Here is a 72,089-nt window from a genome sequence, read left to right on the forward strand (position 1 = left end):
ATTTTTTAAAGTAAAACAATATCACTATTTACCTATCAAAAAAAAAAGAAAGAAAGAAAGAAAAGAAAAGAAAAAACTTCACACTACATTATCAAAGATCCAAAGTCGATAATTATGTATAAATATTAAAGTCGTTTAAATTTCATTGGTGATAAGGCGGTAAGCGATTGACTCAACTTGGCAAAGGTATATTTGACTTGTTTTCTATCTTTAACCTTGTGAAGAAGATATCCCACATATGCATTATACCCAATCTATTTGGTTATTAAGGTATTAGCTAGGGTCTCACGGTTAATAAAACCGATTATCATATTATTTCTGATTATTTTGGTTATTTAAGTATAAAAGTATAATTATAAGTTGAGTGACACTTAGATCTCCAAAATTAAGTGTAACTTTCGTCTCTCTTTTGAATATTTTCTATTAAAACGTAGACTTTTATATCTCTCCTATTATTCTAATATTAAAGTTATTTGTATTATAAGAAGACATTAAAAACGATTTGACACAATGAATGCCAGCAAACTTCAACCCCACGTGTGACTTTGTTCCTTGACTAGCGGCACCACTTGTGTCACCTCACCGTCAATTTCTAATATATTTATTTCAGATAAAATAGTTTTTAATTTATTTTATATTTATTTGTTTTGAACAAATAAAATATTAAACCTTAAATAGGTTACAAATTTAGCCCAATTGGTTTTAATAAAAAACTAGTTTTTATCCTTCATATTACGTGGTTGTTTTACATTATTCGTTTTTAATATTTATATATTTTTTATGGAGTTTTAACAGTAAATAATCAGAATCAATGAATAATCAAGAATGATATTTTGTGGATTTTGAAAATGAAAATAATCTGAATAAAACAATTAATAGAGATGCAAGACAACCCATCAAAATTAAGACAACCCACCATAATTAAAACTATTAATAGGGATGCTAAACAACCCATCAAAATTATAATCGTTAATAGAGATGCATAGATTCGAACCCGAGCAGATTGAACACATAGATTTAGTCAGTATCAATTACGTTAGTTGCAGTACCATAATCAAATCAAAAAATAAATTCGTTAAATTATCATATAAAATAAATTAAAATATCTAAAATAGCGTTTATTCAATCAGTAAAACCCAGGCGTTGGTAAACCCTGGGTGTTGTCAATAAAACCCGTGTGTTGGTTTGGGCATTGGTGGTCGGTTAAATCAAATACAGAAGCATAACATATTTAAAAAGACGTTTATTTGGTCGGCTTACTCGAGTGTTGTGGCAACATTCGGACACGAATTCAAAGGGAGAGAGACGCGAAAATGTGGAATGTAAACAAAAATACACAAAATCAGTTAGTCTTAAGCATAACGAAAATAATTAAAAACAATTGGGAAAAAAAGGAATGTAATAAAAAAAATCCTGCTAAGGGAGGGATTTGAACCAGAGTAGTAACACCAATCACCAAGACTTAACCAACTAAAGATTAGCCAACATGCTACGTATGTATAACCGACTTTCTTGCCAAATTTATTTCTTAAATAGCAATATCCTTAAAAGTAGTTGTGGGCTTGTGGCACCGGCCTAAGCCTTTGCTAATGAATTTGTGCATGTCTGCGGACAGAATTACGCATAAATTGAGTTTTAATCTAACAACCGATTAAAAAAAAAAGAATAATTTCGATTAACAAATTAGAACTCTTAATTCCTAAGTATAATTTAAATCATTTAGTTTGAGATGCAAAGCAGAAAGTCAAAAGAAGGATATTATAAAACTTAATAATTATTGGGCCCGAGAAAGTTTTGAGTGTTTAACCAAAAAACTAAAGCTGGTACTGGGCCCATCATTTATAGTGACGCATGCATGGGCTGGTATATTGGCCCATTTAAAAGGTAACAAATATGACCCTTTACCTAACTGCATATGCTTCGAACTCGAAGGGCCTGGACACGTTGAATGCACATAGTGGGTAACAATTAGGGCTGTTCAAAAAGCTCGAGGCTCGAAGCTCGGGCTCGTGGCTCGCTCGATAAAAGGTCGAATAAAACTAGCTAAAAAAACTTGATTTGAAACATTCTAAGTTGAGTTGGCTCATTTTTGTAATCAAGCTCGGCTCGACCTAGGCTCGGCTCGATCATGGATCGGCTCGTTGGCTCGATTTAAATCTCGTTTAGCTTCAAAATCAAGCTAGAGCCTTAGCTGAGATGCCTCGTTTAATTTCAAGCCCGAGCTCGAAACCACCCTGGCTCGACTCGGGCTCGACTCGTGAACAGCCCTAGTAACAATGGTGTCAGTGTGTCACTAAGCATGAAAAATGAATTAACAAATAATCATTTAGGGGTTCATCTGATGTAATTTATATTTTGTTAAGACTTAATTCAACTGAATCATCTAAATATTAGTCCAGATGAATGTATTTGGTGAATATGATGTACTTGGAAAATGATCACCTAAATTTGATTTTGGAAGATGAAACAACTTTTTAATTTAGTTGATAGCATCCATGAAAAACAAATATTTAAAATATTATGAAAATGATGAATTGAGTTGTGTAAAGAGTTGTCACGTGCTGAAAGATGGGGGTTTCTTGATGACCCAAGAAGAATTTGATAAGAGGGTAAGTGAAATGATGATGAGAAAACGAAGGGGATTTTATCATTAAAAGAGTATGACGTCTTCCGTGCAAGCAATCCAGTTTCTATAAGTAAAATAGAACAAGTTCGGGGTAAAAATCATGGATGGGTCAACTTGAGCAGCATCAGGATGTTGTTGGTCAATCTTCTCGTATATTATATATGATTCATATATCCATGAAGATCATTAAGATTGTATTTTAGGGTCCATTTTTTTATACGCTTTAGGTCCAAGAATTTTTTTTGTATTTTTGGAAACGACCATCAGAAAGATTCTGGGAATCAAACCCACGGTTGAGCACAAGAATAGGAGGGGTTAATGTTCATTAAAAATAATTCCTCTCACAAAAAGTTAGCATTTCGTTATATATGACTTGAAATCATATATAAGATTTACAAGATTAACCGATAAAATAATATAAGTAAATGCCATCCCTTTCACGTTTCTTATCTTCGTTCAATATAGAGTGGACCTATATATGTTGGTGGAGAACCCAACCCCCAACTTCCATGTAACAATGATTATAATTAATAATAAAACAGCTAATATTTGGTACTATATCGTACAAAATATTTTTGTTTTTCTCAAATGTATATCATTTCTATGTAATATCTTTCATACCCATAATTACAAAAGGTGTTCCGGGAAACAGTCTAATTAATTACAATTTTACTCTTCCAAGAACATAGCTAGAAACTGTACATAAATAAAGAAGAAAGTTAAAGATGAAATTTGTCATTTTCATGATCATCTCATCATCTGGCTAACTCGGAGTGTAAAGACGCGTTTAATTCCACTTGTTCAGCCTCCCATCTTGCCTTTGCCACCACTCCATCATGCATTGGTACGTAATCCTACACACCACAACATTTAATGCACCAACTATTTGTACTATATGGTACAACCATATCCTTATCATTATATGTTTTAATTTTCATTTATGTCTATTTTACAACCAACACGTATATTTATATTCTTATGGATAAGAGTTCAAATACAATTTGAACTCCATCAACTTTTTTATATTTTAAATTTTAAGATATACAAGTCAAAATTTTATTTTATAAACTAATTTTTTTTTTTGGATCTTTATGGATTTCTTAAAATGACTTGAAGAGACCTAATCGAGTTTAACGTAACTTATCAAATTGTGAAATTAATTTTATACCGACTCCATATGATTTTACCTCAAGTTTCCGTACAAGATCTTTTGCATTTGGGGCGGAAACGATAATGTGACGTTGAGCTGGCATGATGAATCCATCATCCACTGCCTTGTCAATGAAGGTAAGCAACGAGTTATAGTAACCATCCACGTTCAATAAGCCCACCTACCAGTCGTCAAGTTTTTGGTTCGATTAGTTACTGAATATGATTATTACACAACAAAAGTTTGTAAATTAAAGACTTGTTTCTTTGGCAATTGGCAAGTTTATTTCAACCTTTTTTTTAATGACCAACTAATATCTATTTATTAAGAGTTGGGCCTTGTTTTAATTAAGCCACGGCCCAATTTTTATTTTTTTATTGGGTCACACTAGAGGTGCACAAATCGGGTTTTTTCTAATACCCGGGTTTGCGTATGGAACAGGTTTCAGGTATGATCGGGTATTGAGAGAAATCGGGTAGGGTTCGGGTAGGGTATTGAGGAGAAAAACTCAACCCTATGTACCCGGGTAAGGTATAATCGGGTTCGGGTATTGGAACCGGGTACGACCAGGTATTAATACCCGGTTTTGAATTTGTAATTTTTTTATACATATTTTAATTTGTTTAAAATATAGATTTGCTTTGTAACTTATAAAAATAATTAAACTATATTACAAAAACCATAAATCCACTTAATTACAAATTATATACTTAGTAATATGCATTTTACAAAAACTTAAACATAAAAGTTCTGAAGTAAACATAAAAATATACTATAAAAACTCATGTATTATTTCGGGTATTATAAAATTAGTATCGGGTATCGGGTATAACCGGGTATAGGGTATGACTGGGTCCGGGTATTTACGGGTATAGTCGGGTACGGGTATTGACCTCAAAATGCATACCCTATCCATACCTTACGGGTAGGGTCGGTTCTGGTTTCAGGTATAGAATACCCGGGTATAAAAAAACCGGTTCCGGGTATTTTTTTCGGATCCGGTTCCGGATACGGGTTTTTTGTGCACCTCTAGGTCACACTTCATATAATAATTACAATAAAATGGAAATGTACATGCATTTACTTTATAAGATTGTAGTTCACTTACTTAAACATAAATCAATGTTTAATATTTTTAAATTTTGAATTTCTCACAAATGACTCTTTTTAAGTACTATTTTCCTAACCATTCATTCATTTGTTTACTAATTTATTAAAACTTAATATATGTCAAGAGGTTTACGATATGTTGTTATTTTTAATTTATTTATATAGCAAAAGTTTGTTTTTTATTAGTTTTTTATGTACTTAATAACATTACTTTAGATGTATTATATTTTAGTTTATATTTATAATGACGTTTCACGCGCCTTTTTTGATTATATGATTATTTTTTTTATATATAACACGACCTGATTTAACCTGACTGGAACGACTAAAACGAGTTAAAAAAAGTTATATACTGAATTGACCCGACCAGAACAACCGAACCGGATTGAAAATTCTTTTTATACCCATAGTCAACCAACCCAAAAAATTTCCGACCTCTGTGAGAATTTTTTCTGGTCCGCCACTGCAGACCAATAGAAAGAATTAGAGTATTTTTATTATTTTATTTATATATTTTTCCAGATATGGAAAAACTGAGGAAGTTGAGGGTTGGTTACTTACAGGTTTGTCATGAATACCAAGTTGGGCCCATGTAGTGACCTCCAATAATTCTTCTAACGTTCCATATCCACCTACAAATATTTATTAAAAAAATAGAATAAATAAATCAATTAATCATGATTATTCTTAAATTTAATGCCCTTTGATTGTGACATGAATAGAACGTTTAATTATTTTTAATTGCTTTAAAATAAATTTTAAAAATTAAAATGGTTCCTTGTCGGTTAGGTTTAAGAGGTAAAAAATCATTGACAAATGCTTTTATTTTAAAAACATGGTGAGATAACTTAGAGCATCATTTCATTCATTGTCATTCAAGATGATGATGTACGGGTACAAGTGGTCTTTCATGTCATATTGTCTGAAAAAGTATGTGAGCTATTATACGACATTTTTCCCTTCAACAACAGTTTGTCGAATTCTTAAATGGTTGTTTGAAAAGTAGGCTTGTTGGAGAACTATGATTGATATTTAAATCTTTCAACAGCCGTTTGAAAAACGGCGTGAAATTAGATTAGGGATAATATGTGTATCGCAAACTCATTCTTTATTTGTTGCACACATTTTCTTTCCAACTTATAGTATGAGTAATATTCTTCATTTTTGCACCAAAAGAAAAAAAAAAACCTTTGTGATATTTTCAAAGGATATACCATGAGGTGAAATGTCATGTCCTCTTGGTTGGCTATGTATTGAACTATTGATACTTGTTGTAATGTGTACTTGCTCATTTTTGGCATGTGTGACTAGAAATTCTTTTTTATTTCTCGAATTGGTAAAATCTTACATGCCAGAAATGAAAAAATCACATGAAGTTAAATACCACTTTTATGTAATTTGCCTATGATGAATAAAAGAGTCAATCTCATAGGGAGCCGATAATGCAAATTGAAGTAAGAATAAACAAAGTTTTATGTTTTAAAAAAAATGAAATTCCTACCTGGTAAAGCAATAAAGCAATCAGAATGACGAGCCATCTCAGCTTTCCTTTGATGCATATTCGATACTACTTTTACTTCTCCCACTGTTTCACCTGTTATCTGTAAATTATAAACAATAAGATAGTTTAAATACTCGAAGAATAATTTAACTGTTTTCCTTAAACTAGTTTTTTGTAAATTCATACCTCTTTGCACATGAGAGTTTTGGGAATAATCCTGAAAAAAATAAAATAAATTGTTTTAACTTCAAGAAGGAAAAAACTAAATGTTTTAAAGGTAATTTTGCTATATATGCATGTGTGTATTACCCAAGAACATGGCCGCCACCATTGTGAACCTCCTGTGAAACTAACCCCATTAGCCCTACACTCCCTCCACCATAAACAAGATCTAGTTTTCTTTTCACCTTCAATAACAAAATTATATCAATATAAGACACTCATATATAGTTAGACAATAGTTCATGATTAAACTGTTATGTAAAATCAGTAAACTTATTACTAAAATTAGTAATATTTGTATTAAAGATCTTAGTTTATAATAAAATTTTATAAAAAATTATCTGTTAAACTAAACGTAGATACACATACCAATTCTTGGCCTAACTCAAGAGCGGCATCTTTGTAACAGTCTCGTTTACCAACACTGCTACCACAAAAAACACATACGCTTTTGAATCGTGATCATGCTCCCTCCATGTTCTATGTTATTCTTCCAATATTTTGGGGGATATTGTTTGAATTTAATTGTGGTGAGTGTTAAGAATCCAAAAGGAATTTTGGAGGTGGGTTGGTTTATATAAGGCTGAGGGGTGTGGGGCGCTAACCGGGGCGCTAGAGCCCCTCCGCTCGCGCCTCGGAGCGCTAACCCCACACCACCGGGGCGCGAGCCGGGGCGCGAGTGCGGAAATCCAGGCAGGCGTGACCCTGGTCGCGGGAGAAGAGAGAGAAAATGGACGTTGGGAATAGAGAAATAGCCGTTGGGACCCGGTTAAATTAAAAAAAAAATATTTTTTACCTAAATAATACCCCATTTCATCTATAAAATACCCCATTTCACCCATATCAATCACCACAACTTCAAAATAAAACCCAAAATCAACCCATCTTCCCAACTTTTTTTTAAAAATAATGTCGTCGTACTCGTCTGATTTGTGGGCGAGGCGACCCGATGATCTTGTATTAGATTAGTGTTATTATTAAGTATTATTGTTTGTTTAATTTTTAGTATGTTTTTTTTGTAATTTAAATTTTAAAAAAAATGTGTGTTTTTTTAATAATTTATAGGTTTTTTTAATAATACTTTGTTTGAATATATTTATAAAAAAATAAAAAAAAAAATTCGCTGGAGCCTCTGCTGGAGCCACTCCACACCAGGGCCAGGGGCTCCAACGGGGGCTCCAACACACCCCTTATCCAGTTTCTCTCTCTGCCACACGTCATAATATTATTGGCTGGAGCCCCCACTGGAGCCCCCATTAGAGCCCCCACACCCCTTAGCTTAGCCTAAGGATTGGAGGAGTACAATATTGGTAACTTGATGACTCTTGGAATTGTATTGGGCCATGTACAAGGGTAAAATTGTAATATCAAATTTATTGATTTTATTAATTATTTTTCATTTCATGAAAAAAACTATCAACCAAATAAAATTAGAACCAAGCGTCCAAACATGTTTCAAATAACTAAGATATTTCATTATAACTACTACCGTCCACCACTTTACAAACGTCACATAATTAACTAAGTTTCTAATTCTAAATCGTCATCAAAGTGGCATATTCACACCTTATCCATAACTATACTAGATCAAACATCCTCAAACCGAAACTCCTTTTTGAGTACCAAAAACATCAAAGAAAAAACAAAATATATATTGGAGGAATATCGTAAAAAATTAATCAATTTGCTTAAGCAAACTAAAAAGGATTTCTAGCTTTTCATTTTTTAATCAATGGTTGAACCGTAGGTAAAACCAGAGGTGAAAGAGTAGTTTTGGAGTAGTTTTGGAATAACCACTTTAATTGACTTTTTAAAAATTTCTTCATTTTTTTATACGTTCATAATTAGAAAATATATATATTACGCCATAATCGAACATTTTTTATCTTTAGTTTCAGTAACTTATTGTCATATATAATTACACAATTACAAAAAAAAAAAGAGAAAAATGTGTTGTATTTGTATGTTGTATAACATTTTTGTATTGGACTTCTTTGTGTTGTATATTTGTGCTATATTTTTTTTGTGTTGCATTTTTTAATCTTATCTTAAGCTATTTAAACAAGGGGTTTAAGGTATTTTGACTAAATCTTAAAACTACATTGGTTGAGATATCCTGAAGGCCTTTCATGGGTGGGCTTCAAATAATTACCTCGGAAAAACAGTACGTACTGATAGCAAAACAAAGTATCATGTGTGTTTTCACTTTTCACTATTTATGTTTGTTAATTTGCTGAGAACCTTTAGCAAGAGCTAGTGGTAAACGTCCAACAGGCCAACAGGGAAAAGGAACATGTTGAAAAATGGCTAACCTTAATTGGGCAATAGAATGTTGTAACAACGGAATGGGTCAAACAAATGTTTCTTGAACGACACATGGCCGATAGAATTGTTGTTTTAAAAGATGTATTGTGTACAACAAATGCTCATGACATAATTAATTAAGCATCATACACTTCTTGGTCATGCTGGTTTGGGATTTATTTTGTCGTTTCCATTTTCTTATGCACATCAGTTGCTATAGTGAATGTCGGTATCACAAAGAAACAAACCGGTACCGGCTGAGTTCACGCCGCGTCCCAACTGGAACGAGCGGGTGAGAAGCAACTAGTTAAGATTATATGTTGCAAAAGTCATATGTGCAATTGTAAGTGCACATCCGTATGCCCTTTTTAATCTATATATACTAGCCTATTTGCCAACCTTTCAAATGAAGCACCTCATGTGCTGTAATTTTGATATTTTAAATACAAGTTACATCTTTTCTCTCTTCATTTTTGTTAACTGCGACGATAATTTGGGTTCGGTGACTTGTCTCTTCACAGCCCAGGTGTGTTCATACCTCAGACTGGATTTCAACCGTTCATCGTTACTTTGACGCTCGGTGGTGGCGTCAACCCATTCTAGGAGGAAACCGATAACTTACGAAACCCCCTAACTTCCCTATGACCAAGAGCTCAATGACATCCCTATTAATGAAAGCAAGATTTTTATGCTAAAAGTGAGACTCAAACTTATGACCACAAGGGGCTTAAAATAGGATTTGAATTAACTCGTGACCACAGGGGTCAGAGAGTCTTATCCTGTTATCCACCCTCGTTGGTGCCAGCGGACCAAACGTCCCCAGACTCACATCTTTCCTAGTAGCATCTATGAGGTATTTTAGATTTCGGTGAAGCGAAAATTAAACAATTATATTTGGACAGATCGATAGCATCATATTATATATATAATGTGTATAGTGCATAGAGTTGTTGTTTATGATTTGTAGGGTTTTGGTTGACCTATGATTCCTCTTATCTATCAATATATATGTCAATGTGTTACTAGCTTGTTTATAATGTGGTAAATGAGGAATAATAGTTTGAGATAAGAGTGGGGAATTAATGTAAAGTGGAGGATAAAAGATGCAACGCAATATGGATGCAATGATGGTTTATTTTGTCTCGATAGTTGCTCGTGCATTTGGTGCACTATGTATATAATTAAGAATTCAGTGTATCCAAACTCATTCTTTTGTATTATATTTAATTCATAATTCATAATTCAAACTTGTTTTCGTCAATGATATTTTGTTACTCTGCGGTTGAAGAAAACACTATCACGCTATGGTTTGTATGCTCGAAAAATATTACTTTTACAATCTAAGGCTGTTTGATTTTATTATTATTTTATTTACCTTTTTTGATGGAAAAAACGAATAATAATTTACGTCGACCTGGTTCGGGTCAAATCAGGTCGCTATACAATTCTAAAAACATACTCAAATAAACGAATAATAAATTTATTAAATCAAAGAAAAGTAATCAAGTTGAACATTAATATAAACTAAAATTGGATAATAACTAAATTGCTATATTAAAACCAAACTTTCAATTTTCAACCTAAGGTTACATAAGGGAATTGTTGTTCTTAATTCTCCCAAATTGTTGAAGTTGAAATCGTCAAATCTAATGAATTGTCATCCCTATTACTTTTTAATCGTCGTTCATTCCTGGCTCTTGCGTTATCCACTTATTCATACCCTACGTTTGATTTTTCTTAATTAGGTTAAAATGTTAAAACTTAACTTTGAACAAATGAGGTTCACCGTTCATACAAGTTAATTTGGGTTAGATTTAGACGCAGGCTTCCAAATTGGCTTCTAAATCACTAAATGTTGTAGTAAATGTTACACTTATGTTTAATTGGGATAAATTACTCGTATTAAGTTTTATATTTGCAAATATGTAAACTCTATTTTAACTTTTAGTATGGGTGTGTTGATCACTAACAGCCAATGTTTCATTAAATTATCTCCATTCCATCTTTAGAATGAAACCTATTGGAGTTGTGAAAACTCTGACAACATGAAACCCCTAGTAGTGCTATGTTAAATTTAAAATTTATATTTTTTTTTTCTTATTTTTTTAATAATTATCTTAATTATTTTGCAAGTTGGGCTCGTAAGTCGTAATGTGTATGTTTGGTGGGCCTCGTGCCCTAATTCACATCAATTTGTTAAAAGCCCAAGAATTGTGAACTTGGACGAACGAGCCTACGAGGTACGACTCCTCTTTTGTGTTCAACACTGAGATTTTTCTTCAAATTGTTTTGCTATTTTATGTTTTATAATGACTTTTTTTAATTTTAGCGTAGTTTTGTTTTGATTTAATACGTATATGTATATATAATAGTTTGTTACGTTCATTATATTTTTAACATTTTGGCTCTTTCAATAGAACATGTTGACTCTTTAAGAAACAACAATGAACAAAAATATTTGTCTTATGAAAAAGGTGCGGTTGTAGGCGACGGTGGTGGTTCATGCATGCGACGGAAGATTGACGATGGTAGGTGATAATCGGAAGTTAATCGCTGATGGAGAGGATAGACCAGCGACGGAGAATATGTAGAGGGGAGAAATTATATTAGGATTTGATGATGAAAAGATTTCACAAATAAATGAGATGTTAAAATCCGTTTAAGGGTTATTCGGGCTTGGTAAGACCTACGACCCGAGAAAATTATCGTTGATTATTAAGGGGTTATTTTACAAATGAATAAGATGTTATAACCTGTTTAAGGGTTATCCGGATTTGGTAAAACCCATGACTCGCGAAAATTATTGTTTGATTATGAAAGAGTTTCGCAAATAAATTAGATGTCGTAACCAACCCATTTAAGAACTATTCGGGTTTGGTGAGACCCTACTCGCGAATTTGGGTCAAACGCATGAGAACATCAAATCATAAATCAAACAGTCAGATGGCTGACTTGAGAGGGTGTTGGAAGCAACTAGAGTGTGATACGTAACATTTGTTGGTAAATATTTAGATAGATAGATAGATATACATAATTTTGAATAAAATGTAAGGATGCAAGAAGCTTGTTTCAATAATATGGACACGTTGACAGGCAAGCTCATTCGTATATGAAAAATGTTAGGGCCTCAAAAAAAAGTTAGGGCGTTACGCCCTTAAAGTTGTAGTTATATGAGCACTGAGAGTTGCAATTATTCATATTTGAGTACCTTAATCCGAATTGATTTGACCCGCATCCAGTTTTGACTTTGGCTGACAAAATTCGAATATGTTTTATATCGACTCAATATGCTTCAATATAAGTGGTTTAGTAACTGCTAATAGCGTTTTCACTAGTGATTTTTCAAAATTATGTAACCATTCATCAACAATCACGACCACCGATAGATATAATTTTTATGAAGAATAACAATATTTTGAATAGAATTTTTGTGATAGTTTAGCCTCTATATAAAGTAGCTTATTTGGTTTAGTTCTTGTACAAGTTTGAGAGAATAACTTGCATGTTCAATCCTCTATTTCTATTTGATTTATCTAACCAAAACTTAATAGCCGTCATTAATGTTTCGATCTGAAAGTGGTCTTAACACTATTAGCTATCAAATTATAAAACCTTCACATCTGTGTGTGCGATTGAGTTGAAGCAAAACACAAATAAATAATATGTGTTTCAAGCATTAGCCTCACTTTCTATATTTCATTTTGATGTTTATTCATCCTCCTTAACCCGCTAGTTTCTCAAAAGACTTTCATTTTAAACAGACAATTTTTTAGTTCCGATGTTTCATTCATTTTAGTTATAACTTATACTTTAGAAACTTCTTAGGTCGTAGTGAAATATATTCGTGGAGATAGCAAACCAATCAACCAAAGTACGTTGTGTTACTAATAGTTAGATATCACTATTTATCTGTATTCAAAGTTAGTAAAATCCACATTTTTATTTTATTTTTCTAGAGATTTGCTCGAGCATGGTGAGAGTCAGGGTTGGCCTCGAGGATTTAAATACCTAAGCCGAGTCGAAATAAAAAACTCTGTAGGCCTTAATGAGTAACGAAATACATAAACAAAAACTTAAACGGCAATAGACGTTATAACAATAAATATAAGAAAAATATGATACTAAAATTAAAGAAGAGCGAGCTTGGAATTCAATTAGCCGTATGTTTTTTGTTCATCTGATTTTTATTATTTTTTAGTTTTTAAATTTTGTTTGGATCCAATAGCTTAAATGTGTTATGGTTAAAAAAAATGGACCCAATATATTTAAGATGATTAAAATTCATCTCATTCAAAAGGAGATTACGACACAGCTTGTTATCCGCTTACATGTCTATCTATTGTAATTGGATCCTTTTGGTAAATTATATAATACAACCTAGTTTAACAAAGACATAAAATCATATACATAAAAAAAATTGGAGGATGTAGAAACGAGATAATTTTCAATGGCAATGTTGTTTTGTTTTATAAAATTCTCAATGATATTAAAAAAATGACTTTCTTGTGTCTCTCGATTCGGTCCAAGACATCATTAAGGTAGTGGAGGATGTAGTCCGATTTTAGTTTGGATGGCGCAATATAATTGGTGTCTTGTTTTTTGTTTTTGCTTTGTTGGTTCCAGTTTTCAATTCTTGCTGGTCCGCTTTGTATTTTTATTGCTATTAGTATTTATTAGTAAGGGGAAAAAATAAGTATGAATTTAGATAAAATATGAAGGGTAGGGGTTGGGCCATCATTCATGTTAATGGCCGGTCATCATTCACGTCTTGAAACTCTCCCGACCCCGGCCATTCAAATTATTAGCTTTTCTTTATCTTTTTACAAAAACAACAAAAAAGCTCCATGCTACATCATCATTGCGTGTAACCCTTCTATACCTTTTTAATTTTATTGATATACATTTTGATCATAAATCAAAATACTTAACGTATTAGAGCATTCACAGCCCATTTCATATATTTTTTTTTATAATTTAACTAAAAATCACAATTCCATAAATTTATCTATCATGTTTCAAAATTCTTCCACATTCTATTCCCTATTCATATCCATAAATTAATTCTTTATTATTTTTTTCTTTTTTGTCTTGTTATATAGTAAATGGTGATTGGAGGATAAGTGATATATTATATGGTATGGATCAAAATTGAGTCCTTATATTTAGAGTTTTACTTTAGTTGCCATATAACTCATCCATATAATAGGGAATGGATTGGAGAGACGATTTTGATGGTTTTCTTAATATTTACCCTAAATTATATGGGTTTAACAATTTTAGAGAATGGGTTGAAAATGCTCTTAGTACAACAAACTAAAAAGTACACATACATATAAATTCAACGTAAAGCCAGGGGCGTGGAATCCGTATAGATGAGAGGGATGTACGCTAAAGAGAGTGATGTGACAATGAGAGTGAATCCGGTTGGTGGTGTTGCCAGATATGAGAAGAAACAAAGAAGATACAAGATGGAGAAGAAATGGAGAAGTAGACATGTGATGAAAATTTTATATGACACAATAGCTTCGGGACTCGGGAGCACCGTCTTCCAAGTTTGGTACTGCCCAAAAATCTATAGCAGCGCCTTGAGCTTCGGGATGACACTCCATGACCTAACTCATAACAAAATTCTACTTACTTTTTTTTTTTAACTAAGACTTTATTGTGTGTTACGCACTCCTTACATTGATGTGAGGCTTTTAATTTTAAATATTTTTGGTAAAATGCTATATAGTAATTAGATTTATATATTTTCAAAATTTAATATTATTAAAAATAGACGCTTTCTCACTTTTCATCAAAATGTCAATCAAATTAATTTTTATACGTAACATTATATGGATGTTTTTTAGATAAGCATACTTTTGGTTTGGATACAGTGATGCAGATATAATTAAATAAAAGTTATTAACTTTTATGATATGGGGTTCTACATCAGCAAAATAGTTTTCATAAGGGTTCAATCGGGAACATCGTAGTTGGAAAAGTTCTCGGTGGCATCGGTTCAATCAGGAGCATTGTCAACACTCATTCTAGTTTGTCTTTCGGCTTCAAATCTGGGTTCGTATAATGCTATTTGACTAACATTTGAAGTAATAAAAATATTTAAATGAGTTATTGTACAATAATGACTTATCGTACATTACGTACGCGACAATCATAATCATCGATTTCAATTTCACGCGGTGGCAGTTTGGTAAATAACCCAAACAGTAGTTCGCGATCGAATTCATCGATTAAAATCGATTCCAATCCAAATTCAGAACTCCTTAATCTATATCATTCAATTTATAAAACTCTAATAACAACTTACAGTTCTCAAAAGCTAGAACCCAAAATTGAAATAGAACGTCACTGAACATAAAAAATCTTCAAAATTGATCAAAAATTGATAATTTAATCAATCGAATTGATGTGTAAGAGGCTTTAGAATCATCAATCGATTATGGAATTGCAGAAATAACGCACTCAATCGAGCTCTGATTAGGGTTCAAAATATTATGTTTAAACGTTCTGAAACAAAACTGAAGACCTATAAACGTTCTGACCAAAAAAAGAACATCTTTAAACGTTCTAATACATTCAAAGAAGTTCTGGGTGTTAAAAAAACGAACATCTTTAAACGTTCTAATACGTTCTTAGAAGTTCAGGGTGTTTAAAAAAGTTTTGAAGTTCTGATAAAGTTTAGAAGTTCTAAGAAGTTCTGGGTGTTCAAAGTTTATAAGTTCTAAGAAGTTCTTGTTCTTCAGAACTTCTAAAACTAACAAAAAAAAAATTAATCACCTGTAAACATGAAATTGAACACTGAAATCACTTCATATAATCTCATAATCATCAAACAATCGTCAATCGACCGCTAATTTGATCATTGATTAGTTCATATGAACAAAATATGTAACGTCTGCAACTGAGTTTCTGCAAAACTCAAAACTGATTAATTGAAACTTCAAATTGATGATTAATTTGATCAATTTCAAAGTTTAATTGATTAATTAGTTAAACAATTTCAATTTCAATTGCTCAATTTGACAACTGACCTGTGTGAAACCTCGTGAAACAGCAGACGATGGGTGTGAATGAAATTTGATTATGTTTCTGATCTTGGTCTGCAATTTAGGAGTCAATGTATGATCGTGGTTGATGAGCGAATCATTTAATTTGGGACGGAATATGATTTGAAGAAAATTACAATCTTGCCATCGTGTGTTTTTATAAATCGACGTTTTAGACACTCGCGTACCTATTGTACGATAAGGGATTTTTGTATTGGATTCTTTATCCTCTGTTTATATCACAAAACTTAAACCAATTTTCTCAAACTTTTTCTTTGCGAAAATTACTGTTTTAATCCTGTGGTTTTTAGGCGGAGTCACTTTTAGTCCATAAAAAGTAAACTGATTAAATCGTGTCGTTACGTTAGTTTGGTGTTAGTTTCCCCATCCAAAAATGTCTGCATTAACTTTTTTACCCCTGATTGATTATAAGATGTGAAAGACACCATCAAAAGAACTCTAATTTACAGCCCATTCTTCGTTGGATTACACCTCCTTGGTAATATGGAGCCCTAATTGACTGATTCTTCTTTTTCTTCTTCTTCCTCTTCGATTCGATTGGAGCCAAAATGTCTCTATTCTCCTCTTCTTCGTCGGCGGAATCGAGGTCACAAGGTGTCGGTGCATCAGATTTGTTTTGCTCATGTGGTGTAGGCACGTGCCATCGTATATCACGGACGGATGCTGACCCCGACTGACAAGGTTACAAGGTGTCGACCGTGTCGGTGCCTCAGATTTGTTTTCCGTCACACCTACGAGCGCGACTGTGAAATCCATTAGAACCACTATATAGGTGAATAGTGAATGTGAAATCCGATTGTAATTGAAAGACGAAGGTGAACACCGGTTGTAACTTGAATGATGAATGACGATGATTAGTTTAGGGTAAATGTTGAAGGTGCATTGAAAGAGGAATGTAAGTTTGCTGTAACAATGAACGACAATGGTATATATGTTAGGGTAAATGGTTTTAGATACAAAATAACATATATAACCTTAATTTTAATGTTAAGTTTAACGGCTATTAGATTGCGGGGCTCATACATTTCAATTTTTAAACCATGAGGATTTAAGTAGTTCATTTTTCTATCAAGGACTAAAAGTAACCTCTCGCCTAAAAACCACATGGACTAAAATAGTAATTTTCTCCTTTTCTTTTTACCAATGTTTGTACTCTCCACTCATATTTCTTCTATTATTTACTACTAAATGCAATGAAATGTAATATTATTTTTCCATTACTATCATCATCTAACTTTGAGTTACTCAATTCTAGGGGGCTTGAACTTCTTGCCGAAGTTGCCAATGCCGCATCTTAAGTTAAAGAAACAACACAATAAAAAAAATGTGCAGGCTTTATCATGAAAAAGATCATAAGGGTCTAATAAAAATTTATTTCGTCGTTTGGCCAAAATATGATGACTGATGTTTAGAATAGGATTTCAAATGCCCAAGATTTAATACCCATGACTCGAGTGTGGCAGGTTAGAAACTGGTTTATACCCATGAGTCGAGTGTGGCAGGTTAGAAACTGGTTTATACCCAAGTCTACTTAGGATCGTTTCACTCTCATGGATGACGTGACGTGGTTATCACAGCAACATTCACTACATCAAATGCTTATATACATCGTGACAAAAAAAGAAATGTATATATAACCATTGAAGTGTAACATCAAATTTCTAACTCCATCAACTTGTTTAAAGTTATCAATCACCCACCAAAAAAAGCTAAACCAATCAAAATATCAAACCAAAACCATTTCTTCCTTCTATTTGGTGTTAGGCGTCATCACGACATCACCTCTTATAGTTAAATACAATAGTAATAGTTGTTAGACTATACGCTATGGGGCGCCCATGGCTGAGGTGGTGGGCGCCGTTGGGCGCCGAACACCGCCGTGGGGCGCGGTCCAACAAAGGGAGCCGAAGGTTGGGTGGTTTCAACGGCTGGCACAGTTAATGGTGAATGTGGGTCCCCCTCTCACACACACATACATACATATGCATATATATATATATAGGGGCGCCTTTGGGGGCATTAAACCATAGCGAGGCGGGCTTCAATGCCCCCTGTTGTTTACGTGGCGGTGACATATCACGGTGGAGGGGCTTCGAAGCCCCTCACCATAGCGTATAGTAGTCTTACCATAAATAAATTTCAAGCTGACTTGTAGTAATTTATTATGGGTCATGATATTGGCACACCCTTTATCTATTTACACACCCTCAATATGCTCCATATTGGTCAATATGTAGCATATTTTGTTGGTTTGGTGTTGAATATCATGACCCATATTGACCAATATGAAGCATATTAAGGGTGTGTCAATAGACATAGCCTTTATCTATTCGATTTACTTTATATTACATCATATGGACAAACGTGTATTATTTTATTTTTATAAAGGAAAATTTGCAAACACGTGCAACACTTTTTTGAAGGTAGTTTTATTTAAAGTTAACTCTATAAAAGATGCCACTTGAATTTTTTGCTTTAATTTATTAGTCATAAAAATGTTTTAAATGTTATAAACCTTATGTTATCACAAATATATCAAAAAAAACAAGATATTGGTTTAATCTTTAAAATAACAAAAAAAAAAAAAAGAAAAAAGAAAGATAAAAATACAACTATATATATGTGATCAATGATCAGGCCCATGGCCATGCAATTCTCGAGAAAGCTTTTCCATAACATGTATGATGGTGGACTAGGGCATATGCATATCTTTAGATTTAATTAGTACTACTCCCACGGCATGTTGATGATTCTTTCGATCTATGTGTATACATGTGACGTGCGTATGTTTATACAATTATACATACCAAATCCACTGCAAATGTATATCATGAAAAACAGATGTCACATAACTTATACAAATATTATATTTTACTTTGATTGGAAATCTTATATTTCGTAAAATAAAACTATAACCCAACTCAAGACGAATAAAAAAGAACTAGGTGTTTCTTATAAACCTAAGTGTTGTGATAGTGACGTGATTGGAATTAAATCGATATCAGTTCAATTCATTATGGTATGACAGGGAGAATAGCTATACGTAATAGCAACCGGAAAAAGAAAACTCAGAATATAAAGTAGAACAAACATTTATAATTAATATTTATGTCTCATTTTTAATCAAATAGAAAATATCATCTAAGAGACGTACTTGATACTTTACGTCAACAAATTGCTTATGAGTCCTGTAACTAAACAAAACAAAACTAAATAGGAGGGAATTAGTGCATGGTCCAATGACAGGAGGATGATGGTCAATGCTCGGGTTTTTATAGACTCAGGTTTCAATCCTAACTTCACGGCGGTCTCTAAGAGTGTGTGGACTCTCAATGAAACTGTGCAGGTAAAGATAATAGACCCCTAATATACATATAATAGAATGAGAAGTGTGATAATATTATAGAAAACAATACTATTTTTTAGACCCATACCATTTTTTTTAGCAATGCACTTTCCATATTTATATTTTCTAATATCTCACTATCGTTAACTATCGGTGCTAATCCATTAAGTATTTCTTTATATTTTATAGTCTTTAAATAACAGTATGTCATGTGGACTTTTGACTTTTCGTTTAAAAAACAAATTATATAACATATAATATAGGAAAATTGGATTTAAATAATCCAAACTATGCCCTATTGGTAAATATCAGTCTTAACTTTACACTTGCCTGCTGACAGTACTAACTATTTGTGTATTTGTTTTTAACGGGCCGCGACTAACGGATCTTAACTCCGTTAGTCTTTGTCTGACGCGGCCATCCCAGTTGGCAAAAACTTGATTACGTGGAACGTTACATGGCGGTTGACTGTGTCTATCCCACCGCTAAATCCATCATCTTCAACCTAATACTCTTTACAACCCACAGCCACCACAACACCACCAGTCCACCTCCCCTGCAACCATCGCCGGAACCCCGACCACCACCATGCCCATCCACAGCAACCACCACTGGAACCCACCACCTGCAACTGACCATCTTCTGGCCATCTTCTTCGACCCCCAACTTGCCGGAGTTATGCCTCTAATCTTGCCGGAGTTCACAAAACCCAGATTCGCCCTAAACCCACCACCACCGCCATATTAGGGCAGAACTCTCTCTCTATCTCTCTCCCTAGCAATTTACCCACCACCACCTGCCGCCATCAAACCCTAGCACTACCAACACCTTCTCGTCAATCAGTCAATTATAAGATCAAAAAAGCCCAAATTCAATTCCTTACCAAAAGCCCTAATTTATATCAAACCCTAACGATACCAGAATACATATTCAGACCTCCACAAACATCACCGGTGACACAAATCAATTCCGACGAAGCTTCAAAGTGCAACATTGACAACAAATTAGTCTGATCTACTACAAACCTGTGATCGTCTTGTCACACCCCGACCTACGGCGGAACTGTCGGGGCGGAACTGATTGCCAAAGCTCGCAAGGTACTATCATGAAATTATAAAGCGACAATATCTAATTAATTTATTTATTATCAAACAACATTTATATACAACAAAAATAAAGAAAATTAGAAATACAAAACCAACTATTCTTGTATATGTTTTATCCTAAATTCATCTCTATGTGAGCTTCAGTTCGATAAGCAATCCAAATCTATAACCTACAAATGCGTACAAAATATATGTTTGTCAACAACACATGTTGAGTGTGTAGATCACCAGTTTGACACAAACAAAAATAGCAATAATAATATATAATGATATAAGTGAATAAAAAAATAGGCAAAACTGTTATCTGTGAGTATAACCAATTAAACCATAGCACATAGAGGTGCACAAAAAACCCGAACCCGGAACCGGACCCGAAATAAATACCCGAAACCGGTTTTTCTAATAACCGGGTTTTTAATACCCGAACCCATACCCGACCCTACCCGTAGGGTACGGATAGGGTATGCATTTTGGCACTAAAACCCGAACCAGAACCGAACCCGATTTGTACCCGGTAATACCCGAAAACCCGATTGTACCAGGTAATACCCGAACCCGAAACCGAGGTTTTCCAATACCTGAAACCAGGTATTTCAAATACCCGATGTATACCCGAAAAATACCTTAAAAATACCTGAATAATACCCATAAAAAGTGTAAACTTTTAAAAAAACCAATCTATACCAAAAAAAATACCGGAAAAAAACCCGTAAATAGGGTTTTTTCAATACCCGATAATAGGGTATTCAAATACCCGGTTTTAGAATACCCGGTTCTATACATGACCCGAACCCGATGCATAGGGTATGGTTTTTAGAGACAATACCCTACCCGAACCCGACCCGATTACTACCAATACCCGGTCATACCCGTACCCGGTCATACCCGAACCCGGTTCTATACCCGAACCCGGGTATTTAAAAAACCCGATTTGTGCACCTCTAATAGCACATACATAAACAATCAACCATAAAGAAATGGCTAAATCGTTGCCATGCGAATGAACATTAATTACCAAAAATGAGGTGTCGGTGAAACCATTGTCAATGCGATCGGGCTCTGGCCACTACGACGGGCGTATGATCATACTATAATGAGATTATGTTGGACCTCTCCGAATGCGATTTAAGTAAGCAAGTAAGCAAATAGCAAGTAACATGAAATCATTCAATTGATACACAGCACAAAGATCACAGTTTGCGTTTGAGAAATAATAAGATAAATAATCTGAATCCATCACAATCGAAGTTTTATATAATTTACTATAAAACGATTACAATAAAGTGGCAGGCAAACGAGCACAAAGCTGCGCCGCAACCCCCTTTTGAACAGCAAAGCCAATCCTGCTAAAAACGAAGCTTTGGGACCTAGAAGCTGAAGAGGTTCCGTGTACGACGGGCTGAACCATACTAAAAAATTTCACAGTCTCTGGAGCCAGAAAACCAAATGTATCAAAGGCAAATGGTAGAAAGACATGTTGATTATCTAAACAAGCTTTCTCGTGTTTAACAACTTTGCCCGATTCAGCCTTCAACGCAGCCTGACCCACAACAAACCCACGGTCCCTGAGCCCAACAAGAGGAGACACTCCTGTAAGATCCACACAGGCGTGTTTCCCCCCTGCCCACCCGAACACAAGAATATCAGCTGGTCGTAAAGTAGACCTCCCTTCAATAGGATCCGTGAGAAAGTTAACAGGGGCCTCCTTTTTAGCAGAAATTCCTGCTCGTCTAAGAACATCACACAGAACATCCCTAATCAGATCATGTCTGTATTTAAAGCCATACAATTCTTTGCAATGCACCGCATGGTCACCAAAAGAATCCAAACAGACCTTGCGACAAATTGGGCAAGGTTCATCCGTCGGGAACATATGGATCATTAACCGGTACTTAAGGATAGCCCGATACTCCAAACCCGACATACGTTAGCCTAATCCTTCAATGGGGATGGCCGTTAGAAAATCCTGAGCCCGAGGAGCCCGAAGGCATTCAAACACCGCCTTTTGGCGAGGGGATAGATCAAACTTCACTTCTAAACTCTTGACGATTCCACTAAATAAGGCACTCGCCACAACATGTTGGGCTTTAGGGGGGGTGCGGTGTCCTTATTAGAGAACCCGCTAAGATCAAAATCTGGAAGTGAAGTACGTAAACGATCCATCGCACACCCATAATCAGAGTCCAACCCATAAATATCACAACCCCAAAGAATATGGTCTTGCAAACACCACGACTGTGCTCTCGAAGCCACAAAAGCATATGTAGATACATCCTCGGCCGAACAGAGACCCAACCCCCCATAACGGATCGGAAGTGATGCCAACCTCCATTGGAGATCCCCAAAGAACGGACCTCCACAAACCACGATGTCCTCAATCGCCCTTCGAAGACCATTGTCAAATATAGAAACAGCTTCCCCCACATACATAGGTTGGCATGTTCTCAAACCGAACAAAAGCTTGGCGACTCCTATACATGAGCGAAGCAAAAGAAGCTCGCATTGAGGAGTGATTACTCACCTGATTAGATGAACGAAACACAAACGATGATGATGTGTGAATGATGAACCCTTCGAGATACACCGACAAGGATTCCCAGTTAAATATGATAATAATATTAGTTATAACGATATAACATGAATTAATAAATTAGGATTTTAATGGGATTTGAATTATGATTCGCAATTAGTAAGATGTTAGTTGAGCGGCTGATTTCTAACATTATAACTATTGAACAATTAATTATACCTAATTATAAATAATATGTAATCAAATTTACAAATAATTAGTTTAGATATAATGTAATATACGACTATGTTAAATTAAATATAAGTACATAAATAATCATTTTTGATGAGGATAATGAGTAATATGTATAAGGAATACTTACTTTTTTCTTGACGGGCATGCTGATGGCAACAACAACTGCATCTGCATCTGATATTGTTTGTTTTGAGTGTTGTTTGCATAATGGAATGCTTCCTCTTTCAACCTTAAAGAGTTCATTAGAAGGCCCTCAATGTGTATGTAACGGTAGACAATTCTCACAAGTACATGGTTCTTGAAGCCACGTGCAAATGAACATAGTTTAAAACCATAAATGTCCACGGTCAACCCTTCAAGATCAAGGAAAGCGTCGCACATCTTTGATATATATATCGATTAATTATCTGTACGGTTTAGGGTAAGACCGATCGATCGACCACAATGTAAATTTCTTCAATATATATATCTAAGGGAATTTGTTATATTATATGAACTCAAATTCTGCATCGTGCTTATCCTCTTATCATATTTGAATACTTAATTACCCGACTTGTTTTGAAATTATAATATTCTTCTTTACTATTTCAAGTAAATACTACTAGTATTTATATTTTTAGAAAATAGTTTTTCTTCTGTATCTTTTATAGGGTGTTGATTTACTTTTTATAAAATAATAATAATAAAATTTATAAAGTTACTCGATAAAAATTTAGAAGTATCATTCCGATCGAATAAATATAAGTACTTAAAACTTACTTGGATATATAGACGATTCAAACTATTATATTTTACGATTGGAAATTAAAATATTTTAAACAGAAAGGTTGTGAATGAGTGTGAATCATTTGACTTCTTATTATTCCATATATTAATTTACAACTTCTTAACAGCTTTAGAGTTGTACTTCATGTTACTATTGTTGTACAAATGGGGTTGTTCCTTTTTGTGAAACATTTTTGAATTCCACCTGTCACTTCACTTCATCAATTCTCCAGCCAATTCACAAAAGAAAATAATATCCAGAGAGAGAGAGAGATTCAAATCCTCTTTGTCTCTTCTCTTTCACCTCAACGATGATGATGATGATGATGATGATGGTGAAGGCAATGACCAATGGTTTCGATTTGATTCGTCTGATGCCTGATTCCATTTTGGAAACCCTTGGCGACGGCGATGCTCTGATTGTTGGCGGATACCATTTTGGAACCCTAGGCGAAGCGTTTGTTTATGGCAGCGATGTGATTTCGTGTTCCATAAGCTAAAATGCGGGTTATCGATTTGGTATGGCTGCCACAGAGAGAGAAGAAGGTATGGCAACATTTGATGTATGACTCGTTTTATTATATGATCTTCCTTCATTATTTAGCCTCATTAGATGCCCTATATACTTACTGAGATGTTCACCATTATATTACAATTGAGATTATCATAAGCCAAAATTATGATTAGATATATGACTATTGTTGGTATGGCGTTTTACAGTGTTGCTCTATTATGACTTTTTACCAATTCATCTTCAATTTCTCTTGCTCTGTTGTGACTTTGAATGTATTTCGTTATCATTCAACTATAATATAGTTTCTTGAATAATTTGAAGGAGTTGACTTTGGCCCGACGATGATGTTTATCTGATGAGCCTGTCTTGTCTTGGATTGGCAACTGAGATGGCTTGGTTGTCGATATAGTTTCTTGAATAATTTGAAGGAGTTGACTTTGGCCCGACGATGATGTTTATCTGATGAGCCTGTCTTGTCTTGGATTGGCAACTGAGATGGCTTGGTTGTCGATATAGTCTCATTATAAATCTAATGGCTTTCATTTATAGTTGTGATGATAACTCAGTGATAGGCATGGCAACTTATGTTGCAGCCATGGTGCGGAGCTGAACCTATGGTGATTCTGCCTCTCAAACCGGTTTATGGATATGATGATGTTCGGTTTTTGCGTCGCAATCTATGTTGTAGCCGTGATGTTGACCTGAGCCTCTTGACTTTACGTTTATTTTTAAATTGCGTCATCATATTTGTTTATGGTTGTCACTTGAATTATTAGAAGGTTTGACTTGACTTTGATTGGACTTTCATAAGTATAATGGTTTATGTATTTGATCAATTTATGGCATTGATGATGTTCGGTTTTTGGTATAGTAATGTATGTTGTAACTGTGATACCAACCTGAGCCTAATCCTAGATTCTTTTACTTAGTCACATACCCGGAAACGTTTACGTAATCTTTAATCCATGTTTTCACCCATGTTGTAATCTTATTATTTTTAACCAAGTTTATTTTAGTTCGTTATGGAAAGTTAATTTTGTGTTTTCTTTTTCGGGTGTCACCACAACCCAGCACATCTCAGTTCGTAGCAAACCAAGTTTTTAGCGAACCAAGTATTAAAGGATTAGATGGGTTCAAGTCAGTCTTTCATTGAATCATTTTCTAGAAGTGGCCCACATATGTTATCCACTTTTCAAAACATGACTTCGTTGGTCAACATGTTTACTTATGTCGAAGTTAAGACACGGGATACGATTCGTTTCACTACATAAGAGAAAAAGGGCTGCATCTGAGTTTGTACAGTTTCTTATGCTGTATGCGTTTGAGTATAGAAACACTATATTCTCATTCTTTACCTTAAACGGGCCAAACTTTGTTATACAAATTGATACCGTTCCGGCTCATTTCTTTTATTTAGATTGGTTTTCCTTTTCCTGCTATGGTTGTAATATTTTTTTGTTTTATGTGTGCTAAATTAGATTTTTAGGTTGTATATTGGTGAAACTGAAGGCGCGGGAATAAGGGTTTTAGATATTGTTTTCTTGGTGCATACCATCTGGAATGGATTAAAATTAGAGATTAGGTTTCTTATATTTCTGGATGTTTAATTCAACTGTTTGATATTGTTTGCTTTATTTGTGGCACTAATTTTCATTTGTTCTGAATGCCTATTATGAGTTTTTAAAAGGATTGTACAGTTTGCTTTGTTTGTGGTTATTTGCATTTCTTTAAAAGTTGATTATGAGTTTTTAACAGAATTATAGAATGCAGCAAACTGTATTGTTGCTTGCAACCTGATCGTTCTAGAAGATTGGAAGTGTTTGGCATACTAGGGTGATTGTTGCAGTTTTGTGTTTAGTATGAGCTTCACGTATGGTTTCACAACCCCCCGCAACGCGGGGGGTCGAAACCCTAGTGTGTCACTAAAGGATATGGACATATATTTCTTACTAGACAAACACAACTATTTGGATTTGAGTCATGGGTAATTACTATTACGTAATAGCCATTTTGCGCTGCAAACCTAGGTGGGTTGATATTGGTAATATGAGTGAAAGATTTGATACAATCGCGGGTCCGAATAAATAAATGAAAAGTAAATGCGGTTAGAGTGGGTGTTCCTTTCCTCATCCACATCTCCTTCTCCGACCGTCTGGCTGGTTCGGGTGTCAAAATAGATCAATTAAAAAAGAGTTATTTTTGTTTAGGCTGGGATGGATTTAGATCAAAAGGGGGCACGGTAAGGGGGGATCCAGTAGCATGTTAACGGGCGGTAATGAGAAAAAGGTGTGGCCAAGGGGCTTTAAAGAGAAAGGGGGCTTTAATGTGGTCGGTAAAGGAGACTTTACCACACGCAAATGAGACGTCGACGATGCGGGTGGTGCTACAATTTAGATTGATTTATTACATTAAATTTTTTTTTTCGTACGAACTCGTTGTAATGGATTTAATATAAATATATAAATATCGTTTTATTTATGTGTTTTGTTGCAATTTTAAAATTGAGCCATTAAGTATAACCGATTGTTGAAACCGAAAAATATTTAAAAAGTTATTTTTTTGAAAAAAAAAATAATCAATAAAAAACAAACAAAATAAAAAAAAGTTATTTGTTTTAAAATATTTCACACTCACACACAATAATTTAAGAATTGTTTATGGATAAACTATTTCTTTTAGATGACATGGAGTAAAAAGGGTAAAACAGCTTATGTGACGTCTCCTAAAAGTTTCAAAAGTCATCCATTTTTTATGGCTTCTAGTTATAACTCACGCCCAACATAGGGGATGTTTGAGATTCCTTATTTTACTTCTTTATAACTTTTCATTAAGTTAATAAGTTACAACATTGTAACTTATGAAACTTTTCCTTTCACAATATAAGAAATTCTAAACACCTTATTATTTTTCAAAAAAGTTTATAAGTTATAAGTTGATGAAAATAAGCAATCCCAAACACCCCCATAAACAATACTGTGATGACTATGTTGAACCGAATATTTTTCTTCCTATAAGGTTTATAACTATCTTACAAAATATAGGAAAGGCAGCATATCATGTAAAAAAGATTACCAAAAGAATAAAATCAATCACAAAGTTTGTAAAAAACCCAACAAACGGTTGATAAATATAAAAGCAATCGTAAACATGGTGAATAATACGCAAGCCTATTATTGTTCAACCACTCAACCATGGTCAAACATAAAAATAAAAAAAGGTGAATTTTGGTTAAGCTGAAAATCAAACCAAGGCAAACTAGTACTAACTCATTATGACCAAACATAGAATCATCATGGTGTGTATATCCATTAAAGGCTTATAGAATCATAATGGTGTGTATATCCATTTGGTCAATTATGGTCAAACATGGTTATCATGCTCAAAATAGTCGATTATAGTTTGTCAGCTATTGGCTGAGGTTGTAAACTGGTTTGGTTCTGTGAAAGTTCGATTTTGCTGGTCAAAAATAAAAAAGAGTTATGCATAGCCAATTGTGGTCAAGCATAGAGAATCATGGCCAACAGTGTTGAAACACAATAACACCCGTTGTAAACAAGATCCTATGATATGAGCTATAATATATTCTCTTTGTTTGTAACAAATAAAGCTATAATATTAATAACTCAAACTTAATCAATTAGTTAGAAGATAATAAAGTCATAATAAAAACATAAAGCTCATATCATATATCATGCTTTTAATGTCTTCTTGTGAGAACTTCAACCAAACATAAACAAAATTGTTGGCCTGCCCAAATTGAGTCATGTTTCTAAATTAACTCTCTCTATCTTAACATTTGGTTTCTAATAGACTATTCTCTCAATAGAAATACATGCAATTCTGGAAATTCATTTTTCCAACATTACATATCTGAAACCTTTTTAGTGCATTATTTTTCCAATTACACCTGTTTGGTAAAGAACTTTTCCAACTACATCTAATTTGACTCATTAGGTCAATCATGGTCCAAAATAGTCAATTAAGATCAAGTTTATACCTAGCCAATCATGGTCAAACATAATCGTGTTTGGTTAAGCATGGTGAATTTTGGTCAATCATTAATTAATCAAAGCAAGGCATAATAGTAACTTACTATTTCCAAACATGACTCATGGTATGTAATCATAAATAGTCAAACAAGAAATACTGATCATCTATATGAAACTGTTGACCGTTTACCACAAATCTATATCAAAACAAAGCATATATGTACGTACATCAGACCATTTTAATAAATTTACAATATGAAACAGACCAACTGAACACAATATCTACATACCACAATTCTTGCAAGAATGAACGCCATGTCCAAGAAACCAAGTTTTAATTTCTTATACCTCTCATCTCAAAATAAAACTATGTAAAAATAGAAGTAGGCTTACTGAAACCGAGCCACATTGCCACACCAACTGCAATAAAACCAATGATACCGAATGGAACCTGAATTGCTGCTATGTTGGTGAAATACCCATGATCATGCCCCTGCTGCAGTAGTTTCTTCTTCTTTTTCTTCCTTTTCTTCTTATCATTATTACTACCACCACCGTCTTCTTCATTATTCTCTGGTGGTTCTTGACGGCTATTTTGAAACCGTAGTTGATCCGATTTAAGCCCTTCGAGAAGTTGAGTAGAAGCTTGAATGAAACTTGTGATTCTTGCCATAAGCATTTCAGCGTCTAGAGGCTCCTCATCTTGTCGGAAATCTCAGGTCTGACGGGAATCATAGGTTCAAAGATATTTGCGTTACCTCAGGCTGGAATGGGTGGTTGTTGGACGTCAGCATCGGCGACGAGGAACTGTTGTTGCTTGATTCGAAGCCTTTCAATGAGAACAGTGGAAAAGTGAAGGTAATTGGTTATGATCTGCATCAACATCTACGTGGTGTGAGAGTATTTCCATTAGAATTCCGAACATGTCTACGCTCCCATTGGAAGGTCTGCCATGATCGAAGAGGTTAAGGGTTTTTATTCGAGCGGTTTAGTTTCTGTTACTTGCAGTTGCAGGTTTGTTGGAAGGTGGAACTAACTCTATTTCCTGTTTGCCCCTGCTTAAATACCCGTTTGTTATTTGAATTTATCACAAAATAGTAAGTAAGGTAAACACAAAATTATTATTATTATTATTATTATTATTATTATTATTATTATTATCTTTTAGCTAGTCATAAGTAACTCATTAGTTAAACTACTAACTAGTATTAAACCTTGAGGAAAGAGTTCAATTAGAATGTAACGAGAAAAAAACACAGTTCACGTTTTACTATTAACCTGTTTGTTTAAAGGGGCCGTGTTCGGTTTAACACGGCGGGTTCACACATTGACCCATTTAAGTTGACTATTGTCTTGAATCCATTCAAGCTATCAAAATTAAGACCAAAAGGCTTAGACAACAACATCGCCTATAATACCAACTTAGCTAATGGGGCGATGTTCGTTTGAACCCAACAAGTTCGCACGTTGACCCTTTTATTGGCGATGGCCTAGTTTAGAAAATCATCGCAACATTAAATAGTCAATAGGTTCACCCATCCATTTATGGTCTTCAACTCGTGTATTAAGAATAAATCTTCTGTCGGAAATGTTTGGGCACACACATTTTACTGTAAATTTAATTAGGAATTTATACATATTTCTTTTCCTTAAGACTAGGATCGTTGGGTGTGGTTCATTCTTCCCCCTTTGGTGGTCCTACGTGAGATTACCATGCAAAGGAAACAGAGGAGATACATCTATTCAAATGATAAAAGGAACCCACAAAAACGAGTTGGTTTGACCGACAAAATAATTGGCAGTTATGTCACCAACTAGCTGTTGTACGTAGAGTAGAACTTTGTTGATCCTATGTTTCTTCAGATGGTATCTTTCCGTCTAGTTTGATACATAAGAGTTGAAAAGACTAAGCATACCATTATGAGACGAGAAAACAATGAAATACTAGTTTTTGACATATACTGAGGTTCGTTTTTAGGGACCTACCTGATGGAAGTGAAGAGCTGATGAAGCTTGGTGACTTTCATTTGGAGACACGGTTGGTAGCTACTGCTTCCGGGTTCATTGTGAGTTCAAACAATAAAGGACGGACAATGTGTGTGTCTAGGGTGGGGGGGGGGGGGGGTATAACATGTGAAGAGTAAAGGGTGGTGGTTAAAACGTTCTGTCTTGGTTTTTAATTCACATGTTTATCATCTATTTTTATAACATATGCATCACGTGTGGGACAATTTTAGCGTTTTCAACTATTACTCATATATTCAATGGTCTTTTCATTTCTATTTTGTATGAGTATTTATCATTTTAATAATATATATATATATATATATATATATATATATATATAAATATAAATATAAGTTTAAGAAAGAAATCAAATTATTGCAAAAAATAAGATAAATGAATATGAGCCACTAGTTTTATTTTAGGTTTTAAATATTTAAAAATAAATAAATAAGATGTAAATGCAACAATAAATGCACACACACTCTCTCTCTCTCTCTCCAATTAATACAACTAATATAACCATAATAAATCTCTCTCTAATTAATATATTTAACTAATTTAACTATAATAATTAAAAAGATAAAAACACTACTTTAGTTTTATTTTTTATTTACACATTCTTCATTTTATTCAATATAAATACAATTTATTCATATAATATTATTCTTTATATTAAAAAAATAATTTTCACTCAATTTATTAGCATGTTTTTTAACACTAAATATCAAAACATAATATATATATTTTTTCAATTGGTATGCCTATAAAAATTATTGTTATAAATAATAAAAAAAATATCATACAAATGTGTCCACTATATGTAAACAATAAATATATAACCTACACAAAGTTATATAACCTACACTTGTTTTGAGCGATAAAAACGTACAACATACAAAAAGCATACAACTTACATATGTAATTCGGAATTAACAATTATATAAACTATACAAAGATACACATATCCTACACATGCGCAGGTTATATGTTTTTCGTATGTAGGTTATATGTTTTCTTATTCTTAGAACAAGTGTAGATTATACGTTTTTATGTAGGTTGTATGTTTTTTGTTGATTTTTAATGCATACACATGTAAAATAGTTTTTTGGTATTATTCATTATAATGTAAGTATGTTTTGATGGATATTAATATATTGAGTTGGAAGAAATTAGTTTTGGATAGAAAGAAATTTTAATGTAATGAATAAATTATACTTGTGTATGATAAAAATTCAAGACACAAAAAATAAGTTATAAAAATAAATGAGTTCTTAATATTTTTCAATTATAATAATTTAATTAGTTATATTAATTAAGTAGATAAGTATTATGGTTTATTAGTTATATTAATTGAAGAAAGAGAATGATTAATACTTTCTTTATTTAGCTTTAAGTATTTAAAACTTAAAACAAAACTAGTGACCCATATTCATTCTCGCATTTCTTGCAAAAATATCATTTCTCTCTTGAACCATCCCTTATATATATATGGTTTGAATCAAATACAAATGAAATTAATGTGCTAAACGTGAGAATCAAGTAGAATAATTATATATACAAGTAGAGTAATTATGTAATTACTCTATGAAAATTACTCTATGATGTAATTACATAATTACTCTACCTGTATATATAATTACTCTACTTGATTCTCATGTTTTGCATGTTAATTTCATTTATACGTTAACCTTCCCCTATATATATATAAAGAGAAGATGAATAAAAGAAAGCTTTTGTAAATTTAATATTAAAGAAACATGGATTCTAGGTCAGGTTAAGATGAATGTTCTTCGGCTTTGGACACGAACGAAGTCACGCCTTGTTTTCACCGATAGGACTCAGATATGCAAGGCATAAAAGCATTGTTGAAATATATAGAGTGATGTGGGTTAGCGGGGAGAGACAAATACGGCTCAAAACAACTGTCTTCACCGTCATCATGGTTGTCTCTCCGATGAATACAAGTGCTGGAAACAACATGGTGGAGAAAAAAGTATCTTATATTTATAGGTGAAGAAAAGTGGAGCCCTAATGGGCCTTTCACTAACTTGGGTCTGCCAAGATTGTTTAAGCTACACTAGGCGACAATTTATATGCTGGGCTTTTTGGGAGGTAACATCCACAAATATATAAAACTTACATATTTGCATTTAATATCTTAATTTATACATATTTAAGAGCGGAAAAAGCTCAAACAAGCAAATAGTTTTCGAAAAAAAGTAATAAATAATGTTTGGGTAATAATTAACTATTCTAACCAACGAAATAGTTGGCAGTTATGTCGCTAACTAGTTGTTGTTCGTAGAGTAGAACTTTTGATCCTATGTTTCTTCATATGGTTTCTTTCCATTTAGCCATTTAGGTAGGTATTATTTACAAATCTTGAAAGGCAATTTTATCCAACAAATTTATAATTACAATTTAACTTGCTACTGTTATGTGTGGCTTCTGATTCTTACTTAAAAGCCATCTATGATTATTCGTTAGTGGTGACAAGGGGTACGTTTGGCAAACTAGCTGGTGTCTGTTAGCTGGAAGCTGATGGCTGGTAGCTGGAAGTAAGTAGTTGTTAGATGTAGCTTTTTAGATATATTTATGTGTATGACAGAGTAGCTAGAGCTTTAAAAAAACTAGCTAGGTGACCGCGCGATACGGCGAAGTGGGAGCACAACTTGGCATCATCCGCATAATCAGTGTCGGTACATGATTCACCTGATGACAGTGCACCAATAACCCGAATGTAGACGTGCAATTCGTGCAAAGGCATTACACGTGTATCTGGTGGAGAAAATCAAGAAACAAAGCTGAACCATACAGTAATTTCAAATATACAATTCTTTAAACCAACTTGTTTTGATCTGAATCTCGTTCCAACCCGGCAGAGTTCAAATCTTAAACATGTTCTAACCTGACCCTTTTCGACTCAAAATCATAACAATACAAACCAAAGTAAATTAACCCTTTTTGTATTGACTCCTTCCGACCCTAATTAGGTCTTACATACGATCGACTTGTTGCCGATCCTAACTGGTAATCATGTAATATGTTACGTTTTTAAAGGTAAAGAAGTTTAATAATATCATACACAAATTAAAGAGAATAAAATGCTTGTTTTTATGATATATATTTTTTAAATATTAATGTGTGAAAAATTATGGCCTCTTAAAAAGTTCTCGGGGTAGTTGGTTTTGAACAATGGTTAAATATGTAACTATTATATAAATAAACAAAAGTTGATGAAAGTTCAAGTTACAAACTTGTAAAATTTCATATATAAAGCATTCAAATTTGGAATTTTTTCTCATAACTTTAAGCTCCTTCAAACAAAAAAAGTTTTTTTTTATTGAATATAAGTTTTTTTATTAAAAACTAGAAGCTTTGAATCTGATCAGGCTTGGAAGGTGGCAAGCTAGAGTTATGGTTAGAAAATCAATATAATAATAGTAACAATAATAAAAATAATTCTGTTTGGCAATTTGAAGCTAAAACAGATTGAAATATTGAAGTTGAGGAACACATAAGGATTTGAAAAACCTTAGAGCGTGTTTGTTTTACATAATGGAACGGAATTGAAATTTGCATACTATTTGGAATTTAAATAATTGGATTTGGAATCTGAACATTTCAATATGAATTGAATTTAAAGGAGCTGAAATCCAATTCCATTCTTAAAGTGTTCGTTTGACAAATGAATTGAAATATATCACCACAAATGAATTAAAATCGGTTTTTAAACGATGATAACGACGAAAATATTTTAGTTTTTATTGTTATTTTTTGATTTTTTTTATGGGTTTTCTATTAAGATAAAAAATCCCTTAAAAAATATTCAAAAATAATAAAAAAAATTCATAACTCAAAATATAAATTAAAAAAAAATAAAAAAAAACTAAAATGTTTTATTCATTGTCCTAGTTAAAAAAAAAACTCGAGAATAGATTCCGATGAATTTCCTTTAATTCCTCCGCGTTTTGGAATTCCTTTATGTAGAGGAATTTGAAGGAATGGAATTCCAATTCTGATTCTTTGAACCGAACACACCAAAATGAAATTAAGATTCCAATTCAAGCGAAACGAACACGCCATGTCATGCGATTTTAATTCCAGTTTAATTGAATTCCCACTAATTATGTGAAACGAACGCGCCATTAATCTATCCTTGCAGCGGACTCTTCAATTTCTTTGACAAGAGCATAGATTTAATCCCATTCTTCCCCAATCTGTTTGAAATCAAACTCTTGCATAAATTCTCGTTTTTCAAGCACAACTTCCTGCTTCTTTAACCTTTCTAGACGTGCTCCCATGCAGCTCGATATCTTGAAACAAACTCAATGATTGTAGTCTCTTCCACTTTAAACGCAAATGTGATTCGTTTGAGACCATAACCCGTGCACCATTAACATCAATGTGTGTAGCTTCCTAGCAGCTTCATTTACTTTTATACTTTTAACCTTCTTAATCGTGTCGTCTTTCAACAATTTTAAAAATAATAGACATATATATGGTGTTAGGATCAAATACAAATAAATTATTTATGCGTGCTAGTTGAAAAGTTATTTGTACATTTAATATGTCATATGGTGAATACATAATATAAGGAATATTTACCTGTTTCTCGAAGGGCATGTTGATGGCAACAACAACTGCATCTGTATCTGGATCTTGTTTGTTTTGAGTCTTGTTGTTTGCAGAATTGAATGCTTCCTCTTTCAGCCTTAAAGATTCCAACAGAAGGCCCTCAACGAGTATGTAACAGTAGACAATTCTCACAAGTACAAGGATCTTGAAGCCACGTGCCAATGAACATAGTTAAAAACCATAAACATCCACGGTCAGCACTTCCAGATCATGGAAAGCGTCGCACATCTTTCTTTGATTTGTAACAATCCGGAATTTTCATTTATCGTTTTGTTAGTCATTACCCGATCCGACTCTATGTTCGGGTAATTTTATCAACAAAATATCGCATTTATCGAGTTATTATTTTATTATTATTGTGTATTATATTTATTTAATTATCCATAATAACTTTCAATTATATGCAAAAGTCACCCTAAACTCTAGTTTAACCTCTTAGTGTATCCTCACAAGAACTTGAGGGACCTCATTGCAAATATGATTAATTATTATATTATAACTCGTTTTACCCAAACCCATAACCAGTACATAAACCCACCAACCCGTGACTTATATTGTTGTCTTATAGCTTAATTCTCGTGTTAATCTTGAAATTGATTGTAGCATATCGTTCCTAATGACTAAATGAATTACACCAACAATCTAATTGTAACATCCCGAATTTCAGATAATAATATTTTATATATTATTCTTAATGAAAGAGTTTACTTGGATTAATAAATAAATAGTCAAATGGTAAAAAAGGGGAAAAGATAAGTAGGCTAATTAAAGGAGGTAATCATGGACCAAAAAGGAAATATGGGCCTTAGGTCCATGGGCTTAAGGGAGTATAAATACCCCCCTTAAACCCTAAATATTTCCATTTCCATCCATCTTATCCATCTTATTCTCAACACCCCTTAAACACACACCAACCCTTCCATTCTCGGCCGCAAGGGAGAAAAACGGGATCCAAGATCAAACGAGCCAAGATCTTTGACCTATCCTCTATATTCTATCTAGTTACAAGATCCAAACTCATAACCAAGCAAGACGTGACCTAGCACACGATTAAAGGTATGTTCTTGATCTTAAATCTTACGTTTTTATGAACGGATAGCCATGAAACTTGAACATAGACTAGATCGGGTCTAGATAAAACATAAAGTTGCCAACTTGATGATTAAAATGAACCTTATAGACTTATGGTAGTATACGGCTCATAGATAAACCCTAGAACTAGCCTAGAACGTTTGAACACAATAAAGGTCTAAGCTTTATGCCTAAAACGGGATAGACTTGAAACCGTGATAATAATGGGTGTAAAACTGGTATGATGATGATGATTAAGGGTTAATGTTCATGATTTGGACCCTAAAACAATAACTGATCATGGTAGAAAATTAAAGAGAGAAAAATAGGCTGATCTGGGTGTTCTCGGCCAGAATTGAGGGTTCTCGGCCAACCCATGTTCTCGGCCAGATTTGAGGGTTCTCGGCCAACATGTGTTTCCGGCCAAAACGGGTTCTCGGTCAACGAGAGTTCTTGGTCACCAAGAGGTTCTCGGCAACATTGAGCTCTCGGTGGCAGGAGTTCTCGGCCACGAGTTCTCTGCCAAAGAGTTCTCGGCCAGTCCTCTGATCGGGCATTGGGCTGAATCCACTTGGGCCTAGACTCAGTTGGGCCCAGAAGAACAGTTGGACGGACTTAATTAAGCCCATAAGATGCTAAGCCCAACTTAGAAACTAACTTAAAATGTTAATGAGAAATGTGTTAAGACAGTTAATGAAAATGCTAAGCCCATAAGATGCTTAACCCCAGCCAGGGGCTCTGCCCCTTGGACCCCGCTAGGGGATGCCTCCCCTAGAACCCCGCTGCCAGGGGCGCTGCCCCGGACCCCCGCTCGTTGGGGGTTATATAAAGATAGAAATACGGTATGAGTAGTAATAGTTAATTGATACATGTAAATATTATACAGTTAGCCGTGCACAGCTCAAGAGAGGGATTACGATTAACGGTGAACGTAACCGCATTCAGGTGAGTTTCTAGCCCCACTTTCTTGTTATGTTTTCGAGGCTGTGTGCATACTCGATGTGATAGTTAATACACTTACCTTAAGTGGTAAGTGTATGCCTTGTATGATTTATGTATGATGATTGCTTGACGGTGCGTGAACGATCTTCGGATATTGCATGTACCGTCAGGTGGTAGTTAAAGATAGGATTGATAAATATGATGTAAGATATGATGAATGTGTGAATATATGGCGTATGCATAATGTATGTATGTTATGTTGATGGTACGTGAACGCTCTTCGAAGATTGCACGTATTGTCAAGGAAGGATGTAAGAACAGGTACGGCACAGTTGCATGAAACAAAGGGACCAGACCCTAATAATATCTGTGATGGTAGGGACCAGAACCTAATAATATCTATGATGGTAGGGACCAGACCCTAATAATATCTGTGATGTTGGGGACCAAACCCTTTATAATATCTGTGATGTTAGGGACCAGACCCTTATAATATCTGTGAGGTTATAGAGCGGAAGGCTCTTTAAATAGGATGGATAGTTATGTATGAAAAGTAAGTATGGATAATGTACACCCCTTCGGGCACGTGTGCAAGTATGTGAGCAGATTGTATGTCGTATGATTAACTAGAACTCACTCAGCGTAGCTGACTTTTAGTATGCACGCAGGTGAGTAGGGTGCAACAGCTGGCGTGAGCGGGACACATGGCAGGAGAATAAAATCCTGGCATCTGAAGACCTGATATGTTTTATAAGTTATGTTTTGATTTTGAAAGACAATAAGAATGTTTTAAGACATGATTATGATTTGATATTTAATGTTTTATGAAAGTTTTATATTCCGCGTAAAGTTTTTAATTAACTCTGATATTTAGAATTGCGTTTATGAGTAAATCCAACACTAAAGCAGGGCTACTGGTAACGGAGCCTTACAAGTTGGTATCAGAGCAAAGTTCGAGAGATTTAAGCATCCTACATGCTTAGACTCGAACAGAGAATGGTATTTAAATGAGAAAAGAAAGAGGATGCCAGTTCAAGAATGTCATGTGTCGCTCAAGCAAGCTCAGCAAAGGTAAGATGTATGATTAAATGATGTATGTTAAATGATAAAGAAATAATATGTGAACGATAGGGACAGGATTTATTTGATTGCTTTGATTGACTAACTGTTTAAAGTAGAACCAGCACAAATAGACTCATAAAAGGAAGTGTATGGGACACGGAAAGTAACGTGATCAGCTAATCACAGCTGGCCACTGTTATTACATGTTAGTGATATACGTCTATTTATACATCTCGAATACCATGTAAAGTTATGTTTATTTAATGTTTTGAGTTCGTTTTAGTTCGAGTTTTGTTAATCTTTTATTAATTAAGGTTTTTGAGTCAAGTTTATTATATGTTTACATGTTTTTAATCGTTTGGTTTCTTACATGATAAGTCTCAATTCTTTCTATCATTTCATGCGAAGCTTATGTTCGTTTTATTCGTCAACGGTTACATGATTACTTCACTTAAGAGTTTTGATTTATTTTCATGTAGTTGGTGGCTTGGTGATCAAGGGAAAGGAGGTCTAGAAGTTTCTCAATGTTACTTGGAGTTCAAGAGAAGATTAATCAAGATTTAGCAACAAATAAGAAGAAAATAACAACAAAATCCGTATGCCACCAAAAAGGTCCGCGGCGCGGCGCCTGGGGCTCACTGTTCACACGTTTTGCAAAGTCCAAGCCCGATAACTCATTTATATAAACATCATTACATTCCCAGCCATAAAAAAGAAAGATTGCAGCCGATTTTGAGCCAGAAACCAAAGGTTTGAAGGAGTCTTGGAACTAGGAATCAAGGAGGATCAAGAGAGCTTTCATCCGGGTGTTCGAGGATCAATTGCAAAGGGTTTTATCGCTCTAACTTTCGTTCCTTGTTCATTATTTATCATGTCTTGCTTCTTTGTTTTTAAGACTTGTTTAGAATTGCATCCAATAATGATTTTAGGCTAGACTTCATGTCTACCTAGGTTCGATGAACATGTTTGAGACTTGATTCTTGCTTTGGACTTATGCTTTGATTATGGTTTCGTTTTATTAGTAGTAAAAGACTTGATTTTGTTTACATGATGCATATAAGTGTTTATTATCTTGGTTGATTATTAACTATTGCTTCACATGGATTTTGTTTTCTATTGATTGTGTTCTTTAGATCTTAGGGTTCGTGTTTAATCTTTACTTGGTGTTTTGATTATTATGGTTGAATAGGCCTATTAGATCATAGAAGCTTGTTGATAGTTTGTTAGGGTTTTAAATATTTGCTAAATTCCAATAGCTGTGAGGTGAGGAGTTGTTCGTGTGTCTTGGTCAATTACATGCTAGGATAGATTGTGACAATATTCTTGCTTATTGTGTTGATCCATGTTCATGATGTCATGTTTGTTTATCAAGTTATCTAAGGTTTAGTGTTTCGTAAGATTGCTTGCTATAGATACTATTAATTAACCCTAATTGATGACTTTGCGGAAATCAATAATACTGATTGCTTAATAATCTAATAATTGTTCTTTGGGATTTCATTTGATTCAGTCAAAGGTCCTTACGGTTTTGTTAGATGAATATGTTTAGAAATCAGTTTCCATAATCATGTTATTTGTCCATTGCTTGATGATTGTTGATACATGGGATTCTTACCTAGGTAGATTCCTTCTCTGATTGGTTTCGATCTTGCGTTTAATTGCTTGTCTCTCGTTTGCTTGTTTATTTACTTTCTTTAATCTTAGTTTAATATTAGTTTAAAAATCCCCCTTAAAACATTAATAATAAATAATTGTGTCGTAAGTCGAGTCTAATTATTTAATTAACGTAATTTATAGAGTCATGTGGGTTCGATATTCCGGACTTACTTAGCTTAGTACAATTGACCGGTTCACTTGCCGGTGTTTTGTTTAGTTGAGTCTTAGGTCTTGTTTTTATTACTTGTTTAATTTATTTAATATTTATTGACTGTTTTTAGCACATCAAGTTTTTGGCGCCGTTGCCGGGGACTCTTGGCGATTGCGTTAATAGCTTTACTTGGACTTACTTGCTATATTCGTGCTATTTGTTTTATTTTCATTTGAGTCGTAGGGGTCTAGTTTAAGTTTTAGTTATTTTAGTTTATTTTTAAGTTTTCGAGTCTACTCACTTGGTCTTTTGCGTTTTCAGGTTTATGCCACATCTTCGTTCGCAAGGACTACCACTGCTTAATCTTGAATTTTCTCCGTTAAAGACCGAGGCTAGTTCGTCACAAAAATCATCACCACAAAGTTCACCACCAGAAAGCCCGAGAAGTCAGCCATACGTTCAAATGGCCGACGACAGAACAATTGCTGCTCAAGCCTTCGATTGCTTAACCGGAAACCAGTCATGCATCGTTGTTCCCGCGATCGACAACCCCAACTCGTGGCAGATTCCGTCATACGTCATGAACAACATCGTTCAAACTAATCAGTTTCATGGGAACGATGACGAGGATGCGCCGATTCATATTAACCGACTTTACCGCGTTTTAAAAACTTTTAAGTTGCAAGGTGCTACTGAAGATGCAATTTTCTTACATCTTTTTCCTTTTTCACTTACAGGTAAAGCAGCTATTTGGCTTCACACGCAGCCACCTGGCACGTTCACCACTTGGGAAGCACTACGTTCTGCATTTATCAAGAGACACTTCCCACCGGCGAAAGCGGCTGTTCTTCGCGATCAGATTCACTCGTTTCACATGGAGCCGGATGAGCAATATTGTCATGCTTGGGAGCGCTTTCAGAGCTTGTTGTCTCGATGCTCACAGAATGGTTTCACACCATGGGCTCTCGTGGAGAAATTTTATAATGGGTTGAATTACGAAACCCAAGTTCGGTTCGACACGGCCGCGGGAGGAAGTCTACTGGCTAGGAAGAATGTGGCTGAATGTAACGAGATATTTGAGAGCTTCGCTCAATCGGACCTCGCCAAAGGGCCACGACGCGGGAAGTCCACTCCCGTTAGCAGTACATCCTCATCCACTCGAGGTGTACACCAGATTAATCTGGATACTAGTGTGGCTGCTGCTTTGGAATCACTAACTCGAGAGGTTAAGGAGCTGAAGGCCAAGGTGGACAGGTGTGAGTTTTGTAGAGGTGGACATGGTACGTTGGAGTGGCCGGTGATGAATCAACAGGTCGACTTTGTTGCTGGTCAGAATAGATTTCCCAACAATTACAACAACAACAGTCAGAATTGGAACACTTACAAAAACCCGGATCAGAACAATTCCAACTGGCGTCCGTCGGGTGCACCACCCGGATTTCAAAACTCTTATAATCAAGGACAAGGTCAGTATTTCAATAATAATAACACCGATGGTACTAATGTTCAAAATAATGTGCAGGATTCGAACAGTGGACTTGGGTGTTTGGAAGAGATGATAAAGCTAATCTTGGATAGAGATCAAGTTACACAGAAAAAGTTAGCCGACCACGATTTGCTAATCAAGAATCAACAATCTTCTACTCTCGATATTCAAAGGACGGTTGGTGATATTGCTCGTCGTTTAGAAGAAAGGCCCCCAGGTAAGTTTTCGGGTATCCCCCAAACTAATCCGGCTGCTCAATTGAACGCCATCTCCACTCGTAGTGGTAGGGTTTTTGGTCAGGAGGTAGTTAGTAGAGAAATTAGGGAAAATCAAGACGATGAGTTGATAGATGAGGAGATAGAGTTAGAGGCTCCAGATGAGTCACAAAATAGTACAACACCAATCATAGAGCCGCAAGTTAAGAAAAACACCGATAAGAAGCCGGTTGGAGCCCGGCCACCACCACACACCATTGACCTAGCCTATGTCCCATATCCCGCTCGTCTAAAGAATCAACAATATACGAAGGATTACGGGCATTTTCTTAATATATTTAGCCAATTGAATGTCAACCTCCCGTTCATCGAAGTCCTCCAGCATATGCCTAAGTACGCCAAATTTTTGAAAGATCTTCTCAAAAGAAAGGATAAGTTGGAGGAGCTGTCGACTGTGCCCCTAAATGGAGAGTGTTCAGCGGTGGTTCTTAATAAAGTACCAGAGAAATTACCCGACCCCGGTGTTTTTACCATTCAGATGTTTGTAACAAATGTGGAAAGGCTCATGGTGGAGAATGCAGGATGGGGTCTAATGCGTGTTATAAGTGTGGGAAGGTAGGGCATTATGCCAATGAGTGCAGTGCAAAGCCAGCATGTTACAAATGTGGCAAGACAGGCCATATGGCGAGAGAATGCACCGATGGTGAGGCTGGAGGTAGTGGCAAGAAGGATGCTGAACAAGCTAGGCCAAGAACCAGGGCCTACATGCTGACTTAAGAACAAGCCAAGCAGATTCCCGATGTCATCACAGGTACGTTTCTAGTAAACGGTATTTCCGTTTCAGTATTATTTGATTCAGGAGCGAACAAAAGTTTCGTGACCACGCCCTTTACTAAATTAGCTAAAATGAAATGTTGCCGAGTATCTGAAACTTTTATAGTAGAAACCGCTAGTGACACTTCAGTTAAAATAATGAGAATGGTTAAGGACTGTAAGATAGAGTTAGAGGGACATGAGTTCCTTGTTACTTTGTATGTTATGACTTTAGGAGGGTTCGATGTGGTTTTGGGAATGGATTGGTTATCTGAGTATGAAGCTCAGATAGTATCTAAGAGTAGGATAATAAGGTTAAAGTCCTTGGATGGTAGTGCGGTGACGGTTTATTGTCACACCCTCAAAATCCACTAACGGAGTTTTACCGTCAGAGGGTGTGAACTAACAGGATCGGAATCATTAGTTATAATCAAACCGTAAAAACGTTTAAATGAAAATAAGTGCGGAAGCGTAAAAACCAAAAGATAAAAGTTGCGTCACGCAGGACGACTTAAAACCCCATAACAACAGTTAAAAATCAGTTTGCATAAACAAAAGCGTTTCAGATAATGCATGATCCTATGCCGCGCGCCCGCCTCGGCTACCTGAGAATAACATACTAAAAGTGTCAACACGGGGTTGGTGAGTTCACAAGTTTATATAAAATAAAGCGTTTAGCGTTTGCGTTCAGCGTTTTGCGTTCAGCGTTTTGCGTTAAGCGTTTTGCGTTACCAGATAGTGTTATGTCAATTATATATTTATGTCAAAACACGACAATTAATTAGCAATTATCATGTTTCATGCAACTTTCATAAAATTCAGCAAATAGTTTCTTAACGACAGAATTCTACTTGAAAAACTAGTCTATCCCACCGATCATAGCATCACAATTAATTTACCAAAAATCATCACAAAAGCATGTATGTGTTAGATTTCCAGATCATATTTTGTTGTATTTTTATTCCATACATATTTCTCACAAAGAATTACCACAGCAAACTCATAACAGTCAAATTTATGCGCAACAGAATGTTATTTGAAATTACCGTTAAACGAAAAATCCAATAAATGCAAGACCACTTGGGTTAGGTTCCTAACTCAACAAGTCAACTTTCAGAAGTGGAACCAACCCAATTGGTCTCGTAGTTCGTGAGATATAATATTTACAAAACAACCTAACAGCAGGTCTAACAACTCAGCTTTGCACAACGTTTTTGTAAAATCATAAAGGTTAACTTTTACACGTCCAAAAATTGCAAATTTATATTCTTTAGAAACTAGACTCAACCTAGTTTACTGTAGTATCAATAATCTCAACCAATTTTCAAATTTACACCCCGTTACAGTCAATTGAACATCAACAACACAATCTGTCCAGAAACTGTTTGCAACAAAACTCAACATATTAACCATCTATAGACCATAATTCATTCATATAACATTCTAGACACCATAACCACTATCCATGCACATCAATTACACATTACATCCATGGTTAGTGTTTTATTTGAATTCAAAATCAAGAACACAACGATTATCATGTAATAATACCAATTCTAGTTATCATATCACAATCAATCCATCATCAAATCAAGATAAAACATATGAACACATATACATATGAGAATCGGACCTAGGGTTTATAATTATACCTTCAAAAACACCAATACAAGAAAGAGGAAGGTAGAAGATGGCTAGAAACGGATGTAGGAGGCTTCAATTGTGAAATCTAAGATCAAACAATGGTATTATATGTGTGTATGAGGGCCGATCGCAAGGGGGGCGGGGTCTAGAGGCTGCCGTCGGGTTTGGGAGGAAGAGAGGAGAGAGTTTAGGGTTTAGGTTAATATTAATAATAATATAATACACTTTGGTCCCTTAACTTTCAAATGTTACTTTTCTAGCTTAATTAACTAGTTCTAGCACATTGAGTTAACGTTTATAACAATGTTATCACATAACACATAAGTCTAACACATAATTATCACATAATTATTGTTTTGACGTTTTTCGTTTATTCACCAATGGTTAGCGTCAACTTGTTTGCGTTTCGGTGCAAATCCCGAAAGACTACACATGTAGTAAGTGTTAAGCGTCATTTAAACCCTAGTTTAAATGTAATGAGGTGTGCGTTATAGATTCAGTGATCTTAAGTTTGAATTGACGGAGTTGAGTTAACGGAGTTAACATGAAATTGACGATTGTCACATCATTCCCATGTTAAAGAATTTTCGTCCCGAAAATTTGAGTCAAGTCGTGATGAGTGTCTGAAAAAGTAAGAAAAATTTTCAGTTTGTCATATCATCCCCTAGTAGAAAGAAATTTTGTCCCAAAATTTAATTCATACCTCCGGTGATTTCTGACGGTTTGTCGGGTTTCGCGGTTTCCGGTGTTTGGTCAGCCCTTCAAAAAAGTGTGGATACTTTTTCATCATTTGATCCTCGCGTTCCCACGTGAACTCCGGTCCACGTCTCGAGTTCCAACGAACCTTAACGATTGGAATCTTGTTGTGCTTGAGTGTTTTGGTCTCCCAATCCAAAACTTCAACTGGTTCTTCAATGAAGCGTAGCTGTTCATCAACTTGCAGTTCGTCCAAAGGGACTACTTGGGTTTCATCAGATAGGCATTTCTTCAAATTGGATACGTGAAAAACATTGTGTACACTGCTGAGTTCCGCTGGTAAGTCCAGTCGGTACGCCACCGGACCAACGCGTTCCGTTATCCGGTAAGGACCAACATATCGTGGGTTGAGTTTCTTACGCTTTCCAAAGCGAACCACACCTTTCCAAGGTGAGACTTTGAGTAACACTTGGTCATTCACTTGAAATTCGAGGGGTTTTCGGCGCTTGTCTGCGTAACTCTTTTGGCGATCTCGCGCTGCTGCCATGCGGTTTCGGATTTGAACGATCTTTTCTGAGGTTCCGAGTACCAATTCTGGACCAGTGATTTGGCTGTCACCCACCTCTGCCCAGCAGAGAGGTGATCGACACTTCCGCCCGTACAACGCTTCAAACGGCGCTGCTTTAATACTTGCGTGGTAGCTGTTATTATACGAAAACTCTACCAAAGGTAAGTGAGGTTCCCAGCTTTTTTCCGAAATCCAACACGCAAGCACGCAACATGTCCTCCAAGGTCTGAATAGTTCGTTCACTTTGCCCATCCGTCTGAGGATGGTATGCTGTGCTCATATCAAGACGGGTGCCTAGTGCGCTTTGTAGTGACTTCCAATAGTGCGAAGTGAAACAAGAATCTCGATCAGAAATGATTGAGACAGGCACTCCGTGTCTAGACACTACTTCCTTCATGTAGACGCAAGTCAGTCTTTCCATTTTGTCCGATTCCTTAATCGCTAAAAAGTGTGCAGACTTAGTCAACCGGTCAACGATCACCCAGATGGTATCGCATCCCGTCGGTGTTTTAGGTAATCCCGTGATGAAGTCCATTGAAATGTGTTCCCATTTCCACACTGGAAGTTCCGGTTGTTGTAGCAGGCCAGATGGTTTCTGGTATTCTATTTTGACTCTGGCACAAGTCAAGCATTTGCTCACGTAGGTGGCAATGTCGGCTTTCATGTTCGGCCACCAGTAAAGTGCCTTTAAGTCATGGTACATCTTATCTGAGCCAGGGTGGATAGAATATCGGGACTTGTGTGCTTCGTCCATCACTAGAGTTCTCAACTCTCCGTATCGTGGAACCCAAATCCGGTTCTCGAAATATCGGACCCCGTCCGATTTGGTTTCAAGCTGTTTGTTCATGCCCCGCATGAGTTCCGATGGAAGATTATCATCTTTCAAAGCTTCAAGTTGTGCATCGCGAATCTGATCGTGTAGGCTGACATGAATCGTGAGTTGCAATGCTCGCACTCGTTTGGGTTTATCTGTTTCTTTTCTGCTGAGAGCGTCGGCCACTACATTGGCCTTGCCAGGGTGGTACTTGATGGCACAATCATAATCCTTAAGCAGCTCGACCCAACAACGCTGTCGCATGTTCAGCTCCTTCTGATCGTAGATATGTTGGAGACTCTTGTGGTCGGTGTAAATGGTAAACTTGGTACCGTACAAGTAATGCCTCCATATCTTAAGGGCAAACACCACAGCTCCGAGTTCCAAGTCATGGGTCGTGTAGTTCTTCTCGTGAACCCGTAGTTGTCGAGAGGCATAAGCTATAACCTTCTCGAGTTGCATCAGCACACAACCGAGACCTTGTATCGATGCGTCACAATGTACATCTATATTCTCTGTTCCCTCGGGTAGGCTAGAATAGGGGCGCTACAGAGTTTGGTTTTCAACAGTTGAAAAGCGGATTCTTGCGCGTCACCCCAATTGTACTTAGTGCTTTTGTGAGTCAAAGCGGTGAGGGGTTGAGCAATCTTTGAAAATCCCTCGATGAAACGTCGGTAGTAGCCGGCCAGTCCTAGGAATTGCCGCACCTCAGTCGGAGTCTTAGGTGCTTCCCAGTTTTTGATGGCCTCTACCTTACCGGGATCGACATGGATACCATTCTCATTGATCACATGTCCTAAAAAGTGAACCTCGCGAAGCCAAAATTCGCATTTCGAGAGTTTAGCATACAGATGTTCCTTCTTCAATAATTCCAGAATTACCCTTAAGTGTTCCTCGTAGTCAGCCTTGTCCTTGGAGTAGACGAGAATATCATCGATAAATACAATCACTAACTTGTCGAGGTACGCCTTGCATACGCGATTCATGAGATCCATAAATACGGCTGGTGCGTTAGTTAAGCCAAAAGGCATAACCGAAAACTCGTAGTGACCATACCGTGTTCTGAAAGCCGTCTTTGAGATGTCTTCTTTGCGCACTCTTAATTGATGGTAACCAGACCGCAGATCGATCTTCGAGTAGTAACTCGATCCTTTGAGCTAGTCAAACAGATCATCAATTCGGGGTAAGGGATAACGGTTCTTGACCGTCACTTTGTTCAACTCCCGGTAGTCGATACACATGCGGAAAGTCCCGTCCTTCTTTCGGACAAATAAGACGGGGGCTCCCCACGGCGATGAGCTAGGTCGGATAAAACCTTTATCCAATAAATCTTGCAACTGAGTGGACAGTTCCTGGAGCTCCGCCGGTGCGAGCCGATACGGGGCTCGTGCTATGGGTGCTGCACCGGGTATCAGCTCGATTTGGAATTCGACTTGTCGTATAGGAGGGAGTCCAGGCAAATCCTCCGGGAAAACTTCCGGAAAATCTCGCACAATCGGTATATCTTCAATTCGTTTCTCCTCCGCGGGTTTCTCAACAATATGCGCCAAAATTGCCGGATGACCCTTTTGTAGATACTTATGCGCCTTCATGAGGGTGATAACGCTGGTGGTCATGCCGCTTCTCTCGCCTTGAATCGAGATGATCTCACCGGAATGGATAGTAATGTGGACTATCTTGTCGTGACAGATAATCTCCGCTCGGTTCTCGAATAACCAGTCCATGCCAACCACGACATCGAAACTACCAAGCGTGAAAGGAATAAGGTCGATATCAAAAACATGACCTGACAGTTTTAACTTACATCCCGCAAGTACATGAGTCGTTTCTACAGACTTTCCGTCGGCTAATTCTACTGGAAACTTAGCATCTAACGGGGTTGGAGTTAAGTCTAAGAGTTGACTAAAGGCTTTCGACACAAAACTCCTATCAGCTCCAGTTTCAAACAATACAGAAGCAAAACAATCGTTCACAGGAAACTTACCAGTCACCACGTACGGATCATTGCGGGCTTGACCTGACCCAATAACAAAAGCTCTTCCTTTACCATTGTTTCCACCACCACTGCTACTTCCATTACCTCCATTGTTGTCGTTCTGTTTCAGCTTAGGGCAGTCTTTCTTAAAATATCCCTCTTGTCCACACTCAAAACATCCCTTGGTTGTCATGGGTGGTTTAGGAGCACCCTTTGCCGCAAGGTCTCCTCTACATTCCTTTGCCTGGTGACCCATCTTTCCGCATCTCAGACACTTTACACGGTCACACGGGCCAGCATGATGATAGTTACACCTGTTGCACTTCGGATATCTCCCAGCATAGCCGCTTGAACCCTGCCCGCTACCGTTGTTATTGTTGTTGTGACCCTGATTGTTGAAGCTCCGAATGGGTTCGGGCTTACGGTAGTGGTGTTGCTGTGGGGGATTCGAGGATGAGGACCTGGTATTGTCAAACTTTCTCTTTCCGCTGCTCGGGTTGCTGTTGCTGTTGTTGTCAGTGCTTGGGTTGTCACGGGCTTTAGTGGTTGAACCCCTAGGTGGTAGCGCACCTTGGGTCATTGCTTGATCCGTTAGTTTGTGAGCTAACCGAATCGCTTGTTGAATCATGGCTGGTCTGGAAGACGTCATCATGCCTTGAATTTGCGGTGCTAACCCATCAATATACATTTCAATCCTCTTACTCGGCGGGTCTACCATCCGTGGACACATCACGGCTAACTCGTGAGAGCGGGTAGTGTAGGCTTCGATTTCTGAACCCACCATCTTCAATGACCAAAACTCGGATTCCAACTTTGCAATCTCCTCTCTCGGACAGTACTCTTCTCGCATCATGTTTTTGAACTCCTCTCAGTTCATCGCGTTAGCCAGTTCCAATCCAAGAATCTGCACGTTTGAATTCCACCAAGTGAGGGCAGAATCCTCAAGTGTTCCAGCAGCAAATTTGACCCTACTGGCAGGGGGACAATTACACATCTCAAACGCCGATTCGGCCTTCTCAGCCCAACGCAGGAAGCCTATAGCTCCCTCAGTGCCCTTAAACGAACTGGGCTTGCAGTCAAGGTAATTCTTGAAGGTACACGTTCCAATTGGACCTCCAGCTTGGTTCTGAACATGTGCAGCTAGAGCGGCCGCCGCATGGTCGTTCAGCAGAGTTTGGAGTTCTGCTGCAGTCAAGTTGATGTTACCACGTCCGTGTCCGGTGTTTCTTCCTGCCATTTCCTAAAATTATAGCATAAAATGTTAAACATGAATTTTTCTTTCATATACAACACACCATACATGTAATAAAAAGATAGGTAAGAAAGAAATAAAGAACAAACATCACATCACAACCATATAATAATCTAAATAAAAATTCATGATTAAAACCATTGTATTCGTTACAAAGTATTTCCAATCAATCCTTAAAATCATAGAAAATAATAGTTCGGATGGAGACAACCCCTCCATCTAGGTGTTATCATCCTTAGATGTCATCGTCTGAGGACACCTCTGAGTGTGCCTCCTCCTCAGCCGGTTCTTCCTCCGGTTCTTCTTCAGGTTCCTCCTCGGGATCTTCCTCGGGATCCTCCTCAGCCTCCTCTTCAGGATCTTCTTCGGGTTCCTCTTCAGGCTCTGCCTCAGGCTCGGCTGCGTTCTGAGCAATCTGCATTTGTAAGACATCGCAACGCTCTAAAGCTATCTCGGTTCGGGTCCTTGCCTCTTGAAGTTGCTCTTGCAAGTCTATTCTCTCGGCTTGCATCTTTCTCATAATTTTCATCTGTTGATCACTAGCCTCTTGCATTTCCTTCATGGCTGCTGTCATGCGGGCAATTTCCTCCCTAGTTTCGGTTCCATCTTTTAACAGTCCGTAAACGTTAGCTCTCGTATAGCGCATGTAACCCACGTCACGCTCCAAGCATGAAACAACAGCTGCAAGCACACGCTCTACAGGTTCGCTTATGGGTGGTAGGGTGTTGGGGTAAGCAGGATGGTTCGGGTGTGGTAGCGGGGGAACTTGTTCACGATAGACCATACGTCTGATCATATTAGGGTACCAATCCCAGCTAACTTCGTTTTCGTACATGCCTCCGGATAAGCGGTACCTCTTCGGTGCAGGAGCTTCGAGTTCCGGGACTACTTGGGGTGGCGATGCGGTAGGTATTTGCGGTTCTTTCCCGTGAGCATGAGTCATCTGATCGGATGATGATGATGATGGCGGCGTCGACATTCCTACAGGTAAGCCGTGTATGCGCGCGTATGAGTGAAAGAGGTAAAGAGATAAGATAACAAGACTACACAAACATATGCAGTGCGTATCATTATAACTAATGGGTCGTCGCGGTTATAGTCTAGTATGCATGCAATTTCTAGTTCGCTATAACCAATGGCTCTGATACCAATCTGTCACACCCTCAAAATCCACTAACGGAGTTTTACCGTCAGAGGGTGTGAACTAACAGGATCAGAATCATTAGTTATAATCAAACCGTAAAAACGTTTAAATGAAAATAAGTGCGGAAGCGTAAAAACCAAAAGATAAAAGTTGTGTCACGCAGGACGACTTAAAACCCCATAACAACAGTTAAAAACCAGTTTGCATAAACAAAAGCGTTTCAGATAATGCATGATCCTATACCGCGCGCCCGCCTCGGCTACCTGAGAATAACATACTAAAAGTGTCAACACGGGGTTGGTGAGTTCACAAGTTTATATAAAATAAAGCGTTTAGCGTTTGCGTTCAGCGTTTTGCGTTAAGCGTTTTGCGTTAAGCGTTTTGCGTTACTAGATAGTGTTATGTCAATTATATATCTATAGGTAGCTAGCCTATAAAACAAGTATTACTAAGTGTTCGACACCGAAGCTGACTGTTTATCATTTGCCTTGCCACCAGGTCTATCCCGACCATGGTATGTGTTTAGCCAAGATTACACCCACTCGACCTCCAGTCGAGTTTAGCGTTGGGTGGGGTTTGTCAAACCCAGTAGTACTACTCAACAATGACTCGCTATTATCCAATATTAAACGGTTCGATGTGAATGAAGGACTTTAGTTATTGCGTTTGCCACTTAGTCTTTACAAGTGATATATAATCTATATTAACAAAATCTTAAAAGCGTTTTCGGAGTATGTTATCTCCCCCAAGTGAAAAGCGTTTGAAAACAGTTTAAAAGGGGTAAGTGAACTCACTGCTTGCGAAGAATTCCCAAAATAAATCACCAAAGGATGCGCGTCACAAAAAAAGACTCTCTCTAGCGTTCTAAAACAACAAAGAGATTTTCTAAGTGTCGGAACTATTATCGAGTCTTTAGACTCGGCACATAATACCTATGCACACAACATGTTTCGTGTTTCGTTTGTGAATCGTGTGTGACTTTAACAAGTGTATTTGTGATACGTTACATGTGTGAGCAATTATTTACATGTCATGTATTCATAATGTACATCACTAGCAATTACTTCCCGTAAGGGCAATTTGGTCAACACATAACAATTAACTAGCAATTATTCCCCGCGAGGGCAATTTGGTCAAATCATGACAATCAATTAGCAATTATTCCCCGCGAGGGTATTTTGGTCAAAATACGACAATTAGTTAGCAATTATTCCCCGCAAGGGCAATTTGGTCAAAACACGACAATTAATTAGCAATTATCATGTTTCATGCAACTTTCATAAAATTCAGCAAATAGTTTCTTAACGACAGAATTCTACTTGAAAAACTAGTCTATCCCACCGATCATAGCATCACAATTAATTTACCAAAAATCATCACAAAAGCATGTATGTGTTAGATTTCCAGAACATATTTTGTTGTATTTTTATTCCATACATATTTCTCACAAAGAATTACCACAGCAAACTCATAACAGTCAAATTTATGCGCAACAGAATGTTATTTGAAATTACCGTTAAACGAAAAATCCAATAAATGCAAGACCACTTGGGTTAGGTTCCTAACTCAACAAGTCAACTTTCAGAAGTGGAACCAACCCAATTGGTCTCGTAGTTCGTGAGATATAATATTTACAAAACAACCTAACAGCAGGTCTAACAACTCAGCTTTGCACAACGTTTTTGTAAAATCATAAAGGTTAACTTTTACACGTCCAAAAATTGCAAATTTATATTCTTTAGAAACTAGACTCAACCTAGTTTACTGTAGTATCAATAATCTCAACCAATTTTCAAATTTACACCCCGTTACAGTCAATTGAACATCAACAACACAATCTGTCCAGAAACTGTTTGCAACAAAACTCAACATATTAACCATCTATAGACCATAATTCATTCATATAACATTCTAGACACCATAACCACTATCCATGCACATCAATTACACATTACATCCATGGTTAGGGTTTTATTTGAATTCAAAATCAAGAACTCAACGATTAACATGTAATAATACCAATTCTAGTTATCATATCACAATCAATCCATCATCAAATCAAGATAAAACATATGAACACATATACATATGAGAATCGGACCTAGGGTTTATAATTATACCTTCAAAAACACCAATACAAGAAAGAGGAAGGTAGAAGATGGCTAGAAACGGATGTAGGAGGCTTCAATTGTGAAATATAAGATCAAACAATGGTATTATATGTGTGTATGAGGGCCGATCGCAAGGGGGGGGGGTCTAGAGGCTGCCGTCGGGTTTGGGAGGAAGAGAGGAGAGAGTTTAGGGTTTAGGTTAATATTAATAATAATATAATACACTTTGGTCCCTTAACTTTCAAATGTTACTTTTCTAGCTTAATTAACTAGTTCTAGCACATTGAGTTAACGTTTATAACAATGTTATCACATAACACATAAGTCTAACACATAATTATCACATAATTATTGTTTTGACGTTTTTCGTTTATTCACCAATGGTTAGCGTCAACTCGTTTGCGTTTCGGTGCAAATCCCGAAAGACTACACATGTAGTAAGTGTTAAGCGTCATTTAAACCCTAGTTTAAATGTAATGAGGTGTGCGTTATAGATTCAGTGATCTTAAGTTTGAATTGACGGAGTTGAGTTAACGGAGTTAACCTGAAATTGACGATTGTCACATCATTCCCATGTTAAAGAATTTTCGTACCGAAAATTTGAGTCAAGTCGTGATGAGTGTCTGAAAAAGTAAGAAAAATTTTCAGTTTGTCATATTTATGGTGATAAGGAAAGTTCTGGGCTTAACGTCATTTCGATGATAAAAGCCGAGGGTTTGTTAAGGCGAGGGTGCGGTGCCTACCTGGCGTATGTTGTCAACGCTACGGCTAAGACAAAAGAAATGAAAGATGTTCCTATAGTCCGCGACTACCCAGATGTATTCCCTGAGGATCTTCCGGGGTTGCCACCTGAGCGAGAGATAGAATTCCAGATAGATTTAGTACCAGGAGCCCAGCCCGTCGCGAAAGCGCCTTACCGTCTAGCACCGTCCGAGATGAAAGAATTGATGTCCCAACTGCAAGAACTCCTCGACAAGGGTTTTATTAGACCAAGTGTTTCCCCGTGGGGCGCACCAGTGTTATTCGTAAAGAATAAGGATGGAAGTATGAGAATGTGCATAGACTATCGCGAGTTGAACAAGCTTACGGTAAAGAATAGATACCCTTTGCCAAGGATTGATGATCTGTTCGACCAACTGGAAGGCTCGATTTGGTTCTCCCGAATAGACCTCAGATCAGGCTATCATCAACTGAAGGTGAAAGAGGCAGACATCCCTAAAACAGCTTTTCGGACGCGGTATGGGCACTACGAGTTCCTCGTGATGTCATTCGGTCTAACGAATGCTCCCGCGGCATTTATGGACATGATGAATAGGTTGTTTCTGCCAATGTTGGATAAGTCAGTTATTGTCTTCATCGACGATATATTGATATATTCAAAGAGTGAATCTGATCATGCTGAGCATTTGAAAGAGGTGTTAGAGACTCTGAAGAAAGAGAAGTTGTATGCTAAGTTTTCGAAGTGCGCATTCTGGTTGAGAGAAGTGCAATTTCTAGGTCACGTGATTAATCATGAAGGGATTACCGCGGACCCAGCTAATATTGAAGCGATAACTAATTGGAAGACTCCTCAGAATCCGACTGATATACGAAGTTTCTTAGGGTTAGCTGACTACTATAGGAGATTCATCGAAGTTTTCTCCAAGATAGCCGCACCATTGACCGATATGACCCGAAAGACGATAGTATTCAGTTGGGGAAAGTTCCAAGAAGAAGCTTTTCAGAAATTTAAGAAAAGACTCACGCAAGCTCCAATCCTTGCTTTACCCGATGGTGACGAGGACCTGGTTGTTTGCACCGATGCTTCGCATCGTGGGTTAAGTTGCGTGTTGATGCAACGAGGGAAGGTGATAGCTTACGCGTCTAGACAGTTGAAAGTCCACGAGAGTACTTACCCGATGCATGATTTAGAGCTAGCAGCAGTAGTGCATGCCTTAAAGATATAGAGGCATTACATGTATGGTACTAAGTGTACTATTTATACGGATCATAAAAGTTTAAAGTACTTCTTCGAGCAGAAAGAATTGAACATGAGGTAAAGAAGGTGGTTAGAATTGATAAAGGATTACGACTGCGATATTAAATACTTCCCTGGTGAAGCTAACGTGGTCGCTGATGCGCTAAGTCGTAAGAATGAGGAAGTCCTCGCGACAGTAAAGTCATACCAGCTGATTATGAACTCAAGTATTTTTGAAGAGATTGTCAAGGTATAGTCAGAGGTGCTAGTAGATGAAGGATTAGTTAAGAAAGAAAGGATTTATGGCCAACAAGATGAGTTGATGGAAAACACTCATGGTGTTAAGACTAGATTTGACCGTATGTGGATTCCACGCCATTGAGATCTTAGAGGTCGAATCTTAGACGAAGCTCATAAGTCAAGATATTTGATTCATCATGGAGCTCCAAAGATGTATCAAGATTTGAAAAGAGATTATCGGTGGCCTGGAATGAAGAACGATGTAGTAGATTATGTCAGTAAGTGCTTAACTTGTTTACAAGTCAAAGCCGAACATCAGAAGCCTTATGGGAAGATGCAACCGCTAGAGATACCTGAATGGAAATGGGAACACATCACCATGGATTTCATAACTAAGCTACCTCGTACAGCTAAGCATCATGATACCATTTGCATTATCATAGCATGCCCTTAACATTCTTGTTCAAGTTTCTGCCGTCAATAATACGATCAAGTTAACTATCAAATAAACCTCGTTGAAGGTAATTCATGTGTGTTTCTAGTTCGTCATTACACCTTAAACAATAACCCTATGATCAATCGGCCAAACATCAAATGCGTTGGCCGATTTTTATTTCTAGGGTTCATAACGGACTGGGTTAATTGATCTGTTTGTATTTAAATTGTATTAAAATTATTGTTCTCATATAATACCTGAGTTAGTCACTAGCCCAGTGGCTGGTTCATGGTTGGTTAAGTCACTGGACAGCTGGAGGGCGCGGGTTCGAGTCTCCCCTAACCCGTTTTATTTTGGAAATCTTTTTATTTATGTTTTAACTAACTAAAAACAATATAATTGATATAATAATAATAATTAATTAATGTTTTTGTGAAACTGGCTTGTTTAGTTAGTTGTTTTCCATACTTTTGATAAAAACTATATATATATATATATATATGTATGTGCATGTGTGTGTATATATATATACATGTATATATATATATAGGGTGGGGTTATAATAAGAAGTGGACTGTGTCTAAGAAGTATAAAAAGTAATCTGGTGCGTTAAATATATTGATATGACGGTGGATATGAAAAGTGTGTTTATTGTTCGGTGTGCTTTATTTTATTGTGGTGTGTTTATTGTGTCGTGTGTTATATTAGATCTAATGGTGAAAACACACTTTCTAGACTTCTTAAGAAAAATCTACTTCTTATTATAACCTTGTTCTATATGTATATAATAAGTAATAAAATTAATAAAGCTATTTTACAAATAAAAATTATAATAAATATATTAGGAGTTTTTAATTTAAAATATATGTTTAAAACATATATTATTATATTAAAATATAACTTTTGGTCCAAGTATTTTATAAATAAGTATATTTTATATAGTATTTAGATTTTATATAATCAAATAAAAGTGATATTTTATAAATAATAAATTAAATAATTTATTATTTCACAAATACACCCGATCATTATTCAATCCCGAATCTCTAACAAATTTAGAATCCATGTTAATCTATATTTTTTCCCGTTATCACTCTTAATTATTGTTTTCGTTGATATTTCTCGATGAACGTGACGCCTTATTTTCTTATTTTTTTATCCATTTGCTTATTTAATAATGTGAGTAAGTCATTCCCCCCTTTTTACTTATTTTTACTCATTTTGGGGACGCATATGTATCATAGCTTATTTACATATTACATATTATTCTATTAGCAAACTGTTAACCTTGTGTGTTTATTAATTATGTAAGGCCCCGAACCCGGTAGCCCTACTTTAGCGTCGGATTTACTCATAAACACAGTTCTTCAAATCAGAGTTTATTAAAACTTTTCGCGGAATATAAAACATCAATCATTTGTTACAAAACGTTAAACCTTTTCTTGCTACCATAACACAAAACTTTATATTTAAAACATCTTTACTTCTTTCTTCAGATGCCAGCCGTTCAATCCATGCCGTGTGTCATCCTCATGCTAACTCTGTAATCAGCTCACCTGCGTGCATACTAAAAGTCAGCTACGCTGAGTGAGTTCTAGTTAATCGAACGCCATACAATACATACACATACATACATATCCGTAGATACATATCCATACTTCACTAGTTACCCTTCTGTTCTACTTACATACTTGCTACCATACATACATACATATCTACAATCACTAACCTCAGTCTACCGAGAGTACGTTCATATTTCACCGTCTATACCTGTACTCAAGGTCGTGAACACGTACAAAGGTCCGCAGTCCTTACCTATGTTCACCCTTTATGGTACGTGCAAGGTCCGCAGTCCTTCCCTATACCATCCTACATCCACAACACGTACAAGGTCCACAGTCCTCCCCTATGTTGCAACCTAAACCATAGCACGTACGAGGTCCGCAGTCCTCCCCTATGCTATCACAATACAACTACAACACGTATAAGGTCCACAGTCCTTTCCTATGCTGATGCCTATCTATAATACGTATAAGGTCCGCAGTCCTTAACTACGTTGTCGTCTATTATCTGTAACACGTATAAGGCCCACCGTCCCTATCTACGTTTACATCTATCATCTACTTTACGTATAAGGCCCGCAGTCATTAACTACGTTGTCGTCTATTATCTGTAACACGTATAAGGCCCACCGTCCCTATCTACGTTTACATCTATCATCTACATTACGTATAAGGCCCGCAGTCCTTAACTACGCCATCACCAGCCGAGTCTATGTCCGACAAAAGCTAGAGGGATTTGCCATCCTAACTTACTATGTCGAACGTAGAACTCACATACCATTCGTGTACCTGTATACACATACTTCACATATACAATAATTACATTATAGCATAAGAACACTCTAGGCGTTCTTTACATCATTCATTTAACAACCATACCTCTTGTCGATATGTGCAATATCCGAAGATCGTTCACGCCCCGACAAGTATTCATTTGTAATGTTCATACATCTTCGATATATAATATTCGTACCTTTATTTTTGACCTGACAGTACGCGCAATATCCGAAGATCGTTCGCGTACCGACAAGCAATCATTCATATCCATCACATATATCACATATGGCATACACTTATCACTTAGGATAAATGTATTAACAACACACCGAGTATGCACACAGCCCCGAAAACATAACACATAAATGGGGCTAGAAACTCACCTGAATACTGTTACGCTCTCCGTTAATAGTTATTCCCCTCTTGAGCTGTGCACGGCTAACTGTATAATATTTACACGTATCAATTAGCTACTACTACTTATGTTGCGTTTCTATCTTTATATGACCCACAACGAACGGGGGTCCGGGGGCAGCGCCCCTGGTAGCGGGGTTCTAGGGGCGGCAGCCCCTAGCGGGGTCCAAGGGGCAGAGCCCCTGGCTGGGGTTAAGCTGCCAGGTCAGCTTGGAAAAATTTTATTTTCGATAACTGCTTTAACACATTTTCCATTAGGTTTTTAATTTATTTTCTAAACGAACCTCACCTCAGGCGAAGTTAAACCTTAGGCGAACTTGGCTTCAGGCGAAGTTAAACCTTAGGCGAACTTGGCTTCAGGCGAAGTTAAACCTTAGGCGAACTTGGCTTCAGGCGAAGTTAAACCTTAGGCGAACTTGGCTTCAGGCGAAGTTAAACCTTAGGCGAAGTTACGCTTGAAGGCGAAGTTACGCTTGAAGGCGAAGTTCATCAGGCGAACTTAATCTTGCAGGCGAAGTTGTCGCGCTGCAGATCTGTTTGCCCATAACTCCTTCGTTTCTTAGCCAAATAACTCGATTTTGGTACCCACGGAACCGTATGATCGGCGCCTACAAACCCCAACCATCAAATCGGCCTAAAATCGACGTTTTAGGGGTCCGATTTGGGCAGTTGGGTTTCGGGTCCGGTTAACTCATCCAATCCTAACCATTTTCAGTAATAATAGCTTTGTTAGATTAGTTCTTACCTTACCAACTCAGATCTATCAACAAATCTCGGGTCTCGGCTTCGAATCTAGATCGGTTAGAATGTGTGTGTTTTGAGGGTGTAAGGAGTGTGTGTTAGGGAGTTTGGTGAGAAATGAGATATTTTGGGATTTTGGGGGTATTTATATCCCTGAAATCCCATTCTCATTTAACCTATCTCAATTAACCCAAGTCCATAACCCACTTCCATTACCCGACAATAGCCCGACCCATACCAACTCCTATTCTTTTATTTTTTTCCTGATAACCCGAGTAAACTTCCCATCTATTAATAAGTAATATAATTAATATTACCTTTGAAATTTCGGGATGTTACAAATTATTTACCTAAATTGCTATATTTTTAATTGCTTATTTGAACGCATTCAGAGAGGTCAATCATAATGACATTAATAGTATGATCATACGACCGTTGTAGTAGCCAAAGCCCACTTCGCAAGGCAATGGTTTTACCGACACTCATTGGCTTAATTGTTTATCTCACAAAGGGCAGTTTTGTGTTTTTTTATATTATATTGTATTTAAATTGACTGATGTTTTACTCACTCAACCTTTTGTTAACAAATCTACTTTATATTATACGTGTATGTAGGTTTTCTTTTGAATTGATTGCAAGTTGGTGAAGAAATTAGAGATGAATTATGTACTTTGAATTTGGATTTATATTGTTGCTTTTATTTCAAGATTATGTATTTTGGTTATTTGAATTATTTGAATTATTTAATTTAAATTAATAGATATTGTCTCCTTTAATATTGCATGATAGTACCATGTGAGCTGTGAAAAATCAGTTCGCGCCACGACATTTCCGCCTTAGGTTCGGGTGTGATATGATCGATTATCTGCACGTTTTAGGGTAAGATCGATCGAGCGAGAACACTTACACTTTCGTCTTCCCTTGATATGATCTAAGTTTGTGAACGAAAAATTAATTAATTGCGTACGTAGTTTGCTTCTTTATATATACACTATTATAATAAAAAAAACCATTGTTGTACCACATGGCACCTAACTGTCCCATTTTTTTTGTCAAGTGAGATCATTATTGTTCAACTTTAAAAATCATAACTATATAATTAAAACAATTAATAAATATTATAAACATTCCATATTAATGATTTATCTATAATTTTATAGTAATAAAAAAAGTAAAAAAAATTAGAAATTAAAGAATGTTTGTAGAACTTTTGGAACTCATTTTAGGAACTCATTTTAGTATGTGTAAATTTGTGTTGTATGTTTTTAGTTTATTAGGCCATGCGTACTGGGCGAGAAATGAGGGCGAATTGGGGCGATTTTTGTGGAGCACACCGCCCCTGGGCGAATTTGGGGCGAAAAGGGGCGGGAGCGAGGTGGATTTGTCGCCGGAAGGAATAAAAAAAATATTATTATTATAATACTATGTGTTATATATATATATTACTATTACTATTTGTAGCCCCTACACCATTACACCCCCAAAAACAAATTCCCACCCCTTGCTGACTGGGCGCCACGTGTCGCAATTAGCCCCAATTTATAGCCCCTCCACTACGCATAGCCTTAGTGACCGATTCAAAAGGTGTCACAATTCGTCTTTACTCTGAGCAATACGAAAATGGTTCATCTCATTTGATTATTTTTTTACTATTAATTCTATATAATAGACCTTTTTATATGTATTGATAATGTTTTGCTACAGTGACATAGTTTAGCATTCAAGGAGAATAGAAGATTGATGATGGTGCATACAGTAGTTTTTCTTTCAGATCTAATAATTGTGTGCATTTTATTTTGTCACAAACTTGCATCATCTAGAGTTCCGAGTCAAGCTGATATAGAAAATGATTAGGTTTTATCCCTAAAATACAGTGGTCTCATTGTGAGTTTTGTTTCCTTGATGATAACCATTTATATTTTTGAAGCAAAATTCATATCAATTTGGAAGAGTATCCTGTTGGTGATGATATTGTGTTGTCTCTTATAAGCAAACCACTCATTTTTTATTTTTTTAAATCTTCCAAGTTAAAGCCATAAAGTGTAACATTCGTTAGTTTTCAAACCCGAAAACCCGATCCATTTTAAATTTTTGGTTTTTGTTTTATTTAAATATATATATATATACATATATATATCAAATTCGTTTATGTATTTTTATATTGAATTCGTTTAACAGACCCGTTATGTCAGTTCAATGTATTTGTTTTTGAAGTTATTCAATTTATATCATGTTCAATGATTTATAGTTCATATCCGTTTACTCTATATTCGTATTGTTAAATTAACGAATCTCCGAGCCTTAAAAGTTTATAAAATAATCAATTTCCAAACTATCATGGTATAAAATATAAACAATCTAAAGATATTACATTATAGCATGTTTTAATCTAATTATGTATAGTTATAAAGTGCAAGGTTTAAGGTGTAATTTAAGTTTAAAAACATATTATAAAGATATTTAAAGTATAAGGGCCAAAGTTGTAAATATAATTCAAATTGTATTATAATAATAATATTAAACCAGCCGGCCCCACCCTCCCTCTCTCCTTCCTCGTTTTTCCGGCGGATCCGGCCGGCGGCGATGAAGAAAATCTGGCGACCATTAAAACGCGTCAAAACGCCATTTTTAAACCCGTTTTATTGATATAAACTCGTTTCTCCATCGTATTAAAGCCTAATCAAGACCCATTATGCGTAATAACACACCACAACGTTCAGATTCATCCCCTAAACCACCGAATAATAATTAAATTTCATTAACTCGATTTAATCATCCAACGGATCAATTGAGGCTATAAATAGCACCCTAATCTTCTTCTAAACGTGCTACAAACATACTTTTACACTAACAAACTCGTTAATATCACCAATTCGTTATTATCATCACGGTTCCGGCCAACTCATCGTTTAACCTCATTCGGTATCATTAGAGGTAATTGATAGATGGGTTTTCATTGTTTTAACCCGTCTAACAAAACCCCTAACTCTAGTTTAACAAACATGGTCTGGTATAAGGGAACTGAAACCCTAGGGTTAGGATGAGGAAGATGAAGTTGGGTTATTGTTTATAATTATTAGTTTTCATCTATTAACAATAATAATGGTTTGCTCAAGTGGTTATGTATGTGTTGTGTGGTCATGGAGACCCGGGTTCGAACTTGGGTCATAGCAAAACCATTTTATATTTTTTCGAAAACCATATTTACTAGTTATAATGAATTATATATTTGTTTATAAATTATACAAAATAAACAAAATTAGTTTTATAATTAAATAAAAGTTGTTTTAACTTCCGTTAGCATTTTCGCTCAAGTATCAACTTTTAGAAACCCAAACCGCTCGTTTAAAACTCGTTAAATAATTCTATAGATAATATATATAGTGTCGTTGTAACATTCTAAATTCTAAATCAACAAACGTTTATACTAATAATCATACCGGTAACGACAATCTCCTTATATATTATTAATCTTGTAAATAATATTATAATAATAAATTGATAAAACCCGTTAACTTAGATATTAATACACTTAAAAATGTGTAACAAAATACTTATAAATAAAAACGTATGAACTATAAACCGACATTTTATTTTCATCAAATTAGTTAGTAATTCTGTTCTTATTATTTCTAGCTCGTGAGATTCGATCGTTTGGTTTCATATAACGCGCTTTCATTTCATTTTCAAGTTTGTCATCCCAATTCAAAGGTGAGTTTCTCACACCCCCTTTTTAACGCTTTTACACATTTTGGGGGTAGCATATATATCCTATCAACATTACAATTTTGTTTTCTTATTATTTACAAACTAAAATTCGTTACATGGACTTGTGTGTTTATTTGCTTACTTGCTCAAAGATTACGTGTTCATGGTTTCCTCATTAAGTATGATCATAAGCCCCTCTATGCACTCAGGACCTCGATGTTATGAGTGGAATAGGGACCCCCGATCTGAGTACGTTGGTTGTTACCAACGGAATAGACACTTACTTGCGCTATTATCCGAGTACGTTGGTGCACAATCCCAACTGGAAAGGACCTTACTTGCTGATTTACACTTGTTCATGGAATTGTATGGTTTTTATGTACATATATCAAAACTTGTGTGAACTCACCAACTATTCAATTAGTTGCCTTTATTTTAGATATATGCTACATGTACATTTATGCGAAGTTGAAAAAAGAGGAAGACATTAGAACTTAGGGTATTTCAATAAATGGACAAGTTGTTAAATTGTTCTTATATTTTCCATGTATTTCATGTTACAAACTTGTGTACTTGATGTTTAAATTAATTAATGATAATTTTGTCACTTAATAGTGTCACATGTGTTTTGGGCAATCTGTACGTCACACTCGGCGTATTCCGCTTTAGCCTAGGTGTTACATAAAGTAAACTTGATTATTATAAATTATAGGAAAATGGTTGTATTTATGGGTGTTCGAAATACTAATAAGTTTCTTTTAATTTGGTTGTTTATTATTATGATTTGTTTTTGTTTTATTCTATACAAGATTCTCAAAACTGTTTGATATATGGGAGGAATGAAGGTTTGGTTTTCAGTGAGATACGAAATCTTTGCAAGAGTTTTTTACTCCGATTTACGTAATAGGTCATAACAAGTTTCATTTAAAACAGACCCACTTTTAGTATGACTTGGAACATTTCGAGCAAGTTCAGCTTGTATTCGACTCTGTAAGTAAGCGGGTCAAATTTGCTACTTGTGTTCTCTTATAGCTGGCAAAATGGATGGATCGTGTCAGTCAGTACAACACATAAGAACCAGTTTGATCGGTATAAGTATGGGTCAAAACTGGCTATTTTAAGAAAAATATCACTTTTGGTTTCGAACATATTTTCTTTACACTTTTTTTTACATTTACACACAAATATAAAACTCACTATAACTGTTTAGTTTCTTGTATACAGTTGGAGTTGAGTAAAATGTGTCAAAATCATCTAAAATTAAAAGTTTAAGAAGATGACATGTTTGAAACCAAAAAAAACTATGATAAAATGCCTATCACTTTATTAGTATTACACTTTCTTTGCCGATATGACCAAATATGCAGTTGCTCTTGCATTTAATAACATAATGCATGAATTAGAAAAAAAAAACATGAATTAAGTCACACAAGTTTATATTTTGTTGTTTATGGATGGTTAATAATTTTATATCATTAAATCCTCAAATTTAATCTTTTGGAATATTTTTTTACCTATAGAAACTCTTGCAACTGTTTGGAATTGAGTTTTAAACTGCTTATTGGCTCATTGGCTTTTCAAAAAGTCAATTTTGAAAAACCTGGATTTGAGGCTTTTAGAAAACTGTTTTTTGACACTATCAAAAAACTAAAATAAAAAAGATTTTTGTGATGGCCAAACATCTTTTAACTTATTGACTTTTTGAATAAGCTAATAAGATGCTTTCAAACTCAATCCCAAACATGTTCTAACACAACAATATACTTGGTAGCAATTTCTTTTTTTATATTTTTCAGGTATTGAGCCTTTTTAAGAGTTTTGATATGTTTTTTCTACATGATTATTAAAACTTAAAGAACCAGAGTCATATAATAAGAAAATAAATAAGATTTAATTTTTCAAATTTGTGTAATACACGAGATTATTACCTACTAGACGGCCAATATATATCCCAAGGGATTTTGTTTTCCAAATCAACTCAAATGTTACATCGTGCTTATCCCCTTTTTGAATATCTACAGACTTCTTTTGAAATTATAATATGTTTCTTTATTATCTAAAGAAAATACTATTATTTATATTTTTCAAAAATGGTTTGCTCTTGTGTATCCTTTTTAAGTTTTTAGGGTGTCGATTTACTTTTTTTTATTGGAAAATACTAATTTAGGCATCTAATCAGTAGAAAAGTCAAAAAAATAAAAATAAAAATAAATCAAATCATAATTAAGCTCAAAACAAACAAAACACACACTCATTTACATCCATATCAATTCTGGCTATTTGATGCTTAAAAAACTTCGCTATGAATAACTATATAATTCAACAATTATAACCTAAAATTCACCCAAAAAAAAATCCAAACTATTTGTAGCGCATTAACAATTCGCAACACATAACTAACTATATAATTCAACATCTTTTTAATCATTCAGATGTAGTGTTTGTAACATAGCCTGAGTATAGTGTAGAATCAACTGGGAGTTTAATATATATAAAGTTCGCTTTAGAAAACGTAAACCGATTAACATTATAAACAAAAAAACATGCCCGCATAAAAATCTAAATCGTGGGATAGAGAAGAGGAAAAAAATTAGGAAACATAAAATTGAAAGTTAGATAACATGCCTTCACATATTTTGAATCAGGAGGATGATTAATCACCCGTGTTCATCGATTTAATTGGAATATATTGGGTACTAGTTTGAGGCCCGTGTATTACAAAAGTAGTTCTTGAAAACACAATATTTAATAAATAATTAGTATACAAGAAACAATAAACTCGTTAAACACTATTAATACAGTCGTTGTACAATAATTTTTAAAACAATTTTAAAGTAAAAGATAATTATGAATATCAAATGTTTGAAAAAAAAATAAGAAGTAAATATTAAATTAACAAATTTTGAAGTATATATTTTAAGAATGATAACTATTGTTTTAGTATTATCATTTTGTTAAAAATGGTGAGGTTTAATGTATGAGTGACAAGTGGCAAAATCTGTAGCCTTTTATTAGAGAGTATAGATATAGATTAGTTCTGATTCAATGATTCTTCAAATAGCCGATTAACACACATCCAATGGTTCTCGATTAACATCCATCAAATAGCCAGAATTGATATCGCAGGTTCGATTGTTCTCGATTAGCATCCACATCAAACAAATTAGTCAAATAGCCGATATTACCTGTTAGAATAGAGCTGTGTTAGTATTAAGGTTTTGTTGAGATGGATTAAAGAAAGTGTGAAGATGATGAATCCTAATATGATAACTGATAACCCGTGGAATGGAATAGAAAATAGAGGAATATAATAAAAAACCTAGATAGGTAATGGACGGGAAAATAAAAATTTGGTTGATTGTGAAAGGGACAATTGTCACATATTGCTTTCCTTTATTATATAGGTTAGATTTATAAACATACTCTTTAGAAGCACCATTTTGTATACATGAACTATCGAATAAATATAAGTAATCAAAACTTCCGGATATAAAAGTTATTTAAAACTATTATATTTTACAAGTTAAAATTAAAATAGTTTAAAAGTAAAGACGGCGAATGTATGTGGCGGTGACAAATTTAAAAATCGTAGGTATGTGGATATGCAAGAAAGAGATTATTTGACACCCAAATTACTTATTTATTAGTACAGTTAGGATACTTATTATTACGTAATATTACTGATTTAAAAAGGTTAAGTGCTAAAACACCTTAAAACATAAAAGGCTACATAACGATTAAAAACAACATTAACTTAAAGCAACTAACATTCACAAATCTAAGACAACCAAACCAATAACACATTACTTATGCCTTGTTGCACTCCTTTTCCTTCTTCTCCTCGTCGCTCTTAGAATGATACCCCGGAAGCTTTTCTTTGATCATTTCAAAAATACCTTTTTTCTCCTTGTTCTCTTTCTCAGCATCCACATGGTGGTCAACATTTTGCACCCCCACCGGTGGTGGTGGTGGTGCAATAGCATGCTCATCCTCCGCCTTCTTGTGGCCACCAGGGAGTTTATCCTTGATCTTTTCGATCAACCCTTTTTTCTCTTCGGTTTCACTAGTTGGCTCTGGTGGGTGCACAACTTCACAAGATGATGGTAGTGGTGGTGTTACGACCACTTCTTCATACTTAGTTATGTCATCTTTGCGCTTGTCATTATTTTTTTCATTGTACTCCCTAACTTTTTCCTCGATTTTCTCTTTGAACTCTTCGACGTTCTTTTTGCCCTCTTCAATCTTCTCAATGGTTTTCTCTTTGAGCTCCAAGGCCTTCTCTCTCCCCTCTTCAATCTTCACATTAATCTTCACTTTATCTTCTTCAATTTGCTTTTGGACCTTTTCCTTCAGAGTTTTGTCTTTCTTTTTCTTTTTCTTCTTCTCTCCATCTTCACATTCCTCATCACTCGACTACATTCTCAAACATTATGATTACCTTCTAAACGCCGATGATAATAATAATAATAATAATAATATTATAGTTATAGACAATATAAACGAAAGAACTTACACTTGAATTGCTATCCGATATGTGGAGTTTAGCGAGCACGCTTTCATTCTTCTCATCTTTGCGCTCAGTCTCTTCACACTTCTTGTTTTCATCTTTCTTTCCAAAGCAATCAAGCAAACCATGGGCCGGTTTCTCTTCACATTGCTCTTTGGTCTTGGGGGAGTGCTGGTGAACGACATTGTCAGCCATGGTTGGAGCAATAGAGAAGACAATTACTACAAAATGTAGGAATTGCTATTATGAAATGGGAAGTTTTTACTTTTGAAAATGTTAAATGGCAGTGTGTTTGAAAGGGAATTTGTGGTGGTTTATATAGGAGTCAGGATGCAAGGCCGTTTAAACTTTGAGCCAATTTTTTTTATGTTTTAATCATAGTGACCCTCAAAACATTTCATTTTTTTATATTTTTAATCCCATAACTTTTAGTTTTTTAATTTTAGTTTATGTATAAATCATTTTAATCAATCAACTGATCAAGGATATAGAAGCGTAGCTATATGTATTCAAGCTCTAGGGGCTAAAAGCTAAACATTGCCTTAAATTAACGACTCATTTAAATTCTTTGAGTTTAAATGAAAAGTCATAACACGGTAACTAAAACTTACAACATTTCAAACATAACAATTATAAGACAGAACTTTTGTTGATTACGTCCATAGTGATAAATTTGAATAGAATTCATCACTCGCCGAATCTCGAATAGTGAAACTACTAGAGAGTTAACTATGAGCAGAGGTGTAGCGCTACTAGGACAAAGTTTGGTAGTTTAACTAAAAAGTGAAAAACGTTTTGCTACGTCACTGTCACGTAAGCATGGGACACTCGATCACTAACTTTTAACTTAAAAACGCGTAATAGTTAATTGAAAACACACTTATTATCTAATCCTTCTTTCATATAAAAATGTGAATGTGGTATTTTGATTGATTGGAATAGGTTGTGCCCTAACTCTTGAGCCCCATGGATCGTTACTTGGTTGACGCTCAAATGGCCTTTTCTTTCTTCGGCGCTTTATTTTCCCTGTGCGAAATGGTTTAACGACAATATAGTGAAGATGTGACCCAATATCTCCACTACACTTGGTCTAAAGTCCTAAAAGAAACGGTGTCCAATACTTACCTAGGCTTACTTAAGTCTTATTATGATTGCCAATTTCAATAAAAAAATTAGAATTATTAAATATTTTCCTTAGTCACAATTATAAGTGAACTTTAATTTTACCAACACTCATGGCGCCACGTGGAATGACGAACATGAACCTTGTACTGCTATGGGTCCCACTTGGAGCGGAATCCAATCAATATATCTGGGAAAAGTGGTTTGGTCGGTCGTCACACCGAAAGAGAACTAGATCTTTGCGTTTCTGACGTTGTAAACATATGTATAGGATGAACAACCGAGACGCATTTGGTTTCGAGAAACGGTAGTTTAGTATCTTGGGTAATGGATACTATGGTGGGACCCGGATTGAAGTACTAGCCAATTGTCGATCTGGGTTAGTGGTGATGTGGTCGGTTGGTTTGACTAATAAAATATAGTTCAGGTCGTGAAGGTCGGTGCAGTGTACATGTTCGGGTATTTTTTTCATGAAAAAACGTCCAACAACTCACGTGACGTAATTTTCGACACCCCTCCACGCTTGGTTTTCCAACAAAAAAGAATTGCCAACTATATACGGGCTGACCCAATGGTAAAAGGTCATCGCCAAGCCAGCCACACGGAGGTTTTAAGCGCCAAGTTATCTCCAGTTTTGGTGAAAACTCACCCGCCCAAAGGCACACTGGTGGTAAAACCCGGGCGCCCTAATAACATAGACGGCCATGAGGGGATGCAGGGTAGTCGACGGCCATAGGCCTGCCACCCCGCTAGGCATGGAATTTTTTTTTAATATATATATATATATATATATATATATTATATTTATGAAAAAAAATATGTATAATCAATGTTTCAACACAATTACATGACCACTGGCTTCGTCTAGAGGCAAAGAGGTATGACATTTAACCAAGAGGTTGTGGTTTTTAGTCTTATTTGAAACATTTTTAAGTTTATTTTTATACAAAAGTTTTTTAAACAATTCAAATAATAACCAAGTAAGCCCATTTAAAATTAAATTGTTTAAACCCAATAAAATATTCCTTTCACTTAAGGCCTAAAAAAATTTCGTCTTTAGCCCAAAAGAATTCCCGCATTCTCGGAGCCGGCCCTGCCTCATGATCGAATTGGAGATCACAAGGATCTTAGTCTTCTTTCATTGAGCTACCTATGTCCCTCAAAAGTGTTGTTAGTGGAATTTGAACTTGGTTTTTATGCTAAAAGATATATTTTTTTATTTGAAAACAAAGCGGAATTGAAGATTAGAGTTGGAATGATGTATTTAACTGGTTGAGTGAAAAGAAGTGAAGAGGAGTGGAGTGTGATGTGGCATATGGTGAAGGTTAGCATGAAATCATTCTAAGGGTGTGTTTGGGATTCCTTATTTAAGGTTAAAAGAACTTATTGTGATAAGTTGAAAATGTCTTGTGATTATTTGATATGGAGTTTTAAAAAAAATGTTTGGATTAACATAAGTCAATAAGTTTTAAAAAAAGGTGTTTGGATGTGTTAAGGAGCTGGTGGAATAAGGGTGGAAAGGGTATTTTAAAACTACAAGGAGATAAATTATGATATTCCAACTTATTCAAACCCCATTTTTTAGCCTTATCAATAAGAAGAAACATATAAGAACTTATTAAGGGTTGTTTGGGATTCCTTATTTTTGCTCCTTATAGCTTATAACTTATGGATTATAAGTTATAAGGTGTTTGGAAAAGTTGGGTTTTGTGAGTGTATAAGGTATAAGTTACAACATTAACATTGTAACTTATACCTTATGCCTTAAATAAGGTATAAGGAGGTAAAATAAGAAATCCCAAACACTAAAATGGAGAAAAAATGACTTATTTATCTTCAAAAGTAATAAGGAGAAGAAAATAAGGAATCCCAAACATCCTCTAATATTATTTTGACGTGGTTGATGTTAGCCCATACGATGAGGATGACGGTCACCTTTATACTTTGACGGCCGTTAGCTTGGTTTTCTATGAGGACGGCAATTTAATTTTGGCTTGACGGTCATCAATAGTTTGGTTTTTCATAAGAGTGAATGGTTTCATTGACAACTGCAAATGCAAATGCAATCGCTTCAATAGTGGTTTTATACGCTCATTTTATCATCAGTCTTGACTTTTGAGACTATTCGATAAAAATGTTTAGATTCTTTAACTATTCAATCACTATAGAGAGGCATAGTTGGAAGACCTTTAACATTTTCATTTTTTAGAATATTACAAACATTAACTGCAAAGTGCAAACTAGTTATCGAATAAAATTATTGTCACGATTAAATAATGATTAATTACATGTGTTTTGGAATGCTCTTGATCATCAACGAAGAGGTGTTTAGAAGGTATGAAGTAACACATTTTCTTTTCGATCAATATAAGTTCACCAATTGATTGTTTGGAAGGTATCAAGTAAAAGCGGCATTCATCACTGGTGGTTTCAAAACCCGCTTCATAACGGGTAAGATTATGGGTTTTCACGTGTTTTTCTATTAAAAAATTCTTCATTGATTAATTTCTTGTTATTATTTATCATCCTGTAATCCTTAATTCCATTCTATATGTACTTTTTTGAGATAATATGTAAAGCTTGTGCTCAAATTCTTTGACTTACGCTCTGTGGTTGCTTTAATTGATTGTATACCAACACATAATGCCATGTAGTGACCGTAGAGAAATCTATTTTAAAAGGTTAGTTAAAATTTTATTTAATGTGAAAAATGTAAACGTAATATGAGCTTGACTGCATTTATCGTCTCTATAGACGGTTATCAAAAGAACACACAAACCAACGTTTGTAATGTATTGAACGGTCATTGTTTTAATATGATTAAATTTAACTTCAATATAAAAATTTGCACAGGGTTGCATGATGGGTGTCTAGTGTGTCTAGAGACGGCCGTGCGCTAGACATTTAGACGATCGTTGAAGGAAAACACATACAACCATTTGTGTTGTATTTGACGAACGTTTTGATCACCTGGTGATGTTGTCTCTTGGGATTGACCCAAGATTGTCTTCTTTGTATCAGTAAATGACGTCAACCCTTGTCTCTTTGAACGACAGTTTGTGTGTGTTTGGATGATCGTTTGTAGGTGGCGTGGGATCATCTTGCGGAAGGTGTAGGGATAGTTAGGCCTAAAAAAACTTAGCAAATTAAGAGCATTCTCAACTCATCCCCTAAAATTATGTGAGAGAATTTTGTAAATTATAGGGTGGTGTTGTAAGTTGTTGTGAGTGCAAATTATAAAATAGAGAGTATTAAAGGTAGTGATTTTTTGTAAATGTGGGGAAACTTTGTTTGCCCATATTTATTTCTTAATAATTGTTGAATTGGTTGTGAGTAAAGAATAGAGAAAATTGTAATGTAAAGATATAAAAAGTATAATTTAATTGAACATTAGAGATCTAGTATTTTTTTAGGGTGTGTTTGGCAAAGGGCTTTTAGGAGCTTTTTAGGGGCTTTAAGCTACAAGCTTTTAGAAAAAGCTCATATCTAATAAAAAGTATTGTTTGGTAAGATGAAGAAAAAGCTCTACAATATTTTACATTTGAATTTATAAGTTTGGTACTTGAACTTATATAAATTTTTGTTAATTTATATAATAGTTACACATTCAACCCTTATTCAAAACTAACTACCCCCATGACTTTTTTAGGAGCCATAACTTTTTCACACGTTAATATTTTTTTAAACAAATTACATCATAAAAACGAGCATTTTATTCTCTTTAATTTGAGTATGATATTGCTACACTTCTTTAACTTTAAAAAATTAACATGCTACGTAATTATCGGTTAGGATCGGTAAAGTCGAGTCAGATGAGCTCGAGTCATGTGTAAGACCAAATTAGGAGTCGAGTCAGATGAACTTGAGTCATGTGTAAGACCAAATTAGGGTCAGAACGAGTCGATACAAA

At 35.5% G+C, this 72,089-nt stretch overlaps 1 protein-coding gene and 1 pseudogene across 2 annotated transcripts; both read right to left on the reverse strand.

The window, feature by feature from the left end:
- Nucleotides 1-3,381: 3,381 nt before the first annotated feature.
- LOC143546614 (cytokinin riboside 5'-monophosphate phosphoribohydrolase LOG5-like) lies at nucleotides 3,382-7,151 on the reverse strand (annotated as a pseudogene). Its single transcript, XR_013137617.1, has 7 exons — nucleotides 6,979-7,151; nucleotides 6,697-6,794; nucleotides 6,574-6,604; nucleotides 6,388-6,487; nucleotides 5,448-5,518; nucleotides 3,814-3,957; nucleotides 3,382-3,480 (listed from the first exon to the last, which is right to left on the reverse strand). The product of XR_013137617.1 is annotated as a cytokinin riboside 5'-monophosphate phosphoribohydrolase LOG5-like (transcript).
- Nucleotides 7,152-66,331: 59,180 nt separating this feature from the next.
- LOC143546615 (uncharacterized) lies at nucleotides 66,332-67,821 on the reverse strand. Its single transcript, XM_077038248.1, has 2 exons — nucleotides 67,064-67,821; nucleotides 66,332-66,963 (listed from the first exon to the last, which is right to left on the reverse strand). The coding sequence occupies exons 1-2, from the start codon at nucleotides 67,250-67,252 to the stop codon at nucleotides 66,358-66,360; spliced, it is 795 nt and encodes a 264-aa protein (XP_076894363.1). The 5' UTR covers nucleotides 67,253-67,821; the 3' UTR covers nucleotides 66,332-66,357.
- Nucleotides 67,822-72,089: the final 4,268 nt, after the last annotated feature.

This window comes from Bidens hawaiensis, unplaced genomic scaffold (genome assembly GCF_021521415.1).
Source record: "Bidens hawaiensis isolate Kalapana, Puna unplaced genomic scaffold, B.hawaiensis_p1.1 tig00014406_1, whole genome shotgun sequence".
NCBI lineage: Eukaryota > Viridiplantae > Streptophyta > Magnoliopsida > Asterales > Asteraceae > Bidens > Bidens hawaiensis.

Excerpts from the sequence above, each read along its gene's own strand:
- LOC143546615 (XM_077038248.1), bottom strand. The coding sequence starts at position 67,252 with ATGGCTGACAATGTCGTTCACCAGCACTCCCCCAAGACCAAAGAGCAA. Across the intron at positions 66,964-67,063 it reads TATCGGATAGCAATTCAAGT|TCGAGTGATGAGGAATGTGA; the intron begins GTAAGTTCTTTC and ends TTGAGAATGTAG.